This window comes from Aulonocara stuartgranti (genome assembly GCF_965226115.1).
Source record: "Aulonocara stuartgranti genome assembly, chromosome: 16".
In the NCBI taxonomy this organism is placed as follows: Eukaryota; Metazoa; Chordata; class Actinopteri; order Cichliformes; family Cichlidae; genus Aulonocara; species Aulonocara stuartgranti.
This window is the reverse complement of record NC_138952.1, coordinates 27,123,587-27,184,534: the sequence shown is the minus strand read 5'-3', so window position 1 is coordinate 27,184,534 and position 60,948 is coordinate 27,123,587. Positions and strand designations below refer to the sequence as shown.

At 41.2% G+C, this 60,948-nt stretch overlaps 2 long non-coding RNA genes across 2 annotated transcripts in view; one reads left to right on the top strand and one right to left on the bottom strand.

Moving 5' to 3' along the window:
* Nucleotides 1–22,116: 22,116 nt before the first annotated feature.
* On the bottom strand, nt 22,117–39,860 carry LOC309691598. The gene is made up of 3 exons (XR_014272065.1): nt 39,787–39,860; nt 23,846–23,904; nt 22,117–22,852 (listed from the first exon to the last, which is right to left on the bottom strand). It is a non-coding gene; the product is annotated as an uncharacterized lncRNA (long non-coding RNA).
* A 19,565-nt stretch (nt 39,861–59,425) lies between these two features.
* Nucleotides 59,426–60,948, top strand: part of LOC309691597 — a 21,628-nt gene continuing 20,105 nt past the window's right edge. The window contains exon 1 of the long non-coding RNA XR_014272064.1: nt 59,426–59,498. This is a non-coding gene — a long non-coding RNA (uncharacterized lncRNA). The remainder of the gene's footprint in view (nt 59,499–60,948) is intronic.

Sequence of the window (60,948 nt, the reverse complement as noted above, 5' to 3'; positions counted from 1 at the left end):
CAGCTAACAAGCCATGTCCGCTGTGACAAAATTTAAAACAGGAGCGATCTCTGCAAAATACAGATGGCAACCCAACTGGCACCTGGCCAGTTTTCCAGAAATCTTGAAATTCCTTCCGCTGTTATGCTTGAGTCACCGTGACTCTTCTGACAATCATCAATCAGCAGAGAGGTCACTTGAACAGCTATTTAATGGTTCACATTGCCAATTTGAAACAGTGGTTAAATCCTCCCACAGCGGTGGCTTTTAGTCATTTTGTATCGCATTTTGTTGCCAAGAATATCTGGAACATTAAACAAAATAAACCGAGGGGAAGATCAGCAGCCTGAATATGAGTGATAACGGCAATGAGTAATGATGACTTGATTGTAAAGCAGATCCAATAATAAAATGTATAAAAAATATTTTGTTAACGGCAGGAAGAAAAGCATCAGTGTTCTGTTTGTTTAAATCATAAAGCAACGCTCTCGTAGACAGGTGCTCCGCTACCTGGGCAGCAAGGGAAACTCCACAGTTCCAACAGATGGGAATAAGAGACTCCTCTTTATCTGCTATGTTGACATAACTTAATCCAGTTTTTCTGTCTTGTCAAAATTCTGGCACTGCTTCGAACAGAACGGCTTTTATTTTTAAGTTAGAGAGAAGTCATTGTGTTTTTTTTAAAGTATGACAAATACGTGTGTATGTGAAATAGTCCACATGCTTGTGTGTAACAACCAGAAACAGGAGAAACAGCTGAAGTTGGGATTGAGTTACTTCCTGTAAAAACAGACCACAATGTTTGGTCATCTGAAGTGCCTCCAAAAGTCATCAGATTATCTGGCTTTGCCAGATAGTACGGTGCTTTCCACCTACTAATGCAGTATAAGTCACTGGCCCTTGACTAACCAGAAGCACTACAGCGATGCCTCTGTGCCGCCTGCAGGCTCCACATGACAGATGTTGTTTAGAAGTTGGCCAGCCGGCTCCCAGCTATGACCTGCTGTTGTCCTGGTGCAGAATGACGCAGGTATTGCACAACATTTTCCTTGGTTATGACTGTGTGACATCACCAGCTCCTATTAATCCTCACTTTCCCAGTTGCCCTGACGCGTGACATGCACTCAAACGATTGCACTGTTATGTGTAAACACCACAAACAACTCAAAGAGCGCATGCATACACACATAGACCTTCGCTGCCTCAGGTCCAGGTCCTGCTGTATCTACAGAGGCACCTGTCGTACATGACGTCACGTGTGAGTCAGGTGAATGCATCCATGCATGCATATGGGTGTGAGTACAGGCTCCTACTGGCTGTGGGATGTTTGCATAATCAGCACAGCAGCACACCTTGGTCACAAGGTAAACTTTCCACTGTGTCAGAAAAAAAGACACTTTTTCACACTTGAGTAGTCCGGGAATGGCCTACTTTCAGAGAAAGGAGGTAAAAAGGAGGTAAAAGGTCACAAAGAGAGCTGGGAGGGTCTTACTGTACATGCTCTTTGTATATGCAGTGAGTAAAGGACTTATTGTTACTTTAAGAGAACTTTAAGAGTACTTTTTCACTGTATTACAGCAGTAGTTCTTAAACTGGGACTCTCCAGCTGGAGTATCATAGGGCGAAAGGCAGGGAGACTGATCTATTGCTGGGCTAATATAGAGGGACAGGCAAATATTCACACTCACATTTACACCTATGGCCAATTTAGCAAACTAACATTCATGTCGTTGGATCATTGGAAGCAGAGTACCTGGACAGACATGCAAACTCCATACATAAAGACACTAGCCAGCTGGTGGATTTTCTCACTTTGATGCAGTGCTAACCACTGCACCAGTGTGCTGGGAACCATTTATATCAATAGACCAGTAATATTGTGTCCATAATTCTTTCCACCGTATATTTGGACCAATGCTCTGACATGGTTGTGATGCATTACAGTAAGCTGGGATCATGGAATCACTGCCTTCTCTTAGGATGTAGCAAACTGATCCCACTACTTAGCTTGGCTTATTAGCTGGCTAATATTTGAGTGAGTCCCATTCGATACTAAGCCTAAAACCAGATAAATCCATCATTTCATGTTGAAAATCTACAAGTTAGTTGTTTGTAATAAAAATTTCCTCAAATACATGTATTTGCTTTCTTGCTGAGATTTAGATGAAATCTATAGAAACATGTAGTTAGCATAGCTTTTGTCTATGGAACCAACTTACCTAGTGACTGCTAGCATAGGCTCCAGCGCCCCAAAGACCATGAACTGAAGAAAATAGATGGACAGAACTTTAATTATGTACTAATTGACACAAGTAAAGTAAACTTATCAACTGTTTTCTCTCTGTTTTTAGTACTTGTGCTAAGCTACAAATCTTAATATTTGGTTGCAGCCATACTTTAAGGACAGAAACATAAAGTGGAACATTTCATGCTTGGTTAGGATCCTATTACTTCCCATCACCTTTTCATACCCACGATTAACCTTCAAAGAAATTAAATTTAAAATAATTTCAATATGAAAGAATTAACTATAAAGCCAAAAGTCTGTATTAGGAGGAACACAGAGGTGGTGATTGCATAAAACATTTGCAGTTCACCTCTCATGAAATCGTGTTAATTTTTGAATTTTCTTTTTGTGCGTGTTCATTTCCAGTTGCTGTTTAGCTAGAATTATGCAACAAAACTACTTGGTTAGATTTAGAAAAATCTCATTTCCTCTCAGGATATTATGGGTAATTTTGTGAGAAGCCAAGGTAGCAGAGTTACACGCAAAGTATTTTATGCCTGCGCTGCCTTGACACACTGGCTGTGTGATTACTGAATACTGCCAGCTAATTGTCCTGCTTGAAAATAGAAGCTACATTTAAATCTGATGGGAGGAAGTCTGGAACATGCATCCATATATGACAAATTTTGAGTAAGACCTGTCTGACAAGTGCCATAACCAACACCTTCGGATGCCTTGTGTACAACTGGAAGATGTCAGCATTTTTGGCCAAATGAGCGTTTGATGTCCTGAGATAAAGAATGGGATGTTTCACAGTGTTAACCACATGATAGAAGGCAAACTTTACCCACCAACAACAAGCTCCCCTCTGCTTGCCACAATGAGCAGTCCATTCCAAGTGCCACGTCAACACGGTGTCATGGTGTCTATTTTAGACTGTAGGACTTGTGAAAGGGTAGCAAGCACATTAAAATGTAACGCCAAGTGGTCCTGCCCAAGAATCTGTTGGTGGCAGCTAAATATCAAACTACAGGCACACAATACAAATTGCTTTAAGGATTTTCCTTTGAACGTCAAACAAATCATAGAACAGTGACGTATTGGCCGGGCATGTTAATGTTGAAATGATTCCTGGATGCCGCACCAGCTGTGATCCGGACTCTTTTTAGCTAGTATTTATAGTGAGTCAAGTAAAGTAAACTTGAGACAGGAAATAGAAATCAACACACTTTACATGAATACACATCATTTCCTTTGCAAATACTGCAAATCACGCTTTTTTCTATTTCTGTATGTAGACTTAATTGGGTTTGACTTTGGCTTTACTTTCTTGAGCTATAAATGAATGTTCAATTAGAAAATAAAAACAAAGAATAAATAAGTAAATTTATAAATAAACAATAAACTCAAGGAAACTTCTTTTAACCGACTATTTAAAAAAGAATTACTGAAGCTCTAATAATGTGATTTTTTTAGTGCTAGCTGCAAAATGAGCATGAAGTTTAAAATTAAACTATTCTGTTTGCCAAATGCTAATTTTCTCAATGAGAATTTTTAAAAACTTTGGATGCCAGCTATCGTGTTACCCTGTGAGTGGCACTGTTGGGTGGTGCTTTCGCAAAACATTGCTAATGTTCTGACAGAAATTGCTGGCTCTGACCTTAATGTGCTAAAATGAAACTGAAGGGATTATTTATTTCTAATATCCTGAAGTCAAGGATATACACTTTAAATTCTAATGATGGCAAATGAGAGCTCTTGTCAAACCCCTTTTCATAAAGCCTCTTTTAACTTAATGGTCATTTCATGCAAAGTGGTATCATCCTAAGGAGATTTTTTTTGGTTTTACTTGAAGAGGTTTTGATAAATCCACCTTTGCAAGTTCTGCTGCTTTCTCAACAGGATTTTTCTTGTTGTATTGAAAAGACCTGAAAAGTATTTACTCTTAAAAAGTATCAACACCGAAGAAATGCTGACCCATCTGTTTTCAGTGTCTAGTGCTGTCACATGATGTCGAATAGCCTGGATATTCCTGTTGAACATAGCTTGGTCATCATATTTGATATCCATCCTTGACTTTCTAGCAAGGGGAAGTTTGTGTACAAGAAATATGATCATTTTTTCAATTAGAAATAAATGGCATAAGCAAAACATTTGTGGAAAAGAAGACTATGAAATGAATGAAAAGCTCTCTTCAGAGTGAGAATTGAATATATGACTTTTATCTGTGTTTTCCCAATTGCAGTAATATGAAAGGACTCTGACAGGAGCACTACCAACTGTTCCTATATCTATGTATGTATGCATGTGCCATGCGTGGTGCACTTTTTTGCCATTGTAGCATATCTGCGTGTGATTGTGGCAATAGTACTCTAATGTTTCAACCATGTTTGCTGGGTGTGGTTTTCAGACAGTGTGCTGAGGCTCAATGGTGTCCTTTGAGACAAGTAAAAGTGTCCCTAAAAATTCAAAAACGTTCTGTATGAACTTTCAACCAACTATATCAATACTTTGTACGAACTAGTTTCTTCTAAAATAAGTAAATAAATAAATTCTTTAAAAAAATGTAGTCAAAGGTAAGCCCAGTCTATGAATGCACTTGCTGGTGGTAATCAAAAACTATCATTTATAACAGTAAGGAGGCTAAAAAGGGGGGAAATGGACCACTTTTCGACCACAACTACCCATCACTAGCAACCAAACGAAAAGAGCAAATGTGTTGCGAAAGGTAGTTGTCTTTTGGCTTTGCCTTCATTAGACACATCAACAGTCCTCAATCTGAGGGCGTCATCTGTCGGGAGAAGCTGACTAACATGGTGCCACAAGCTAAGGAGGAACTAGAAAACCAAATGTCTTTTCTTAAAGAAACTTTGCCTATTTCGTAAGAGCACTGGATCTAAACCAGAGCCAGCAAGACCATGTTGGCCAAAGTTAGTTATGGTTAGTTAGTTATAGTTAGTTACCTAGTTTCATGCTAGATGAGTGGTGATGCTAGCTTAAAAACATATTCCAGTTGTCATGCTTGGGCTTGGTAACCCCTTGAAAAAACACTGACAATGAAGCTACTCTGTGCAGATAAAAGCCCAGGTATGGCATGAAATGCTCTTTCCTTTGATGAGATTTGCCACAAAAAAGTCAAAACTACTGGTCTAGTGGATCATATATTTAAATGGTGTAAATAACAAAATAAAATTCTAGGCAATGACAGTCTCACAATCTTAGAAAATAAAACCTAAACTGTTCAGTTGAGACAGTGACATGAAATTGAATTCCCCTTATCCTGTTGATAATAATCCTCCACAATCCAGCAGTTAATTGTTTTAATAAGAGTTGAACTGCAGTTGACTTGCCCAGGAGACCCTAATGGTGGACCTGTTGTTAGCCTGGACGATGCAACAGAGGCCCATCTGTTCCGCTCCTGAATGATCATAAGGCCAGGCTGAAGCATCTAAATATAGAAGGGCCAAATGAAAATCAAATGACTCAGATGCTTGATGACTGAGACGAGTGGCTTCAGTCAGTCGGTGCACTGCCTGCCTTTGAGCAAACATGCAAGCCCGGAGTCACTTATTCCACTCCGGGTCACCTCTCAAACCTTCAAGTGTTAGAGGAAGGAGGTTGGTGGTATGGGATGGCGGGGGTTGTGGGGGAGTGAAAGGAAGACGGGTGGAGGGAGGGACGACAGAAAGGCTAAATCAGTTGGCCGAGGAGAGGAAGCTCTGTCATATCCAGGAGGAAGTGTGAGTCAGTCGTTGTACATTCTTCAAGGCTGATTCAGCGCTGTACAGGAAGTGGGAAATGCTTACTGCTGGGCTTTAACACCAGGAGGGAAAGAACCTCGTCTGGAGCGGTGTAACTGTAAAAATTGTCCCCAGTAAAAAAAAAAAAAAAGGAAAAAAATTGAGAACACACACGCGTAATATTTTGTGCACGGAAATGACTGACTCATTGCTTACAAGTTCGAAGGAGGTGGCTGCCACTCAAAATAGATTTAACACAGACAACAGAAAGAAGAAGAAAGACTGTATCAACAGGGAGAGCGGCAAAGAGCTGTCAGAGAAGAGGAGGGCAAAGGGTAGCGCTCTGGGTCTTCCTCTTTTTCTTTGCTCCCCAGAAATCCCCCCTTCCCTCTCCCATCACTTCTCAGATTTCACAGTTCCCGCTATAGCAATTTAACTCCTTCTGTTCCAGTAAAAAAAGCGTTCAGTTTCAGCTACATCCAAGTGCTGTAAGTCACTCAGAAGGAGGAAGTGAAGGTCTGGCACAGAGAAAGGCTGAAAGCTTGCTTAATTGTGCCACTAATACGTCAGTCTACGTTTGTTCCAATCGAGTTCGAACTTTGGTGTCACTCAGCTGAGGTTTTCCAGGTTGTGACCTATATTTCAGTTCAAAGCCAAGGTTGATGACATCATGGTGGCCATGTGGGTGGCGGTGGTGGTGAAGGGGAAAGAGGTAGTTGTTTATAGGATGTCTTCCCCCATTTATACACCCATGGACAGTCTGTCCCACCCAGACTCTCATGGTCACTGCCCCCGTCCTCGTGATAAAACGCTAGCTTATCACCAGTTTCCATTCAGCTTCTTAGTCCTTATGTAACGTCAACCCAGGGAGGAAGTGCTGTCCGCTGTGAATGAAGAATGTATCTGTGTGTGTGTTTGTGCTGAAAGAGCAAGACGACGCGTGGAGTGGAACGAGTTTCCACATGACAGAAAAAGCCTCCAAACATGTATGACAGTGGAAAAGTGTGCTCAGCTGATTAGTGCACAGACACACACACACACACACACACACACACACACACACACACACACACACACACACACACACACACACACACACACACAGCTCAGATGGTTCCCAAACTCTCTCACACTTCTTACAAACACATACACACACACATTACTCTCACACTGTGTCTCTGTCTCACACAAAACCATGTTGTATTGTGCGGGTTGTTGCTAGGAGACAAATTCCAAACCTCTTGAAACAGAGGGACTTACTCCTCATTTCTAAGCCGGTATGTCGGGAGAGAAAAGGGAGAGTGAAGGAAAGGGGCAAAGAGGGATGGGGATGAGGAATGGGGGCTCTAAGAGACAAGAAAGCAAGTCTCCCACGCACAAAAGCTTTCGCTCTCAGCAGGAAGAAGTCCACAGACTCATCAGTCTCTTGCTTTGACATCAACTCCGCTTCTCAAAAGATCCTACAGGGAATGGCGATACGCATCCACAGTATCGTTGGTGCAAAATGGCTCTGCAGTACTATTCTTCACCTTTTCAAAATGAAACTATTTCTAAGGAGGAACATGAGAGTGACAGCTGCGGCCAAAAAGACTTTTAGGATTCATAGAAGAAAATGTAATTGGGGTCTGTTGTATTTTGGAATCCATGTCTCAGGATAGAACTCAAACCTAAACCATTGTATTAAATCCCACCATCCGTTTGAAATGGCTATAGCTTTACTAAGGTTCATATAGGCTGAGAGGAAAAAGCCATAATTTCAAAACTGTATAAATGCCAGATATTCATTCATGTTCCTGGGTGAAACAATTTTTTTTTTGTTTAGCTTAAAATACAAGCATAAATACAAGAATATTTTTTAAAGAATGTTATTTTAAGAAATAAAATCCATATGTGGAGTATCCTCATTCTCATATTTTCTGAAGCAGATTGTGTGTGTGAATAGTGGACCCAAATGCAGACACAATGAAACCTGGAACGTAACTTGAATTAACAAAAGGCGAGCAGTTTAATAAAGCCGATGAAAATGCACAAAGGGCAAGGCAAACTAATGCAAAACTAAACATTAACCTAAACTGGGGAAACTAAAATAGAACACGAAAAACCCTGACATGACATGAACAAACCTGGAAACATGGCATTAAACAATAGATGACCAGACAGTGAATAAAGGAAGACAGAGAACTTAAATACACAGAAGGGTTATGAGGGAATTGAGAACACAAGGGGAACACAGCTAACACAAATGAACATGATGCCAAAGGCATAGCTGGACTGGCCATCGGGCAGATGCCCGGTGGGCCGATGGTGATTTTGGGCCGATTATTATTATTTATTTTTTTATTTTGTAACGGCATAAACAATGAAAGGTGGTGGATTGGCCAGATGCTGGTCGATGTGTAAAAATAACTCAGTTGTTTGGTGGTTGCCTTGGCGGAGCTTCAACAGAGGCCAGCAGATAGATGAGGGAAATGGGAGGCAGGAGGAGGAGAGACCCGAGGTGGCCGCCGGTCCGAGTGTCAGGTGAACTGAACTTCAGGTAAGAAGTTATGACCTGCAGTCTATCTGGGTCAGATATAAACCAAGTTTAGGTGGAGTTTATTTTTGTTGTGGTGACTTTTTACCGTCAGTTACAATAAATATGCATGACGGAGTTTCTATACAGCTAGGTGGGTGCTATGATGTTACTGATAATGAACTTTATTTTATTCATAAGGTTCGTTAGTAGAGTTGCCAACCGTCCTGTAAAAAACGGAATCGTCCCGTATTCATAGAAAATATTACGCGTTTCGTATTGAGCTGAAAAGGAGCACAGTTTGTCCCGGACTTCAGCTAGAATGGAAAAAGACACAAAGCTGGAGTTATTCTGTGTTTATGCCACACAGCTGCTGCTTCTTCTGTCATTCTCTCCCCTCCCTCTCCTGTTGCTACTTCAATCATGAAACTGATCAGCTGATCGGCAATACGACATGGAAAACGCAGACATGAAACACATAACAGACTGGGGAAACTGAATGATACGCAAGGGGAGGAACATGGAGACAGATAAGGGGAACAAGGCACAGACATAACTAAAAATCATACATAGAGGACAAGAGACTCACACAGGAAACAGAAAACGACACATAAACAAGGGAGCATGCAGACACGATGATCCAATCAAACCTAACTATGCGAACAGTAAATTATGCTATTTTAATGTGTCAGGGAGAAATCCCTCTTCCATTTAGCGCTACTTGTCCAGCTGTGCTGTATGAATTCTGTATGAAACAGTTTGCTTGGACTGACTTTTCCTGTTTTCCTGCAGTGTCATCCCCAGTAGGATTATTATAGGTAAATAAAACTAAAGTAAAAACTAAAACTAGATTCTGAAAAACATTTTAGTTAAAATAAAAATAAAAACAACACTTCTAAAAAAAAACAACAACCTAAAGGTAACTGAAAAGATTTTGTGAACTTGTAAAACTAAGATAAATGTTAAAAATTAAATAAAAAATAGAGGCAATATTTTTAGTTTTAGTATTTATTAGTTTGACTTGAAACACTGATTGACATGCTTATTGGGACTCTGAGTTGTTGCTTTCCAAAAGTTCAGTTTTTTTTAATACCTGTACTGATTTTTCCCAAATTTTGCAAAAGAGTAACACTAACACTGAAACTTATAAAACTAAACTAAAACTAAACGTAAAACTAAATCTACCAAAACTAACCAAAATTAAAATGAATTGAAATCCAAAAGTCAAAATGAAATTAGAATAAAAAACAATTAGAAAACACAAAATTACAATAACTCTCCAGTGTGCAAATTTCTGCTATTGCATTTACTGAGACTGGCAGCAGACTAAATGAATATGTCTGATGTGTTTTATGCATCATGGACCATGACTAGTGTGTGAATCATGCATTGAATAAGAATCTGCTTAGGGTTGGTCTTTTTACAATGGAGTGTGGCTGCAGCAACTGCTCCATCAGTTGCAAGTTTTTTTAAATCCCTTCATTGCAAGGCTTTCTAACTGCAGGATGTGATGAGTCAGTGAAGCTCACTTCTGTATGATGACAGTGATAGATTTCCTGAACCTTTCTGCCACCTATGGGCAATTTAGAGTTTCCAATTAACCTATACCCACTAACTGCATGTCTTTGGACTGTAAGAGGAAGCCAGATACGGGGAAAACATGCAAGCTTCACACAGAAAGACCCCAGCCTGATGGTGGAATTGACTTCAGGACCTTCTTGCTGTGAGGCAACAGTGCTAACTACCGTGTTGCCCATAATAATAGTAATGATAATAAAAAAACACAATGTACAGACTTATGCTAATAATTATTAATCACTTATTTGGGGATGTGTTGTGCTTGGACATCAGAGTTCACATTAGTGAATCAGTCATTTGTACCTGATATTTATTATTTTTATTTTAGATCTTTCACCAAATTCTTAGCTTAAGAATATAATTAGTATCACCATGAGCTGAGTGTGAATTTAAGATAAGTGGTAATTCATCTTTTTTCCCAACAGATGTTTTATTTGTTACCAGTGGATCAAAAAAGGCAGTAAGATTCATCCTCTGGGCAACAGGAATATCACAATTTTGGTCAACTCCATCCCAGAGATATGAAGATATTTCCCATGTATCTTCAAACATTCTTCTGCTGGTGTGTCTAAAGTAGGTGAGTCAAAATATAAGCCTTTGGGCCTTAACGTGACCAACAAATGGTCCACCCTTGTTAACTGGAAGGTTCTGCAAAAGGTAAAAATGGCAGAGTTTGTGCATAGTTTAATTTTGTTTTGCAAGTGCATTTACTGCAAGTCATCCAGAATGACTAATACCATGGGACTGATTTATTCTTAATAATTTGAGTTTCATCACAACCCTAGTCTGAATAATTGTCAGTTTTTTATCCTTCTCACCAACAAAGACGCTTCCATGGGCTGCCACTCCACTTTGAAGAGAGGTACAGAAGCCAAAGAGCCAAACCCCGTGTTTCTTTAATTTATGACAGGCACAAAGTAATGCCAATACACCGAACACGTGTTGAAATATTTAGTCTGGACCAGAAAGCTAAATGACCAAGATATATACTGAGCATCCAAAACTGCTAAAAACAGACAACTTTCTTCAGTTATAAGAAACAGCTAAATGCTATTCAGTGAAGGCAGCAGCAATAATGACTCATAAGTATATTATTTGAGACTGTTTGTTGTACATATGGCATTGCAACAAAGTCTCAAAGCAGTTCTTGAATTATTCATGAAATTGAATCTGTTGATTCATGTTTGTTTTTGATTCACATTTCCACTTGGTTTCTCTTGTTATCTGTTTGTGTCCATGCACTCAAACCAGGGTTTTTCCAGCTTTAACGAATAAAAAAAATCAGGATTTACAGGTTGGCAAGGTGGTGGAAACTTTCACACAATGATCTGCAGTTGTTCAAATCCCACCTACCTATGATCTAGTGATTTTTCTTTCTTTGACTCCTGATATGTGTGTGTTTAGCTATTTTTGTTGCCATTCTGTGTTTGGTTAGGTTAAAGCTCCAAAGAAGTCTCGACAACATAGTGCATGCACAAAAAATTTCCATTTGAAATGCAACAGATTTAAAGTCACGTCGACTGTAATGAAAACAAAACAAGACAGGACAGTTTGTGTCTGTGTAGAAACAGATTTTTGCCTTTTTTGTTTCTATTTCACATAGATCACATTAGATCAGGTGGGCACTGACTGAAAGCTGTATATTTCAATTAAAAGTAGGTAAGAGTTCTCTCTTTTGATTATTAAGATTTCTTATTTTTGATATTTAACCCTTCAGAAAGATTCTCCCGACACCTCCAGTGATAAGTCTAGGCCTGCAAACTGCTAAGATGAATAAAAGTATGCAGTGTAAAAGCTTGTAAAGTATTAACTGGAATGCAATTAAGGAGTTAAAAAAGGATAGTAAACAACAGCACCTTGAACCCTTTCAGCACTAAAATCTGTTACTATGTGTCAATCATAGTGGCTGTCCATACTTACAATGTCATTACCTGAACAACAACTTCTGCATGTCAGCATGCACACACATACACACAATGAGAGAGAAAGACACTTTCAACGACCTGTCATGTGCTCTTCATTTCTATCGTACCATTTCAGCTGCTCTGCTATATACTCACTCCCCCTTTAGTGTTTGCATATTCTCAGCTGCCTGATCTTTACTTGTCTCTCGTGCTGTGAAAAGCAGACCTTTAGCCAAAAGATTGATCGTTGGAGAATTCACACCCTTATTTGACAATGCTGTCCCCTTGCTGTCAGGTCTCCCCCTGACACTAGCTGATCCTCTAGCCCATAACGTCACATACTGTGATGGTGCGAGGTCAGCTGCCTGCCTGTCCATCTGTCTGACATGACAGGGAGTGTGCCGCATGATTTGCAAGGTCAGGGTTTCCCGCAAGATGAAAACTAACCAGAATGCTATCACACATTTCCTTAGGGATTTGATGCGAGAGATATAAAGGCTTCTGACAGAATGTTATTCACTGACTCTCCACCTGTGACTTGTCGCACCCACAAACACCTAAAGGTCACCTACTGAGGCTACTGTGTTTGCCGTTGAGTCACCTGCATGATGAAGACTGATGAAGGGACTCCAATCTTTAAGAAGACTTCAGTGAACCACAGCTAATGCAATAACTAAACACATGACTGACTTAGCCTCAGTTTCCTATTCTTGCCCTGTAGTGGCATTAGCCTTTACCTGTGGTATCCAGCTACTGTAGCCCATCTGCTTCAAAGTTCAGTGTGTTGTGCATTCAGAGATGGCCTTCTGCGTACCTTACTTGTAGCAAATAATTTGAGTTACTGTTGCCTTCCTATCAGCCTGAAGGAGTCTGGCCATTCTTCTCTGACCGCTGCCATCAACAAGGGATTTTTAGCCAGAAAACTGCCACTCACTGCATATTTTCTCTTTTTCCAATGGCTCTTTGTATAGTAGTAACCAGCTATGAGGGCACAGAGGTCTGAACCACAGACAAGATAGTAAAATGACATGACTACATGTGTGATGCTCTAGGAGGCTTTTACTTTGGAAAGACTAAACAGGAATTCTATGAAGTTATGTCCTTCCCTGCAGTAACTCCAACTGAGTTGTTTTTAGGGGATTAGGTTGACACATGAGTCATGAGAAATGATGATTGGTTGGTTTGAGGCACGACGTGTGAATCAAAGGTACAGTAGAACCAGAGCCACGAGTAAGTAACTTTTTCCCTGGTGCTATTTTAATTTCAAGTGAAGAAAAATTCTATATTCTGTTGTTTTATATACAAAACACACTCATTCCACATTTCTATATACACAGTTGCCCTGGAGGAAAACTGTACAATATAAAGTCCTATAAAGTTTCCAGATTTTCTGTCTTTGGTTCTGTCGAGGCTTTTTCCTCTTCAAAAGTGTGGCGTTTTATATGAAATATGATATACAACCCCAATTCCGAAAAAGATGGAACGCAGTGCAAAATGTAAATAAAATCAGAATGCAACAATATGCAAATCTTAGAAATCCATATTTTATTCACAATACAACACAGAAAACATACCAAATATTCAAACAGAGAAAATGAAAATGTACCATTTTAAATTATTTTAAGAAAAAAGTAAAGCAATAAATTACAGTCACAGCTCATGAAAGTACATAGAAGTGGGTTTAAATTTGATGCTTTTTAAGTTACCTTATTTTAGAAGCATTGTTGAGCCCTCATAACATCTTAAATAGAGAGATTTGGACATGAAATGAAAGCTGTTGTCAGGGGCTGAGTCTGTGACCCAGCACTTTCAGTTGGTTTTGATCTCTTTCATTATATTTTGAAGATAATGTACAATTCTTGGATTATAATTAGTTGGCTTTGAATTTTAGTTTAGTCTATGTGTCACCTAGGTGTTCTGTGTTATCTGTCATTATATCTTGTCTGTGTTTTATTTTGAAAGTCTCGTGCTTCTTTGTTCGGCGTGTTTAGTTTACTCTTCCCCTGTGACATCGTTATGCTCATTTGTGTCAGCTGTTTCTCCATGTGTTTCCACTTCCCCTGAGTTTCCACACCTCCTATGCGTATTTAGGCTGTGTGTTTCATTCAGTCTTCGTCAGGACGTCTGTTTTCATCCCTTCATGTTACGTCAAACGTTCAGGTCCTTCATGATTCAGTTCAGGTCATGCTCATGTTTCATGTTAATGTGTTTTCCCACAGTTTCCCGCATGCTCCTGCTCTGAATCATGCTCATGTCTTTTCATAGTAATCATAGTCTAGTTTTTCCCAGTTTAGGTTTTAGTTTTAGTTTTTGCCATTCATTTTGGCCTTTTTTTGTATTCATGTTTTTCGAACAACAAACGCCTCACTTTTTGTTTAAACGTAGTTCCTTCTTCTCTTGTGTTCTGCATTTGGGTCCTCCTTCTCACTCCCACACAGTCTGGGGAAGACTGTGACACCTGTTTCAAAGCTGCAACTAAATTAAATTTTCAACCATTCCAAGAGTCACAATCAAAAGTTGGAGTTTTACTGTGCAAACTATGATATGCTAAGAGTATAAAAATCAGCCTCATTTGTCTTCCTCGTTGATCAAAAGCACATTTAGGCTTAGTTTGGAAGATACCATCATCGTGCAGTACTAGCCGAACAATCTGAAATAATTAATGTAGTGTATTCATTGAGTTTTTTTTTTTTACTTTATTTCTGGAGGATCCCATAATGTACAGGAAAGATAACAGCCCTGAAATCTTATATGTTGCTGACTGACTACAGTATGTTTCTATTTTATAATTGCTTTGTAAAACTGCAAGTGATGTGGATATTTTTATACACACTGCAAAGTAGTAATAATGTCACAAACACAGGATTTCCAGATTCTTTTCTCTAGCATTCACATTGGTACACAAATCAAAGCGGAGGATTCTTCACATAACTTTCCAAAAATATGTAGTCAGAACAGAAGAAAATATCATTCATCAAGCTTCTTGATGGTCTTTAATCTAAAGAAGTGCAAACATAAGATCTTCTATTAGGGATAACAAGACAGCAGCAATACAACAGCTACTTGTATGATTTTGTGTGCAGATTTTTTGTGTGTGAAGATGCGGTTGTTCTGTGTCCTGTGTCTGGGTTAGGGTTAGTCTGCTGAGATGCTTTCACGCCAGACTCAGTGGTAGGGTTCTCATCAGCCTGACTCACCAAGTTTGATATTTGATAACAGAGCGGTGAACATGTAGTTGTTTGCCTTACTCACCCACCTTTTGAAATTCTGGTGAGCTGTGGTCAAACCAAAGTAGCGAATGGCACATTATGTAACGCCTACATTACGCTGCTGTAATTACTGGTCTCGTCAGCCCATGACCTGGACTATCATGTTGCAAGTGATGGTTAGTCACAGGTTTGGTTAAGGTTTTACGTAAATGTCATGATTCAGTGTGCGTCATTAGGAAGCACAATCAAAGACACTGACCTGTTGTAGTGGTTGTCTAAGTGTATGTAAGATAGGTATTTAGATGCAGATGTGGCAGACCCTGAGTTATTTTCATATTTGACTTTAAGCCTCCATTTTTGTCTGTACATCAAGCTATTTTCTTGTCACATTTGTTTTTTTTTTTGTTTTTTTTTGTGGTGTTCAGGATTATATCACATAAACTGTTACCTTTCCTGAACTCATCCATATGACTCCAAGGCTGCCAATTACTATAACCCTCTCAGAAAGCACATGTTATTTGAAATTCATGTTATTTATATACAATTCATTTGCACAAATGATGGTGAAAAGCATACTCTGTTTCATCATCTTTTTGGTTCCGATGGGAACCATAAATGACAAAATGAATACACGCGTCTTCCATATGACTGAATCTAATGATCGAGATCATGAACTCATCAGAAAGGTGTTTAATTGGATCACAGATCAAATGTCCTGATACCTAGCTTCACTTTTTCAGAAGTGGCAGTCCATCATTTATAACTAGTTTATGTTTCCTGTGTATTTTGGTGTATTTTTCCCTTTTGTTGTTAATCGACCGTCGACTGAAACCAGCAGAGAATTTTTTTTTTGAATAGCTGTGAAGGATAATGAGATTCCTGTCCTTTTCTGTGTTTGCAAATTCTTTTATAATAACCTCTTTCACAGACACATGTTTTATGAATAATTTTAGAAATATGTGCGCTTTGTTGAAAAATGTGTTGCTTGTTTTAGGGAAAAACAGAGATGAATTGCTCCAATTAATTATTTACTAATTATTTGGTGGCTGGACAGACCCTTGAATACTGGGTGAGGACCTCTGTGAGAGCTCAGTGTATGACCACTGCAGCTATATGTTAAGGAGCCAGTTTAGGTTCTTCTGAATCTGAATCTGATTAACTAGCAACTTTAACTGCCAATGAAGACATAGCCACTTACTTTGATTATGTGGTCATTTTGTGTGTTTCTTCATTAAGGCATTCATTTCTTCATTCTTCATTAAGGCTGTCATTTAATATTTTACTTAAGTCAGGAAAGCTTGAGTAAAAGTCCAGAAGCTCTGTGTCCTAGATGCTCGAATGGAATGCAAAGTGTTAATTTTTCTACATGTTTTTCTGTATTTTTATTGAATATCTTTATAAAACCAATTGGATAATTGGATAATAAGCAATTTTACAGACCCTCTACCAGACATACAAAGAAGTAACTCTGTTCTATTGAGAGGTGGTGATACTGTAACATTTACAAAAATTCAGCTCTGTCGTGGTTTTGAGTTTTTGTCTGGACTTGAAAGGAGGAGACAATAATGTCTGGTTGCTGAATGCTATTTTCTAGGTTACCATGAGTTTTGTGATTGAGTCTCAGTCATTTGTTTGTGTTCTTTATTCCTAGTTTCTCTGTTCTCTCTGTTTCATTTCTTTGTCTCCCCAGTCTGTCTTGTCCCCATGTCTGTTTCTCCCTAGTGCAAAGCCTGTGTGTTTTAGTCTTTGTCTCCGCAGTTATCTTACTTCCTGTTTTACTTTGATAGTTTCCTGCCTCGTGTGTAACATATTCACTTTTGCTTCCTTTAACTCATTTGCCTAGATTAGTGTCATCTGTGTTTCCACCTGTGGACCGTTCTCTCATTACCCCTTGTGTGTATTTATCTCCTCAGTTTCCCTCTGTTCCCTGTTGCCTCCCCCCCCTCGTGGTTTAGTCCTCCTCCCTTGCAGTCTGTTCCTCACTGTGTCAAAGGTTTGACTTTCCTAGTTTTGTCATTCATGTTATTTTGCATTTCATTTTAGCTTTATTAAACCAGCTTTCAGTTTAATCCTCGTTTTTGCGCGTCCTGCATTTGGGTCCTGCCTCTGCCAGCCACTGTGACACAGTTCAAGTGGAGTGTTGATTTATTATAGACAGTAAAACAGGAAAGGAAATTTAGGTTTTTTAATCTTTTAACCTTGCTTATAATTACATTACAATAAAATAAAGAGAGCCCGAATAAGTCTCTGCGGCACTGGAAATGACTTTGCTGGAATGCATGTTCGAAGGAAATTGACCTCTTAAATATACGAGAAGTGTTTCTAGAATTACCTCCGTCTCTAAAGTTCAGTGCAGGGACAGCGCTTTTCCAGGGATGTGCATGAGGTTATGAGTTTATATCTCAAACTGTCACCTCTATCTGACAAAAATCCACTTATAGAACAATTTGCTTTAGTTCTTCTTCTGCTTCCTCTTATCTTTCCAGTTTCCTGGATCATAGCCATTCACCTTGATCACAAATAACAAGATAAACTTTTGAATGTGAAACCCATTTCCAGCTACTAGCTGCCAATTCCCGGGTAAGCTCTATTCCACGAGCTTCTGAATTTCTGTCATCAGTCTTTCTGGAAAAATAAATAAATCATGTACTGTACATATTCACATCCACTAAAAGGCTTTCTCTCTAAGGTAATGAAACCTTTGTCATCTTAAATAAAACAATATCTTTGTGAGTAGAAAAAAGAAAAAAACAAGACCTCCTTTAAGAACTTAGTTCATTTCAGCTTGAATTCATTTATATTCTTTAGACTCATAACCGGATAATCTCTGGTAAGAGTGTTCAGACCCCTGTTTTCCCAGTTAGTCTGAATTAACTACAGACTCTTCTTTGTCAAACCTCAAAATCGACTCTGTGAATGTCTGTGGCTTATAGAAAATGATGCTTGGTTACTAAACAATATAAGATCATTTTTCAAACACATACAGTGAGTTTCGTGACGTAGTGCTCAGAAAGGCTCTGTTCCATTTGCATTGTTAAACCTGTCAGTGGCATTTTGAATGAAGTTTTCTCACTTCTGGAACAGAATCCAGAAGTTTTATTTTCACTTCGCCTCTCTTTAGGGCACTGTTTTTTTTTAATTGAAGTGAAACTCACATGCACAATGTCAACAGGTGTTTCATTCATTGTACATAACAAAGAACCAAAGTGTGCCACTGTGACATGGTGTCCATTCAACAAAACAACAGTACGTGAAGGTCAGGTGGTAAGATGGGTTACCACACGTTAGATATAAACTTTTTGTTAGTGAAGACCCCATAACTGTTACACAATAACCATTAAGGAGTACGTTTTTGTAATAAGAAGCTCCTTTGAAACCCTAAAATGAACTTGGACCGTTCTTCATAACATATGTTATTACTATCTATTGGCTGCAGGGACATTTGTAAAGTGATAACGTCTGTCCATAACTGACTCACTTTCCTGGTACAAACCAACCAATCGAGACTCTTCTTATTGACTGTTGTTTTATCTAGAATGCTGCAGCAATGAGTCCTAAAACCCAGAAATGATGTAGCATTTTGCACCACCAGTTCACTTGTCTCAGTGTTTCTTTTTTTGAATGGGTGTTCATTAGATGTCTGCAATAAGGTCTGTGATTAGCACAAGTTTTAGCTTTCTTTTCTACAGCGTATAAAAACATCGATAAATACTTCACTTCTAAATTTTGAAGTTTTTCCATGTCTCAGACAAGGCATTTGCTAAAAACCATGGTCCAAAGTTTTGTGGTGGTGACGCTAAAAAACTATGACCATGGTGTTGTTTGTTTATGGCACAACATTAATTTAGCTTTGGCAGTTGCATTTAAACTTCAGAATTCAAAAATACATCCGTTTCTAAAGATTAACATGTACGCTGTAGACTTATTTTTTTGCAGACTTAATGAAAAAAGCATTTTTGAAATATCACATCAGGTTTTTGTTGAGGGATCTCAGGGCAATGCTAACTTGTGAGTTGGCCTACAGCACTCTATTAGGGGCGTACCCTTCAAAACACTAAGCATACACATACTCTCTTACTTTGGTGTTTTTTCACTTCAGCTCATATCAGTTCAATTCAATTCAGTTTTATTTATATGGCGGCAAATCACAACAACTTGAGTAACCTCAAGAGGTTTTATATTGTCAGGTATTGAACCCACAATAAAAAGATGATTTTGCATCTAAACATATTGAACCATTGCTGCGGACTTGTAAAGAATTAAAATATTTCTTTATGTCTTGGAAGGTACAGAAAAATCATGGAACACTATCTGTAGGGTCTATCCATCCCTCGTTTTGCAAGAAAGGGGCTTGCAAAAGGTGTCACAGGGCGAGGGGTGGGGTTCACTCTGGGCAGGTCGCTGGTCTGTCATAGTTATCACTATTAAAAAGCCTGAACATGAAAGCGGCATCAATTTAATGACTGTTGTTCAAGAGAAAAGCCAGTTAACTGTATCTTACGAAACCATAAACATCTTGTGACCACTGTAAACCACGTCATGTAAATCTCCCTCTGGAGGCTTACTGATGGGGAAAGCCCTGCTGTAGAGGTCATTGAGAAGGGCTCGGATGACTTATTACAGCAGTGACGCAAACAAGAGAGGGAGTGTACGTTTAGCTCACCTTCAGATAACAGCACCTTCACCTTTTACCCTGTCCTCCTTGAAAGTGTTTAAATGTGCGATGGAGGACGACAGATGGCCTCATCTCTCTTTCATTTTCCCACAGATTTTTTCCCCCTCCCCTTATCGCCATCATCATCAGTCATTTTTTCTCAGCATTCTGTTGTTTTGCATTCTGACTGTCCTCACACCACGCACGTCATCGACAGCTTATCAAAGCAACAATAAACCGCCCACGCACCCCTCCCATTACAGGCCATTAGCAACCACTTGCATTGTTGGGATTCTCATAGTGGGTCCTGATGGAGTCGCTCAGCTCGCTGTCACAAAAACAGAGTTGGTAAAGTTGAACTTGAGGGCTTGAGTAGCGAGAGACTGACAAGACCTGTATTGATGATGGAAATGAGACGAGTGATTCAGTGTGGGGGATGTAAATGCAAATCTATTATAATTACACCCGAAGGGGTTCCAGGTGTTATGTTTTTTTTGTCCTATAAGGCCACATTTATGAGGTCATATCTTTTGCATTAGCACGCTTGTTTCATCAACTGTCAGCTCGGCTTCTATTTCATAACAATCACTGTCTGAAAAATGTAATTTTCCACACGAATATATAATCACCATTTTCTCAACTCCTTTGTTTACTTGCACAGACTTTATGCAAATCTTTTCAAGCTGACACATGAATGGCGCCGGTTCACTTCTTTATACCATTACCACTGAAAGGCTTTTACATAAAGAGTTCCTTCACGTTTTCCCTTTTAACACAATGCTGACATGCCCGCCTGTGTGTACACTGAAAAATCTATTGTACAGCATGTACAGCCAGATCAGTAGAATGCCTTTCAAACAGTCTTTTGAGCGCAGAATTTGCTCATTGTTGTTTCCCCAAAAGATGCGAGCGCTGCTTTCATGTAAAATCATAAATTGTGGGAGCGTTATTTACAAGCAGCAAATAAATCTTTGTGTCCTGTTGCACGGGGACAGGGTTTTGATTAGTGAAATATGCCAGACTCAGCTGGAGAGGTTCTTATCCTGTATTATGTATTGCAGCTCATGTGTTAGTTTGGTATAAATGAAACAGCATCACTCAGCTACCCCCTTTTTTTTTTAAACGTGCAGCGATAGGAGGATCTAGTGTAGGTAATTTTACACTCAACAAATAATTTTGTCTGTAGAATTTATTATTTATTGATTTGTTCGAATGACAGCTGAAAACTCAGTTTATAAAGATAGAAAACACGCAGACATACACGGAGAGGAAGAAGGCACATGCGCTCATGGTCACTGTCAGTGCAGCTCGTATAGAATATCCCTCACCAAAGCCCAGAGTCATATTCGATTAGCAAAAAAACAAACAAAATTGATAAATGACTGAACTTTTTTCCCTCGGTTGCTTAATGAAGCGAATCATTTCAGCCTCACTCATATCAGCTCTACTTGAACCTTGGAGCTGTGGAAAAAGTAAGGCACAAAACCTTCACTCTATATTTGTCTTTGATTTGATTATAAAAGAAATAACACTGTAATTCAAAAGACCCGCTGTTGCGAGGGAGCTTTGCCTCGGTTTCGTTTCTTAGCTGCGGAGACTTATTATATTTTCAACTGTATTGCCGGAGCGTTGCTGGAGGGCTGCAACAGGACAAAGACGCTGCTGCCGATCCCTGCTGAACACACACATTAAAAGTAGAATCGTGCCCCCCTCCCATCCCTTTTTTTCGGTTTCTTGTAAGGCTCGGTGCCGTAACATGTGTTTTCAAAGCCAGCTGCCTGCTGCTTTATTCATGTAGGTATCAGTCTAGTTAGTGTGTGTGGAAAGAAGTTGCCAGCAGAATTTGTCAAATTACAGTTTGACTGCATTTCTTCTGGTTTTGTTTTTTTCAAATTAAAATCGTTTGTGAAGTAAAAACATACTTTGGGATGTAGAAGTTGCTTTTGGGGTTTGCAGACTTTCACAGGTAGGGATGTCTTCTGAAAGCACTGTGTGAAGGTTTGGTATAATCCCAGGTGTGTGTGCGGGTGTGTGCTTTTTTTGTAGCGTGTGTGTGTGTGTTGGCTGCAGGGGAGACAGTGCTGCCCCATTACCGTAATAAGGAGCCGGTCTGACAGCAGCCTGACAAGCTCCTGACAGACAACAGCCCAGCTTTGTGCTGAGTTACTAGAATATTCCTGGCATCTCTTGCTTGGGGTTAACTCCTGGGACACAAAAGCAACACTGAATCAATTTAGATTTAGTAGATTTGGAGATTTCTTTCTTTCTTCAAATGTGATTTTCAGCTTGACAAACGACAGTCACTCAGCAGTATTAATGTGAAATATTTTCTCTTTATTGAATTGTCAGGGTCAGGCATTTGAGCCACATTGACAGAACAGATGAATGCTTACCTTTTCGAGCGCCCGTGGGATTATATAAGAGCTGCTTATATTGCTTGCCAGAAACCCAGCAGACAATGTAGCTGTAGAATTGAACCACACAGAAATCTACATTGTATGCCAGGTTCAGGACGAAAGCAAAGGTCTCTCCGAGGGCTTTTCAAATACACGTTGCTGCTTTTCCTTTGGAAAAATATGCTCCTTTAAATTTCTCTCACAGAACTTTAATATTTACAACCAAGGACATTTCATATTAAGAGAATCTTGCAGAGGCCAAGGAGAGAAGGCGAAATGAGTGAGAATTTAAAGAAGAATGACAGAGGAGGAAGGAGTGAAGAAAAAAAACCAACACAAAAAAGCCTTGACAAGGGGCCCTTGTGGAGTTGTGACACAGAGAACATCCTGTCTGTGGGGTCACAGGATGGAGCCCCCCTGACATCGCAGCCAATGCGGGGACTGGAATGTGTCACTTAGCCAATAGGAAGAGGAACGAGCAAGCTTGACTGGGAAGTAGGCAGAACTGTCAGAGACCCAGTAGCCAGATGTAGCTGCTGATTGCTACACAGGATCTACACTGCCTACTGAGCAACTGACAGCAGCTAGAGAGGCGTGAACTGCGAAGGCTGGCCGGTTTAGTCGTGTCTGGGTGGGGAGACTCTGGACCCCATCTGAAGAAAGAGTGAAGAGAAACAGAAAATAGGTCCATTATGAACACATACAGATCTCAGGGACAGACCAATTATGTAAAACAACAAAAGGAAAATAAGAAAGAAGGAGAAGGTGTGAGTGCAAGATGCAAATATGTAGAGGCAAAGGAAAGAGCACAGGGGGCAAACTGCAGAGACGAGATCAAGCGGGAGAAAATGAGGAGCCTGAGGGAGGGGAAGGATATAGGAGATAATCTGCTGACGAACATCTCCAAGCATGGCATTATCAGTTGCAGATTCCTGTCATTCTTTCCCATTAGCCCTGAGGCATGACAGACAGAGCCACCGCCGTGCCGACCCAACGCTGAGCCCTACGCATAAAGAGAGCGCTAACTCAGTCTTCATAAAACTGCAACCTAGATACATGTGATTGGAGGAGATGGGTAACCTGGAAGGAGACAGCGGGGCCGATCTTTCTCCCTTCATTTCGCTCTGCATACCTGAGGCCTCATGACTATATTGATCAAACATTCTCTGACCAGCTGATGGTCACTTGACTCCACTTTCTTTTTATTAAGGGAAATGTGCTGGCTCTCTCTACCCCCCTCTCTCTACTCTGCCCCTCTTTCCTCCTCCTTCCTCGCATTCCAGCGTTCTGTCACCGTAAATGCTCTTTCTGTCATATGCGTCTTTACATTTCCCCCATCTTACTTTTCCTCGTTTCAGCACCTCATTTTTTTTCACCATGCCAACTATGTCATATCGTTTGTCTCATCTTACCGTATAAGAGAAATTTCTCTGACAGCTCCCCAACTGAACTTACCTGTGAGCCTAAGGTTTAAAGTGCTAATACTGTTTGGGCTCCCTGCACTGAGGGATTTGAGGTAGGGAGAAGGGGAAGTGGCCTAGGGCTCTGTTCTTTTGACAATAGTGGCAAAGAAGCTGAGAGAGGAGGGGACAGTGGCGAAGACAGTGTTTGATGCAGATTTTTTTTTTAAAGAATGAATTTCTTACCTCTTGTGGGAATGGCTCGCGGTCATTTATCTGGGACAATCCATGCAAAATCAGCAAACCTGGAAAAAAAAGGAAAGTGATACTTAAGACTTCAGATGCTAATTTTAAGATGTAAAAAACAACAACAAATATAACAAAAGATGTCGTTTAGCATAAAATAAGGACCGGTGTGTGTTAAAGCTGTGCTAGTGTAGTGTCAACAGGTCCAGACTGGTGAGGCTCAGTGAGTTCACTGGGCTAAGAGGCAAAGTGATAAGGTCTATGTGTTATCGCTTCCCTTTTTTTCCACACTTTGGTGATGCTGCCACTGCCGCTAGGCAGAGAGGTCAAATGTACATAAGCCAATCAGCTTTTTCAATTTTTCAATCGAAAGCAACACATTGAATTGATGCGATATGGACATGCTTAGGAGGACAGAGGGTGAAGGCACACAGAGACAACAGAGGAAGTGAAACACCATCTCAGATAAGCCAGATTAATCGGGGTTTTCATCAAAGCGACACCAGCTCTCGGTTTTTAAACACACGTCTTGTGCATACTCAGATGCTACGGCGTTTGAGGAGCTGGACTGAAATAAAAGCAGGTGGACAATCTGATGCTTAATACTAGCCAGGAAATCCAGGAAAGCGAGCATGCGTCTGTAGTTCTTCCTCTAGAGAGGAGTGAAATGAGCAGTGATGCGGAGCGCTACAAAACTGCAAGATGAAGTGGGGAAATGCAAGCAACCCAAGCGACAAGGGCGATTTGGACTAGAGGAAGAGGGGGTGAGCGCTAGGAGGCCTGGGGATGGGTGAGGTGGTTCGAGGAGGGGCGAGGCCAGGCGTGCCATTCCATTCCTGCCTGCGCTGGCCTATTCTATTCCTAGAGTGTGGTATATGGCAGTTGATGTGGCTTTCGTCTTAGCTGCCTTGAAGATGACTGGGCCTTTACCACATCCACATTCACACACAGACACACACACGCTCGAAACACATTCACAAAGTGGCAAATGTGTTCACATATACACCATGTAGTACACACAGATGTATACACACACACACACACACACACACACACACACACACACACACACACACACACACAAAGAGGAACTGAATCATTACCCTGCTTTAGCCTCAAAGTAGGGGGTGACCACTGTACAAGTATGTGTGTGTATTTTGTGCAAGCACGAGAGTTGCAGTTCTACAGTGAGCGACACTGGTTCACTGGTAGTGTGCATGTGCTCGTGCTGTTGCTCAAGTATGTGTGGGCATGTGTGTGTGGGTGGGTGTGTAGGATGTGTGAGCTGGGTGTGGATGCATTCCCTCCCTCGCTCTCTCTCTCTTGCTCTTTCTGCACGTGTGTGCGTGTGCAATACGTCCAGCACTCCATCTTTAAAGTCCCCTACTGTTCCAGCGCTGGGCTTATTATCTACAGTTGCTCTTCCAACAAAAACAAAAAAACAGCCTGGAACTGTATCAGTTTGTTTTTGAATACTAAGATTTGGATAGAAAAATTGATGGTAGGGAAAATTGGACTTTAGAAGCGCAAGCACATATTTTACTTTTTCTCACTGAAGCTGTCAGTGCTAGAAGAGAATTGGTGGACACTGACAGACTAAAATTCAAGAGTTTAGATTAAAATAAAAAAAAAAAGCAAAAAACAAACAAAAACAGTCCACTTAATCTTTTAACGTCCACCAGGTCACCCGCAAACCATTGAGCATTAAGGGTTCTAGGTTGCTTTTAGTTGCACAGCAAATGCACACGATTTCAGAAACTAGTTTTTGTTAAGTTTTTGTTTTTCAAAAGTCTCCTACATGGATTTCAGCCCTCTACTCCATCTGTTATTATTCCATCTGCGTATGCCAAAATAGGTGAAAATCCATCATTCGAACTTTAGTGTAACTCTACCCCAAACAGACTGCTGACAACCTGGTGAGTGTGAAGAAGTTCATACTTAGCTTGTTCCCATACAGCCTCGGCAATTTCGCTGGGTTAACAAAGTGAACATTGCACCAATCACTTTGCTTTCACTCACACAAAGAGATGCTTAGACTACAAGATGAGACGAGCCTGAAATGCAGTGCTCACCAACTGCTTGCCACCAATTAAGCAGCCGTTCCATGAGGCCTGCTGCCAATCAGATATTAGTTCTCAGCTCCCCAGATTTCAATATACCCCAGCCTGACAGTATAATTGGTTATGATGGGGGAGTGAGAGCTTCCAACCAAAGAGAGGAAGCCAGTAGCTCATATTCGGTGGCGGCAGAGGTTATGGAAGCTCTGTCTTTGCTGTTACCTCTGTTCGCCATCCAAAGTCATTCCCTGTTCCAGAATATTGCTATCCTGTATCCACGCTGCTAAAGTCACTTTCCCCGCCACCCTTTCCTTTCCCTCCCTCTCACTTTCTATCCTTATTATAAATTGTAAAGATAAAACAGGCCTTTACTTGTAAAGCTATCCCAAATGGTTCCTTTGAGTGCTGCTAGGTGGCTGTCGGTCGAGTTACACACTGAATCCAGACCTTTAGACTGAACAGCCAAAGAACCTCTCCAGAGGGAGCCCCAGCCTCAAATATACAGCTTGTACCCCAAACCCAGGCTCAGCCCCCCGGCCTACAGAGAGGGATGTCTGCAAGCTCTTCGAGGGGGCTGGACTGATGGGAAAGACCTGGCGAGATGACCAAGGAAAGCTAACTACCTCCTCGAGCTGCTTTATGAAGGTTTGGCAAATGTGCAGGGAGCACAGAAAGAAGGGAGCCGAAAGGAAAGGAAGGGAAAAGGAAAAAAGTATAGAGAAGGAATGGAATGGATGAAAGGTGTCCCATTGTCCAAAATCAGTGTGAGGGTACTTTGCTTTGTCGGGTCACAGGGTTTAAACAGGACCAGCGCTGAACCCTGGCACACATAGCCATAAATCTGCTTCATTAGTGCCAACATAAGGCAAAGCAGAGGCTATAATGTAATAATGTAAGCTCTGTCTGCAAGAGGCACAACCCGGCTACTGATACCTTCACTACCTCCACCCTGAATACTAACGCACGTCTTGACAAATAGCCCAAAGAGACTGAAAGTAGATAAGTCAGTTGTGGAAAGTTTGATTTTTAGCAAATAATCAGAAAGTCTGGATGTTGTTGTTGGGAAAACTGTTGAGCCCACTGTGTGTCTTCTTTTAATCAAGAGTACACAGGGATTTCATTCTGCTCTCTTGAGTGTTGTATGCAGCTTGTCTAATAGCAACATGACCACAGTTCCTTCTTGACGTCGTCCTACTGAAGCCACTTTGAATAATCAGCCAAGCTGAGTCATTGTGCTAACTGATTACCTTTGGAAAACAAAAGGAACACCTTAAAAACGCAGCTCTGCGGGCCTTGCCCATTGATCCTGGTTTTCCATGACGTGCATCCGTCTCTACAGCCTCTTTCTCGCACACGCACGCACGCACACTCACATTGCAACTTATTGGAATTCAGTGAGGCCCAGGTAGGGGAAGCTTTGCCCATATATGTGCAAAGGAGGAACCAGGCCAGGTGTGTGTGGTTAGTACACGTTGGAACGTTCTTGAAAACACACACACACACACACACACACACACACACACACACACACACACACACACACACACACACACACACAAAAGAAATGCACACAAGACGTATGCAAACACACAGAATCTCTAACGGGCTTTTTCTGTTGTGCATGCACACACAGTGCTTTGAGCCCTGCGACATCTAAGTTATCTAGCTAAGCTCTTAACACTACAATCTGCCTGTGAATGACAGACTTGTGTAAGTGAGCTGTTGATGTATAAACAAAGACAAGTCATGCGAAAAGGAAAGTAGGGAAAAGAAAAAGGAGAAATGAGTCAAGTCATAGTTAAGATTGTTCTTGCGCCGCTTAACCCAGTTTCAGTTACATAACTCCTGTCAGCGTTGGAATAACTACGGTATGTCACAACGCCTCACTTCCCGACGCCAGCCGCTATGAATGCAGTTCAAAGTAAAGCCTGCCACAGGTGACTTAAGTCCTAAGTTCCTCCAGCCATCTGCCACCTGTCATTATGCGGTCCACGTTTGCCCCCTCCACTCCACGTCACGAGCACATTGTTCCTGATATTAAGTGTAGCCGTTATATCCTTTTGTTGTCAAATTGAGTGTGGTGGAATAAACAGAAAAGCTGCTTTTATCACTACCGTGTGGATATGTGACCATTCCACAGCAGTTTGTCAGGATGACACCTTTCTAATTAACCTAACCTGCTTGCTTGAGGTCCTTTTCAGTACATTAAAAAAAGAATTCTTCCATTTAAAACTCACAAAGAATAAATATTTCGTATTAAAAAAATTCCTGCATGTTTATCTTTGACCATAAACCTTTATTTGTATATATTTTATTTCCACTAGTTAATAACCAAATAAAAGTAATATAAAAATAAACTAATTGGTATTAGCTCTGCATCTCTACATTATGTCAAAAAAAGTAACACATGTCAATATATTCATTTTTTATGGGTTAAATCTGCTCAGCCAGTCATGGCCTTTTAAAAAGATTTAAATCTATTTAAAAATTGAAAGTTTAACCATTCTGTTGAATAGTTCAGTTTAGTTAGACTGACTGAGCTTTACAGTGCTGCATCACTGCCAAGGTTAAAATTAGGTTCAGTTTGACTAAAAAATGAAAGGTTTGTAGATGACTCACCTTGCTGTTTTTTCAAGCCACTTTTATTTGGTTGTTAAATGGTTGTAATCCAATAGCCCCTAAAATCTCTACTCATGCCAGTAATACAGTCAGCAAATAAATGTATGATGCAGATGTAGATTTCTCGCCTTTTTTGTAACCAAATCTCAATGTTGCTTTGACATCTGGAAAATTATCTTAATCAACATCTAAATAATCATAATAATAATCATAAAACGTAAGAAACTGCTACAACATGCCCTGGATTTGTATACGTGACAAAAAAAAAGTGCTCTCCTCTTCTTATTATCCAAAAACCAAGTCATTTACGTTTGCCTATAGAAGCTGCAGAAAAGTGGTTGGCCTGAGATGGTTAGCTGCTTATTGTCAAGTAGCACAGAGCAGGGTTCACCGTGTAGGCAGGGTGATAAGACAAAAGGGCAGATTCCATGCTAATCTGGGCTTGGGAATTTAATCTTCCTCATCAAGATACCTGCGATGCATCTCGCCGCCAATCTCTTTTCTATCGTGCACTCGCGCCGGAAACGCTGCCCCGATAAGTGCCGACAGATCCTCGCGCACCAACGTGACAATTCCTTATCACCACTCCTCACTCTCTTTCTCGCCGTCTCCCTATCACACCTCCTGATAAACCATAAACTAAAGTGGGGACAGGAGGAGTGTAGGAACTGCAGTAAACTCAAGGAGTGGCCATTATTGTGTCGCAGTAAAACAAAGGGTGTGCATGTCCGTCTGTAGGGTTGGCTTTTGGCAGGCACCGGCATGGTAACGTGGTTATGGTCCACACACACACACACACAGAGGTCACCCTGATAAATTATTTTCCTGTTTGTTTCCTGAGAACGGCCTCTTACATTATCTCATCATCTTGATGAGATCGACAGATTGATAGCATGACTTCCTTCTTTGTTGAAATTCTTTAAGCGGAAATCTAAAAGTGTAGACGGTCACAAAATAAACCTTCGTCCCCGAAAGTGAGTCATGAGGGAGCATTATTACGTGTTAATGCTGGAAACTTTCCCTCTTATTACATGACAAGTAAGAGTAATGATAGCTGGAAGGAGCATTATGTTAGTCAGAGAGAGTGGGAGACAATTTGAAGAACAACAGCTGGGCAGAGAGCCACAACTCTTTAAAAAAAAAAGAAGATGAAGAAAAGAAGAAAAAAAGCCCACTGCTTCAAGACACACACCCCTCTGTTCAGATTGTGACTAAGCCCGCTTAGGCAAACACATGTCACCCACAACCACTAGCACTGATTCACACGACTCCTTAAAACACTCTCTCTGTGTCTTGCACAGACCAACACATATACACACATGCGGCGGCAGCGCTTTAAGAGGTGGTAACCAGGAGGGACAGCGGCGACAGCGAAGGGGAGAATGACTCCAGAGTGCCGGCTCTGCAGTCATCAGACGTCACTCCTTTGCAGCCAATCATGTCAGCTGCCTGCCATGTCCATTCATAAAGAAGCCACATGCTCGCTGTCCATGCTGTATGATATTTTATCCACACCCCACCTCCCGCTCCACCACCAACGCCACCGCTTCCACCTCCACCCCACCCCAGACGCTCAGTTCATTCATGCCTTCTGCTGCAGAGCAAAAGGACTGTGCTATCTGTGTCAGTTGAAGAGGGGGGGGCACAAACACACAGCGTGACTGAAACAGAGAGGAAGTGGTGCTTCTGTATTTAAAAATGGCCCATTGACCACAAAGACCTATTTTAATCACAAGACTTCATATCAGCGTTGCCTTCAACAGACTATGTCTGGTATATTACCGCAGCACTGATGATAGCACACACCATACATTTTGCCTCCCATCTAATCCTGGCTGTGCGACTGTAAGTCAGCCTCAGAGCAGAGTCAAACAAATCGGCTGTGTGACAGTGAATCAGCTCCTCTGTAACGCGATCGCAGCGCTGGGGACGCTCACGCTAGTGACCATTCAAACTCAGAGCAATCCGAGACAAGCTGAAGGTGACCAATCACCAGCTTCAAAACAAAACAAAATTGAACAGAAAGAAAAATCAGAGCACAACTTCACTACTTCAGGCTGTGTGAGAGTTTGCCGACAGCCTACAGACTGCTCTTCCTCTCCACCTATTAAGGATCTGGGAGCAGTTTCTCAACCTTAACTTGTAACATATGATATCCATCAACAGCAGCAGCAGCAGCAGCTCCCCTACTTTCTGGGAATCTTTTCCCTTTCTTTTCTTTTTTCTTTCTTTTTTCACTTACCCGTCTGGGTGAGAGTAGTGTTTCCTCCCAGCGCTGAGTTTGGAATGAGGGAACCCCCCCACATATGCACACCCCTTCCCTCAACCTCCACTCGAATTTCTTCCTCTCTGGTGTCTTTTCTTTAAGTTTTTCCCAGTGTTTCTGGGCGTCCTCTCGCTCTGTCTCTGCTTCAAAGAGGGATTCCGGGTTCCCTTTCACTTTGACTTTGCTTGGTCCAACAGAGAGTGAAAGAGAGAGAGAGGGAGGGAGAGACGATGTTGGGTAACGGTGTCTCACCCACGTCACTGCCCAGGACCGTGAGGGCAAGTGACATAAAGCTCGCCATAGCTCAGCTTCTGAGAGATTTCATCCTTACATGTCTCCTCATCTGTTTCCCTGTCTTTTTAGCCTCCTCCCGTTGCATTCTTCTGAGTGTAATCAGTAACAGGCTTAAAGTGACAGCAGCAGCACTGAAAAACCGGCTCTCTCACTCACACACAGAAGCACACACTTTCACGTACGCACAAAAAGACACACACACACACACACAGACAGCTTGTGAGGCTCCCTCTGGGCTAAAGGTGCTTTCCCAGAGCTCTGGAGACACTACAGCCGTTAAACTCCCTCTAAGCCCCGCCAAAGTTGCACTATCACATGTTTCACAGCAGTCTATCTCTCTCTCTCTCTCTCTCTCTCACTCTCTCTGTCTCTCTCACCTCCTTCCTTTTCTCTTACCCTTCACCCTCCCCTTCTCTCCCTCAACCCCTTGACTGACACTGTCGGACATACTCGCTCACACACACTCACAGGACTGCTGCTTCTCCCTCTCTTATACATAGAGGGGGCTGAGCCTAAAGCAGTGTCCTGTTACAGCTCTCAATTGAGGTTAGGGAGAGGACATCCATTCAGAAAAAAAGAGAGGAGGGAAGAAGGAGGGGGAGAGGGAGGAGGAAAAAAACTTAAGGGTAGCCTCTCTGTCTCTCTCCCTCGCTCTCTCTCTGTGTATGTGTGTGTGTGGTGGGGTCTTCAAAAGCAGGAAACTCCCCCGCTAGAGAGTTGAGACTTCTATTAAAAAAAAAAAGGAAAAGAAGGACTGCTTCTCATATAGTGCTTTGTTACTCGAGCACTATACTACATGTATCAGTCAGTCATTCATACAAGCGCTTTTTACAATGCCAAAGTGCTCTCTGTCTAACTTTCACACTGGAGGCCATTCAGGTGATCGAACCTCCCGCACTACCTCCCGAGCCGTAGCCACTCTGAAATGAATATGAAATAAGGCAACACAAACAAAAACAACAGCTACAGTCTTTGTGACTTCCAGCCTACATTCTCCACCCATAAGGACATACACCCACATAAACAAATGCTATATATGTGCATCGTATCTCGACTGCTTCATGCGCCACATTTGAAGATGGAACTAACAAATGGGCTGCTGATTGAGACCACAAAGAGAAAGTACCAGAGTTTACAGAACCGGACGGACTCATAAACAAGCGAGTAACCACATGTTGACCACAGCTACTAAGAAGAAAGTACCCAAGTTCACAGGTTAAAAAAAGAAAGAAAAAGAAAACGGGGCAGGAATGATGATGACAGTTCCTGGGGAGACTGTGATATATTAATTTACAGGAGTCTTTGGCACCTTTTGTCCCCCTGATCTGAAACTTTTGACCTGAAGCTGCCCTCGACCTCAGTCAACCCCCCTTGGTTTCTACCTCCCTCCTTGGAGCTTGCTTTCTCACCTACATCCTGCTATTTTACCCCAACTTCTGCCAACCACACCTATGAACCATCACCACCCTGCCCCACCCTCAGCTTCCATCCTCCTCCTCCCTGCTCGTGTGTATGGGGTAAGAGTGGGCTGAATGGGAGTCTCGAACTGAAGGGATCACATAGTTGGTTTGTTACTCACACGGGAGGCCATGTGACTCACCAAAGGCCATGCTGCACCCATGCTACGCTCCCGTTACACATATTGTGGTACGGAAACACGCACACACGTTTTAGTGGAGCCGGATAAATGCTTTTGTCAGACCTCATTCATAACTATTTAAATAACCTCTGTGAGTCACATAACAAGTAGGGTTAAGTAATAATTGACCTATATACACACATTTTGGTATTAAAGCCCTTAAGTGCAATCTCAGGGCAACTTGCAACCTATTGTTTTTTTGTATGTACAAGAACGCCACTGATTACCTGACCTGACTGTCCTGAGGAGGTAAAGCTCTATCACGTTATAAAAGAAGCTTAGGAAAGTTTCTCACCTCAGTGATGACGTGAGTAGGATCCCAGCTTCCTGTGAGCTGCGACAGCATCAGTTGGCTCTCCTGTTTGGGACACAATTGAACCTAGTATGAGGGATTGTTTGTGTATGTCTCGTTGTTTCGGTGCGTTCTCTTGTACACACATGTACACTGTATAATTTCATGCTACCTGCCCAGGGACTGTTGACGCAAGTCAGCATTAGTGCTTAAAAGATTTGGTTGTATATTTTTTTTTAGAACATTAAAACACTGAGATTTGGTCAAATAAAAAAAAAAGTTTTAAAGGGCTTCTAAATAAAGCCTTCATGAGAAATATTATATAAGAGTTTTTGTTTTTAGTCTAAATTTATAATTCTAGTGTTTACAAACTACATTTCCATCCAGTGTCTTTGGACCTCATGAGCTAACATCAAAGACATCATCGCATATAGCTCTGCTTGTCGCGCAGAGAGAGTGAGTGGGTGAAGGCTGAATAACAGCTCTCTCCGTGTGTGAATGGGTATCTGTACGCGCTTCGCTGTGTTCAACGGGTGCCGCTGAGCCTCGGCATCAGGCTGCACTCAAGCCAGGGATGACTCAGGGTGAGAGCGGCTAAATGACTCCAGACCTGCCGACAAACTGCGGCATGAATGTGCGCGGGTCGAGTCACCGGGAGGATTTAAATGGGACTCTGTGCGCTTGCCTGGTTTGTTTTTGTTTCTTTCTGTTTGAAATAACTTTGTTAATTTTCTCTCGTGTATTCCTGTGTGGAGCTATTTCGGGTCGACCATTTGATATGATGTGCACTATCTGCCAAAAGCAGCGATCTGACAGATTATTCCTGATCTTGTTATTCAGATGCTCTGCAAGCCAGCGACAATGAGTCATTGATTTCTTTTTTCCCTAACAAGTAGGTAATTTATAGTTAAAATGAAAAGAGTGCAACGGTCTGTCTTTAGCAAATGATGAATCTGCAATTATTGATCCTAAAAACAATTTATAATAACACAAAACCAAAAAGGAGTCAGGTAAACATGAGACTGAACATATTTTCTTCTAAATGATCTAATCAGAAAATATGAAGAAAACTGTTCTGTTTTGCGGTTAAATCCTGTGTTAAAGACAGCAAATTAATTAGCGTGTGTGCTGATGAAATTCACATGATGTGAGTCTCAGTTTGACATTAAAGGGTTTCTCCTAAAGAGCAAAGTTTCTCAGTAACTAAGAGGTTTGCCATTTTAGAATGTGACTCAGTCTATTGTGGGCACAAAGTGAGCACCGCCTGCTCGCTTTCTCTGGGTGGATACAAGGGCGGAGATGTGTTTCAACACACATGCACAGCACAGGCGGGGGTCTTTCCTTCATGTAGTTACAGACACACACGTACCCCCCCCCACCCCTCCACCCACACCCACACACACACACACACACACACACACACACACACACACACACACACAATGGAGATTTCAGTGGAAAGGAAACTGGGGATTCCTAAGATTCCTGTGGACAAAAAGGTGTGAACTCAGGCGGCTGAGCAGCCTGGGAATTCTGCTGGGTTGACTTGAGAAGCAGTTAAATGGCTGACCAGAGTTAGTGGTGACACACAGACAGACAGAGATAAGGAAGAGCTGGAGAGATAGAGCGAAGGAATTCAAACAGCAGGAGAGAGACGAGAATGTGGAGAGAATGCAAGAGAAAATATTGAAATGGTAAAATGGGTCCGCGGGGCTGTGTCTTTACAAGTAACTATACCGGTGCTTAATGATTTACATGAAAAAGGTAACGCTGTTCTTCTGCAGTCAGATGTGAAACAGAGTAGTCAGAGAATAATGGCACAAGCAACATACAGAATTTTGCCTATTTCAAGAAAATCAAACTGTGTGTGTTTGTGTTTTCAATGGTTTTAAATACTTTCTTATCCACCTTGTCTTAGCTGCAGTGGCGTTTTATTCATCCTACCCAAGTAAACAGGGTCAGAGAGATAGCAGTGATAGAGGTTGGGTGGGGGAGACACAAAGACCAGCAGTGAGAAGACCTACAGTAAGTTTCCACGGTGCTGCTCAGAGTAGTTTTAAGACATGACAGTTCAAAAAAAAGCTCACTTGTGGAAGATTTTCTTTCAGCTGGGTTGAAGTGAATAAACAGATTGGCTGTCCATAAAAAAATTAATTTAAAAAAACGCTTAAAAAGAAAAAGTGAGCAGCAAATAAAAGCAAAAAACCCCCCAAAACAAAACAGCTAGAAACTGTGTTTCAGAGAAGTAGGGAAAAGGTCAGCAAGACAAATAGAACGTGCAGCTAGATATTTCCACAGACGTGTCAGAACATTTAGAGAATGTCTCCAATGCCCCAAATTCTTGTGAGCACTCAAAGTTCTTTCTCAAGTGGCATTCCACATAGCCAGAGAAAGTTTGAATTATAAAAGCACAAACTCTCTCACACACGCACACGCTCACACACTATGTCACAGATGCACCTGTCTGTGCCAAGACAGAAACTCCCAGCCACTGATAGACAAGAACAGACGTAACAGTGACGTCATCTCATTCACTAACCCGGCACACAAAGACACACCTCTGAAGAAACGCACGCTTGTAACCAACCAAGGACAGGAGATGGAAATATGGCAATCAGACTCCCTCCCCCGCCAGCCTAGTGTAGCTGTGTGTGTGTGTTCTGCACTGACTATATTAGGCCCGTCGGTTTCTAGCATGGGGAGACGGCGAACACGCAGATACAACTGTGATGTCACGGTCACGTTGGAGAGGCATGACTCTACATCTTATCTCTCATCACGGTGCTTGTTCTGCATTGCTCTCCACTGCCCTGCAGTGACGCGCGTGTCTGTTTGTGTAAGTGTGCATGTGTCTGTCTGTCTGTGTGTGTGTGCGCGCGCACTTATTACCCTGTGATAACCTTGGGCGTTAGTGACACGCAGGGATTTCACAGCAGCTCTAGTGTCACACGAGCACCTCTGAGCTCAGGTGAAACATTTTGACAATACTTGAAATTTCCATTACTACTGCAAGTCTCTGTAATTGCATCATACACGCATGCTTCTATTGTGACACAATGCATAATTATTAGGTTGAGGTATATAAAGTAATAGCTGCCATAACGATAGTGTTAGTAACATAGTATTAAAAACATCATTTTTGCTTATTTTTTTTAAACTTTAGATGATACTTTTTAAACATTTTATTTCCAAAGCAAAATCAGTTTTGAGCTCGTTGTATTTTACTTTGCATATTTTACATTAGTTCAGCCTGACACCCCCCCCCCCCCCCCCCAAAGAAAGTCTATTTAAATTATGTTTATTTACATGCACTGCTCACATAAATGTACTCCGTTAATATTTCAGTGCTCATTTTTGACAGTTAAGACAACTCAAAAAAGAAAACAGCAATGTTACGTTTTATTAAGTCAAAGATGCTCATTTTAAGCTCCGCAGTCCATAACAGGCCCACCAGAGATGGTTCCACCTCCGTTTAATATTATACACACTCTTTCAAATACAACATTTGGAAGTGCATGGAGCTAAAATCTAGTTGTGCCTATTGCACAGAATTAAATAATATTTACCTGTCTTATAGGCTTGTCCCTATTCTTGTATAAATTATTGTGGTTAATAGGTCAATTCATATGAAAACAAACAATCTGATGAATGAAGGCTGAGTATTTCTGCTTTGATTAAATGCAGTAATAACAGTTGCACTGACTGCAGTTTTCATGCTCTTGTAGTAAAATGCATAACGTGCCCGTGACAGCATGATCTGATTAGTGCAGAAATGCATTACTTACATATGCATGAATGTATGGCCGCCAGTATTGTGGTCCCTTTAACAGAACCCACTAATGCATAGCACTGACTCCCTCACTTACACTGCAAGACTTTCTCTCTCTATTCCACAACCGCACAGCGTGGACTATACGAAGGCTGGGACGGTGCTGCAGGCTGGCCCACTCCCAGGATATAAGAGCAGTGAGCTCTGCCAAGGCGGTGAGGGGTCACACTGTGGAGAATGTGCGCATGTGTGCGTGTCAGAGGATGGCTATGTCACACATGAGCTCCCTCGCTTGGCGGGTGGCTGTCTGAACAGTGACACCAACAGCGGATGCCCACATCTTGACGCTACAGTGCAGATAAAGCTCTTGTGAAACATTCCACTCCCCACTCCCACTGCTCCTACCAGCGTTTCCTGCTCTCACTTCCGTGTCCTTCCCTCCCATTCCTCGCCTGCCTTCCTTTTTCACCCGTCCACATCCCTCCAGCACTTCCCACCGCCTCATCGACTGCTGCTCCACACCCCTGGGCTGATCCCATAGCTGGCCCACTTACTGGTCCTACACCCCAGACTGGTGGACTCCCTCTTGGCTTCCTGGAGAACCACCTTCTATTATCAGAACAACCGGCCCAGCCCAGAAACACCGCTGCTGAGTTCACTGGGACATTGTGGCCCTGAGAGTGGTGTCATGAAATCTCCTAAAATGGAACTACAACAATTTAGAGTTAATTTGATTTTAATCTTATCAATTACTGATGTCAAGTATGTATGTCAGTATGTGAAGCTAGCAATGACACTTGCTTCAGCTTTTCTTAATAAACATAATATTGAGATGCAAGTTTCACATTTAGAAAGACAATTTACAGAATAGTAGGATGACAAACCTATTTCATTTCAGTTTTGTTTTTATAGCAAAACAACAGTCATCTCAAGGTGTTTCACACTGTACCGTAAAGACTCTACAATATCCCCTATGTGCAAGCATTTGGCAACAGTAGGGCAGAAGAACTGCCTTTTGACAGGATGAGACGCAGCTAGGCTGAGGGACACTCAGCCATCTGCTGTGACTGGGTTTTGGGGTGAAGGGAAAAAGATGACAGAAAATGAAAAATTCAGAGACAACTAACAAGTCCCCTTAGTGAGTCATTAGTTCATTGACACAAAAGCATGATTTTAAAACTTAAAAAAAAAATTATGTATCTGATGAAGCATGAATACCAAACACTACTCTACATCTAGAAATATTTCCCACCCTATACAAGAATTTGTTCCACCAGATACAATATTTATTCTCATTCTTAGAGATATTGAGGATGACTGCAGTTTTCAGCTACCTGTATTAGGCTACTTAACCCCTAAAAAAGCATGAAGAATCTCCTCTAAGCTATTTTTTTACCACAGTATTTACAGGCTAATCATGCTCCTGTACACGTGAAGAAGATTTACACATCAAATCTCGCATTTTCCTTTAAACAGCAGCTCTACTTGCAGGATGAACGGAGAGCATTCATGAATGATCCTGCAGTGAGTAAATAACTTGTGATCTGCAATGCAGGCTACACTCCTGTGAGCTTCACACTAGAAAGTTTATTAACCTGGCAAAAAGCACCAGAGACAAATGGTCCCTGTTGCTTTTGACTAATGGACTATGCATATGCATAGTGTGGAATGGGAGTGTGTCATTCACTGAAGATTAAATGGACATGCAGCATGGAGCTTTGTTTTCTCAGCAGACAGAGTGAGAAAGAGCAAGTGGTTCCAGCAGATGGGGCTGGGCCTGATACCGCCATCTGTCTCAGAAGTGCAAGAAAATGCATAAGCAGGCTGAGACTGTGGTATTCAGAGCTGTTCTGTGGAAATACACGAAGGTCTAAAAGGTCTAAAAATACAGAAGTGGTCTGCAGAGCCACTTTTTGATCTAAGTTTAACATTAGAAATTCACATCAGTAAAATAAAGAACCAACAAAGATGCATGCAACATCTTTGTGTCCCCTGCCTTCTCCTGTAGCTCCTGACCATGTTTTGAGGAGCCGTCAGCCCCACTGAAATTGTAATTTACTCCATCTTCTCAATACCTTCAGAGCCTTCTCCCACCACTGCCTTCTGTCCTATGTGTAATCCCAGCAGTTACTTCTCCCGGGACTTGTAGACTCCTCGTAATAAACTTAACAGTTTCTTCAAAACGCTGGCAGGGAGAGGACTCTTGCCCGTGTGCTTCTTCCCTCAGCGCTCTCGTGTCTAGGGGCTCAGCAGCAGGCTGACTCACAGCCCCAGCCCACTCTTACCTCCCACTCTTCCCTCCCACTCAGCCCCAGCCGTACCCCAGCGTGGGAGGCAGTGCAGCCCAGGACCAGAGCCTCCGGCTGGGCACACACGCACACAAACACACACACATAGCCACCATGGGCCCACGGCTCTGGAGCTTTGGCTTTCATTCCCCATCACCCACACAGAAACAAAAACATGCACACACACAAAACCCACATGCAGTACCTACAGTGATTTTTCGATCACTTCTTTAATGATGTCATGTGCCTCACATCTGAAGAGAGCAAAGGCAGGGGAAACACGTGGGAGTGTGTGGGCCGTGCATGCTGCATGTGTGTGTTTGAATCTTTTGCCAGTTTTATATCAAATACACTACATTTAAAAAAAATGTTGACATCTACTGTTGCCTACTGTACGTAAAGAGCTTTTAACACAGCTGAGCTCAGTAGGTTGTAGTTATTTATAAATTGCAGCTACAGGGGAGGATTTGGATTGTGAGAGTGATGAGGTCTCCTTAGATATAGTAGATGGATTGTGAAAGGTAAGATTTCAAGAGAAAAGACTGATACAACATTTTGATCTAAAGCTCGCAACGATGCGTTCAGTGCAAGGTGCATTAACAAAAACTTCAAATGGAACCTGGTCTGCTGCCGCTCAGGTTCAACTTTTCCATTTGAGAAATGAATTCAAGCTATTTCTGCATCAGTGAAAAATCACAGAAAATGTGTGATTCTTACCAGCAGGACAGGAGCCATGGATTGCAGGTCTTTGCCGCCTTTTCACAGATGTGCATCGTGAAGAGCTCGAGCTGTGAAAAACGGGTGGCAGAGGAGCATGTCACTCACATCATACGGAGCCTTTTCAAATATTCTTATCACTGACACCTTTATCAAACAGAAAATTTTTGAGGAAGGAAAAAAAGAAGATATTTTACGAAATTGATAGACTCGCACAATGTCACACATCGTAGGATGCTTGTACTGTGAATAATATTCAGAAAGGGCCAGATTGCTCATTAGAATATCTCACATTTGTGTGTGGGCGAGCTTTTAGCAGTCCATCTCCCTCTAGTCCCCAGCACTGTTCCAGAAACACTGATTTGTGTCCAATACCAACCGGGATCCTAACCTCAGTCTGTCCATTAAAAAAGTAAATCGATGCACCAACTTCTGTCAAAGTTTCAAGTACAGTACATGGCATATGCTGTCAGCTTTCAGATTATACACTCCGACTGTGTATAATCAGATAAAGCTCAGTCTCCTCCAATACTGTCACTAATGCTTATTTTCCCTTAAGGGTGAAGTCACATTTGTGGCATGTTATGTTTGATATGAGCAGGGTTGCAGAGGCAGTCTATGCACTTTGGTTCTCTACTTTCTGTACTGACTAAACAACAGATACAGCTGATGGAGGATCAGGAGGCAGGGACAACCTGTTGCGCATGACTGCGCTCCTCATGGCAAAATGAAAATCACTTAGACTACTGCAAAGCTCCCACGAAGTCCTAAATCTGATGGACTCTGAGTAGACTGAGGAGCAAGTTTTGATCAAAAGTTTGTTTGTTTGTTTTTAAAAAGCTTCTAATTCTGCAAACTCCTCTGAAATTCTGTTTAACGTGCTTATTGTCAAGTCTGGAAAAAGAAAAACGAGACACTAAACGTGCAAAACAATATTAAGCTTTTAAAGAAAATACAAAATTTGAAATTGATATTAACGGCCAGAGTTAATACATTAATAACCACAGAGATCCAACTGCACGTGTCACAAGTGCCCCCTGTTGGATACAGCAACACTCTTTCTAAAACTAACGGAGCATGGTTTCAATTATAGTCCTCTAAAGAAAGAACAATAAAATCAAAGAGAAAAATGTGAATAATTCGAACAGACAATCTAATTCACTTAAAAAAAAACTCAAGTCCCTTCACGCCCGATTACTGTGATATTCGCATTAACAAACACATCAAACACACCATTCAGAGATTTCTTAGAAAGCCAGTGCACTCACAATAGACCGCTCACTCTCTCTCCTCACGCCACATGCATCTCTCTCTCTCTCTGCGCCCCTCGTCTATCCCGAAGTCACGGGTCTCCCCCGGGGTAAACGCATTCCAACACACAAGAATTTCCTCCAGCCCTCAACTCACGCCCCCCTCCTCTTTTCTTTTCTTTCTCCCTCTCTCACACGCGCGCGCACAAACACGTAAACGCGGGCGTGAAGTAATAGCGCTCGCACAAGAGGCCTTGCCAGAGAAGACCACACACTGTTGCAATGCCATGTTCAAGTCTCGCCGCATGTAAACAGTGCCAGCCCTAATAGAACTTCTACACCACACCGACAAAGTCAAAGCACACATTTTTAAATATTTAAGTCTATGAATAAAACAGCCCTCTTCATTTTCTTATTCACTACTGTTTTTTGGCACTGATAATAATAATACTAATATTAATACTACTACTAATAATAATAACAATAATAACAATAATGACAACTGAAATTGTAAATTCTTATCATCAAACTGCGGTACCTGTGTGTATTCGTCTGTGTTGCAGATCAGCTGAAGCTAAAAAAGAAGAAAAGAAAAAAAAAAGAGCCCAGTTTGCAGACACCTTCCTCGAGCGCAGCGCTCCGAGATCTATCCGTTGCGCGTACGAGAGCACGCGAGAAGCAGAAGCTGAAACAACACATCACCGAGGGCTGAGCGCAATAAAAAGAAAGAAAAGAAAGAAAAAGTGCTGGTGGAACAAGCGGAGACAACCGCAGATATATGCGGGAGGAAAGGAGGAGGATCGATTTATCACGTCTCTCGCATTTTGTGCCGTGGTAATACACCGCTCTATTACTCATCTGACGTGAGAGTCCCTTCTCTCTCTCTCTTTCTCTCTCTGTTTTATCTGTGTGCCTGCCCGCCTGCCTGCGGGCCTTTACAGCGGATCGCTCGGAAATGCCACTGACTGGTTCTTGTTGCCTCGAACTGGAGGCTGGCTACCCCCCGAAAAAACAACAATCAGTCACATCAGTCGGCCACAGCTCGGTCCCCGCATCGACCTCAGCCCGCGAGAAATCCCCCCCTCCTCCCGTCGCCCTCCCCTTGAGCTCCGGGGACTGTCCCCTGCTCGACCGCGGAGACTAATATCAGGATAGTGATGCCACTGTCAGTGACACACCCAAGAGAGAGAAAAACACCTGCACACAGAGAACAGAAGTGAAAAACGAAGAGGGGAAGGCAGAGAAAATTTCTACATTTCTGTGTGATTTCAGCACCTAATTTCAAACTCCAACAAACCAGTAAACGCCACTCAGCTGCAGATAGTAAAGAATTTCTTTTAAAAATCAAAAGCTCCAAAGCGATGAGGACATTCCTCCGGTTTTCCCTGCAACTAAATCACAAGACGAGGTGCTGCAAAATATGCTAAACAAACCTCAGCTTTCCAGTAATAAATTAGGAGCTCTAAACATTTCCTTTAGGAGTAGATAGTACATTTTTCCTCCTGCTGTGTGTAGTGGCTTTCCAGAGTCGGGTGGGGGGTCATCTAGGGAGAAAAAGGTCCTTTGCAAGCTGAGCGCACAAGGTGAATTTCACTTAAAACAGATTTCACTCCTCTGCACAAGCATACATGCAATGCTAATGTTTTTGTGGGAACCCCTGTGTTATTGTGCCAGGTCCAAATAGCTCTGCACAGACATTTAATGATGACTTTAAGAAATGTCACAGCTTAGCATCATCTTTTTAAAAAGAAAAAACCTTTAAATATCAACTCTCTCCTGTTCAATTTTTTAAAACTCTTAACTACTCCAAAAAAAAAAAAAGAAGAAAAAAAGACAGGCTGAACAGCAAGCAGTCACATTTAACAGTTTTACCAATGAGCTGAAGGATGCTTACAGTTCTGCGACTGTTTCATTTAGCAGCTCAGCTCCCCACAAGCGCTCAGTCAGAGCGTGAAAACATTTCAGAGATAACAAGTTGACTGAGAGCTGTCTCTCTGTATCTTTCACTGGGGAAATACACCTGCAGTGGGATTGTACCTGCACTGTTTAATGTATGCGTCTGCATTTGTATAAATTTCCTATGAAATATGTGATATGATGTGTTCTTGCTCACCTGCTCCCTCCCCCCGTTTTGCTCTTGCAGGCTGTCTCATCACTCTCACTTTGAGAGTGAGAGTGATTTCTTTTGTTTTGTTTTGTTTTTTTGTGACAGCGATCTGGGAAATTAACAAATGTTTCTGCTGCTTGTTTCTCTTCAGTCCACCGGCGCATGGTTTTTGAGGAGCTATGAGGTCTCTGAACCACAATGACAATATCACCGCCGGTATGATGACGAGGGGTTCATATTGTGAAAATTCCCTGAATAAATTACTGTGCCCACTCTTTCTCTTATCTGGTTATGAGTGCAGTTATGACCTCAGTTTCTGGTATTTGGGATGGGTATTTCTTCAATGTAAACTTCCCAGAAATATTTCTGTGTTTGCAGGCTGTTGTTTTTTTCTGTAAGCCGTGTGACCAAATTAATTTAACCCTATGGCGCTTGGCAGGTCACCTCACACGGCTAAGGAGGACTTCATCTAGGATTTCACCCGATTGACGGAGGCAAAGAGGCAGCTTTTTCATACCTGACGGAGCTTTTGATGAGCTCTGCACTGTTAAGACTTGTGATTAACTGACTGAAACGATTATTTAGCAAACTAACAAGGCGGGTAAAAATTGACTTGACGATTTTAAATTTTATCATTTCACAATCCGATTCACTAGGGAATGTTTGGCAGTCACAGTTAGGCTAGATAAGCATGAAATCTGAGGAATTTGAATTGGTTTTGCTCACAGAACAGATTCAGTAAATTAATGGTAAACAGTTAAATAAAGGTGCATTTTGCAGTGACCTCAAACTGCTATTGCAGGGTGTGCAAAGACTGCAGCGACTGGGGATAATCCCACACTTTCCCCCTTCATGTTTCTCAGCAAGAGGACCCGGGCTTTCGATTCTGCGTGTATACTGATCTGACTCGGAGTGAGCAATATTGATTCCAGTTCTGTACAAATGCGACCCCGTCACCTCGCCCTTCCCTTTCCTCCTCCCCGACACACGTCATATAACGTCTATAGTGCACATCAGAGGCAGGAGGTGCGGGGAAAGGAGGGGGTTGACCTGTAATGTTCATTGAACTCCAGTCCCCTTTTTTCTGTCTGCCCAAACCTGAACAGCAAACACCTGATGAAATCTCAACTTGGGAGATACCGAGCCGACTTTGAAGTTGCAGATAAACACTTTCGCAAGGCATGTTTATGTGTCGCAGACTTTGATAATCTTTACTTCATGATGTCAACAGAACAAGTTGAAACCGCAGTGTCTCTGGAGACTCAAGAAACTGCAAAAAAAACACCCCTAAAACTTCGAATTGATATAATTGCTGGAAATGTCATAAAGTGTTGGCATTTTGGCGGAAATCTCTGCATTCTTTCCGTCGCTATTGTCCTTCACAAAGTGGCACGTCAGAGTTAAAATGCCTTATCTCGATTGCTATAACGCTAATCCATTCTCAAGACTCGGCCAATTGGTGTTTTATGAGCCCATTCAACAGTTTAGTCCCGGGTTGATGTTTTACACATGAAGCCTTCAAAGAAGCGGTGTTGCTTTGTCATACTTGAAGAATTTGTCACTCGCAGAACTCCCTTTGAGCTATCGGTGGTTTTTAAAAGAATTCAATACAGCGTTACCATTGAAGTGACTGGCATACCGCAGCTCCAGTACCTCCACCAGTGTGTTTCAGCACTGGTATTTTGGCTCCCAGGTTCATTGTGTATATGAAGGCAGAGGTGTGTTTTCACCGTCTCCTCCCTGGGAATTCCCCTCTGTTCCAGACTCTAACAGTTTGTTGGAGCCGCAGCTGTACATATGTGTATGTGTGTGTGTGTGTGTCAGGATGTATACACATTTTAGAGTGCAGTTATTCACATTTCAGTGTGCATAGGCATGCAATAATGTAAGTGTGCATGCTTACAGTGTGTGCGTGCGTGTGTGTGTTTCCTCCCTGATTCCCAGGGTTCTGCCGAGTTAAACCCTCTTAAATGTCCCCCTGGCTTTTGTCCTCACGTTTCAGCTGAATTTCCCCGCATTCATCCCACCATTCAGACTCTGTGTGTTCGAGCGCTCTGGAATGCATTGGGTTTGACAGGCGCCTGAACTGTGTGTGTGTGTGTGCATGTGTGTAAATGAGCATACAACATAAAGAAAGGAAAGTTTTTTTTTCTTTCCCCTTTTCTTTCCTCCACCTCTTTCTGCGAAGGTGACTCGGAAACACACAATCACCTCACCTTTTGCACACACACGCGCCCGCGCACGCAGCACTTTTCATCTTTCTACACACACACACTCAACACCCACACACACTTCGAGTCACATGTGCTCTCACTCAAAGAGAGCTCTGCACCCACTCACCCTGACACCCACACACCACCCACACACTCACGTGCACTGCCAAATAGCTCACTCTTTACCCTCCCACTCTATCCCCTCTACACCCACCCACCCACCACCATCACCACCACTGAGCACACGCATGTATTTTACACACATAAACACACGCACACACACACACACACACACACAGTGCTGGGCATGCGCCTGATCTGGTTTCCTCTTTTGCTTTGCAAGCGACCCGCAGTGATAAAATAAACACAAATACGTGATAATCACATTCCAGGCATTTCTCTCCTGCCGGTGGGAAGTTTCAACTGGTTTTCTGCAAGAGTTGGTTTGTGTGAGAGTGTGTTGTGTGTGTGTGTGTGTGTGTGCAACCCCAGAGGAAAAAAAGGAGAAAGAAAATGAGAGAGAAAGAGAAGGAACAAAGAGATCTGGGGAGAAGTCTCACACATTCCTCACTCCTGCCAATATCCTACCAGTATTGTAGACCATCACACAGCTCAACATGCACACACACACACACGCACACACACACGCGCACACACACACACTATGATACAGCCAGATCTGAATAAAATCTCCCAATTTGCACTGCATCTGTGGTATCAGTCCAACACGAGCAATTCTTTTTGCAAATCACAGCATGCAACACTGAACCAAAGGAAAAACTTGCACTCACAATGGCATCATCACATTAAAAAAAGAAGAAAAAAAGCGGCACTGCATGGGATTCATAAAGGCAGAAAAAGAAGTGAAAACACACAAAATTCTTTTGAGCCCTGTGCCTCTGAATAGCAAGAAGAAAGCCATCCTACCTTGTGTTATTACTCATTTTTGTAGAAAGAGACAGAAGCAGAGAGAGAAAAAAAGAGGTTGTAAACGTGAGAATGGAGGACCTCCGTTGGAAGTAGTAGATATAGATAGGACCTACCTGAGCACATGGCCCGCACACTTCCTCAGTCAACACGCTTTGTTTCTCCTCCTCCTCCCCTCTCTGCTGCTACATGCTTCTCCTCCATCTGTCTGTCTCACTGAGCCTCTCTTCTTGTCTTTCTCCCCCTTCCCCTCTCTCTCTCGCTCTCTCTCACTGTCACTCTCGCTCTCTCTCCCTCCCTCTCATGCTCCACAAACCCTCTCCTCTCACTGTGCTGCTCTCTTCAAACTTCACTTCACTTTTCCCCCCCTAAAACAGCAGCAGCCCGTCCTTCGTTTTTCACCTTGCTCTTCTTCTCGGGCACCCAATAGAGTCATCCCTCTTTATGTGAGAAGTGAGAGTGATCCATGAAGGCAGGCTTAACTAGAATGTCACTCTCCTCCCCCCATTGTTGTTTGTGTGTGTTCGTCTATACTGGATTTTATGTGTTGCTATCTTGCCAGTTATTCACCTCCACGCATATGTCTTCAAACATTTTTCTCACTTTCCTTATTAGTCCACCTTTCCTGTCTCATACTTTTGCATGGTTTACACGCAAACACACACACACACACACACACACACACACACACACACACACACACACACACACAATGTCAATTAACAAAGATGAATTACTGTGTGTCCGTGGTACTTTTTCTGCGAGTTCATTTCTTGCGCATATTCCGCTCACAAGATAACACCTGCATGTGTAATTTATTCAAGCAAGAAAATCTCGGCTGCAGATTGCAAGAGAGCGTGATGGAGGAAGGACAAATGGAGATTGAAAGACAAGGGAATAAAATTGGTAATACAAGCCAACAGAACCAAAACCAACCCCCCCCCCCCCCCAAAAAAAAAAAAAAAAAAAAAAAACCCTGACATGCATATCCTTGTGAGACCTCTTTGGGTATCATATGAAATCAGTGCACACATGTCGCTAGACTATGCATTTGGTTACGGATCCATAGCCCTTCTTTTTGAAGCATGGCGTTCAGATTTTAAACTAAATGTAATGTAATGTTTGTTTTTGCTTGCTAAATGAAATCACATCACAAAATAAATAAATAAATGTAACCGAACTGAAAGCAACACGTACATATTTATTTTTACGTGACTATGGATTTGGAGAAAACACAGGCAACAATTTTAATCAGAGGCAATGCTATAGTCTGGGAAGAGCTACGTCATGAGAGCTTATAGAACTGGGCATGTCGATTTGTGCACAAATTTAAGAGCCGATGTTAAAGATGCAAGTTTTAGAGCATAGGACTACTTTGGGCTAACAGAGATTTAGGTTAAAACGCCTCCTTCCTTATGTTAAAATCTAGTTTTTCCATATTTATCTAATACACAGTCTTTGATTTGTGAAGACAGAACAATGAATTAAAAAAAAGAACCTTGCTTTATCTGCTTTGCACCATGAATATTGTTAGAAAAACAGAGAAATTGCAAATTCATTGTACATCTTTGCGGATAAACTGATTAGAAAGACATTTCAGACATAGTTCCTGTACAAGCTCAGTCATCTTCCAGAGCGCTGAGCCACAACAGGCACAATGTAGCAGCACAGACTGTGTCGAGCGTTTTTCATTTTTTAGCTCGCTGTGTGTGTGAGTCAGTGAACATGCTTTGGATCAGTGGTCACAAGAAGCTTTAAAGGCGTTTGCTTTATAGAAAACTGCAATGCCTTGTCCACACAAAGATCTGTAATTACTGTACATATCTTTGAACCAGCAATTAAAGACGATGTGGGCATTCCTGATGTGAGCTAGAATATCTTGTTTCATTACACTGGACAAAATTTTCAGCATTGATTTTTTTTTAATCAAAACTGCGTAGCTGTGAAATACTCATATAAACAGCATTCTTAGATAATTTCTTGTGCACTTACGTAATAAATAGACTGAAAATAAATAATTTTGCAGTTATACAGTTGTAATTCTTTTAGGTTCTTATACTACCTGACGTGATGGCTGACCTGACCCCACTTTATGCACACATATCACCAACTGCGTTGAATGTAAATTAGCATAATTACACACTTTTCTGAGTGACTGATTGTAACTCCATTATTTACTGGGTACATTAAACCAGTGCCACTGTTTTTTTTTGTGTTTGTGTGTGTGTTTTTGTGTGTTTGACTGTTGGGTTTTCCTTTTGTTTTTAACTTCCATATTTCCATGAGTGCGTTTTCCAAATGCTATAAACATGACCTCCAAACAACTCCACAGTCTTGTCAAGGATGCTTTGTTAACGCCGGGATGGAAAAGGTGCCCTTTGTGAGCGACAGCCACACGGTGGTCGGTGATATCCAGCAGCCATGAGAAAGTGAGAAAACACATGGTTATTTTGACGCCGTAATCAGAAATTCCAAATTTGCTTCAGTGGTGGGATAGTGGGAATGCAAACACACCTCACTGGGCAGCGAGAGAAGGGGATGAATGTCCATAATATGCCGTTGTCTTTTCCATTCCCCTTTTAAATATTAGTCCGTGTTTCCACTGCCTCCATAATAATACGGAAGGGAAGCTGATGGGATATCTGGGTGCGTTTCCATGTGAAGGGACAGCAGTCACGGTCCAGCGCTAATGTGTATGGCTTTTTGATGAACAAGGGAAGCATTTGTCTGTCTTGTCAAACACGCTTTGTTGTTTTTCCTGCTTTTGACAGAAATTATGGCCAATGTGATGTCTCAACTGAGGGAACGTCCTCCAGCGTGCTCCATAATGTCAAATAATAACACAGATACACCTGTCCGTCTGTCACCGTGGTATAAATTTTCTCCGTCTGCGATTAGAAATTAGACATGAAGGATAGAAAGTGAGTAACAAAGCAGGGCAGGTTGGTTCGTAATGCTTGATTTACCCACGAGGCACGTTGCCGGCTGTCGGAGCCCACACCCACCAACAATCAAGGCATAATAAATGATTTCATCTTTTGCCTCTGCTTTTGTGCAGCAGATTAGAAACTCTACTGAATGACCATCCCTTGCCCACCTCTTCTTTGCATCCGCCCTCCTTTCCCTGGCCCAGCTGTGTACTGTATGTGCACGTATGAGTGTGTGTATATAAGTGTGGGAGTGTGAGGGTGAAGGAGTACTCTGCGTGGGCTGAAAACAGTGCTTGGGCTTCATGTGCTGTGGTGTTAATAGGCCTTTTCTCCCCTCAGCGGGACACAGAGAGCTGTCATTTACATGGAGGTAATGGAGTGATGGAGAAGTGGATGGAATATATGTGTGGGCGATCGATGATGAGGGCCTAGCACCTAGCTCTTTCTCTCTGTCTCCCTCACTCATTTTTTCCCTACTCTTGCTTTTCTTTCTTAGCGTCTTTCTCTCCTTCCCTGTCTCGATGTAAGTCTCGTTCTCTGCTTTTCTTGCATTAGTCATCAAGCGGTTGTTATGATTGCTACCAAGAGAAGAAATTCAAAGATGGGAAAGTAAACATTAAAGTCCTTGAAGATGTTGTGGATGCAAAGAATTTCTGTGTGAAGTTGAACAAAGAAAGGCAACAGTAACAGAAGCAGGTTAATATTTTTTAAATGTACCCGCTGGCTAATTGAATATTCTTCCACAAGACATTAACAATCATTTGGTGATCAAATAATTTTTGTCTTGTTTGGCAGTTGCTCAGTGTCAGTGGCTGAGCTTGAGCGGTGTCCAAACACATGGGAGAATCAATTCACTCTGTGGGAGAGTAAAATAGCCTGTGTGGAAGGGAAGGCACCCATCCAGCCAAGCTGCTATCTTGAATTTAGTTGTTCTGTTAAATGACACAAATTTCAGTGAAAGGATCCTCTTGCTGTGTCAGTTTTAATAAAATCTGTATCATTTAACTAGATTTTCCCCCCCACAATGGGGTGAATAGGATGGATGGAAAACAGTCTACTTTTAGCAGAAGTCTTGTGTTCTGGAGTTTTAAATCAGCTAAGTTTCTGGTTACGTCTTCCCGGCTATTGCTCTTATTTTATTTGTGTTTATTGTATTTTCAGATTCCTGTTCATTCCTTTCATTTTTGTAGTATTTTTGTAGTATTCTTGTGAATTTTAGTTCTGGTAAATGTAAGCTTTACCAGTCCTAAACGTAAGTCCTTTGGACTGCTTTCAGTCTGAACTAAGACTTGTATCTTTTATTTTTTGGTTATTTCTGTCTACCTCTTTGGGTCCAAGCATCTCAAAATTCTTGTGTGTATATGTAAAGATGTTTTAGGCTTAATAATAAAGTTAGGAGACTAAAAAGGAAAGGAAGGAAAGAGTGAGAAGAAAAAGCTAAAACTGGTTTGTGGTATGCTTCAACCCAAGCTTCTTCAGCACCTTTGGTACAGCTCAACCAGGTGAGCTATACCAATGCCCCCTTGTCCTCACTTTTTGACATTACACTTTGATCACAACAGGCTCTTTGGACAAGGAGGCATTTAATGGTGGCATTTTTTTTTCATGAAACTCTTTGAAATTGTACCCAATCTCATCCCTGAATATGGGCCCACTGTTACGAGGACTTAGCCCACTATGAGATCCCCCAACTGAAGGTGTGGTCCTGAAGGATGCCATGCCTGGTCTTGGGCGCCAATATTAGTCCACTCTCCGTCACAGCTGGGTGGTTCATTGTGCAGCTTGCAAGCAAAACACCTGCTGCTGCTCCTGCCAACTGCATTCCTACGGCTGTTTCCTTGAATTCACCACCTTCTTCAAAGAGAAACCATGACTTTCAAGGTCACCATTCATTTCCAACATTCTCGTCCCCTGTGCTGCCAAGCTGTCATGTTCATAACCACCTGGAATCCCAGTGTCCTCATTGCTAAGCTCAAGCCTTTCAGCGTCATCATTTACATCCAGCCCAGCATTCTTGACCCTGCCCAGCACCCCAGGTGGCTTTATGGTAGTCCCTGCACCTGGGTCAGGCCCAGTTGACACCAGGTCCATGCCTGTAGCCATATCTGGATTGATTACTGCCAGACCTAATCCCATCACTGCTAAGAAGGCAGTCAATGTTAGACACAAGCACATCCCTGATCCAAGGTTGGTTAGCCATAGATTTTGAATAATAGTCTAATCTAGTCTATATCAGTAAATCACATTACATTGTGTACATACAAGGAATGTATTAAAACATAAATATAATAATATTAACATTCTTTCCTTTGAGCAGCTGAGCAGCAAAAGGGGGAAAGAAGCAAAAATAAAAAATTTCCATCTATCTCTGTAGGTAGAAAACGGAAATAAAAAAAACCCTGCATTGTTTCTCCTTATGTCAACAAAACAAGTGATTTATAATTATAGAACTGTAGAGAAAACAGCTGAAAGAAAGCAAAGTAATATTATTTCTTTACCAGAGAAATCAGATATTGTTTGGGCGCATCATACTCTGAAGGCAGTGGGGGTTTTCGTCCAAGAAAGGTACTTTTGCTTTGCCTGTTAGCACCGAGGCGTGATACAGTTAAGAAGATGAAGGGATTGCCCATGGGAAAGTTTGGGATGGTTGTTTGTGTCATTTACTGTCACCAGAGAGTAAATGCATTTCCTTGAGTTTATTTCTATTATTACCAGTTATGTTAATTAATCTTACCAGAGAAGATAAACTCGAGAATTTCCCAAAAGTGAAACGTGTTTAAAAAAAAAAAAAACCAAAACCAAAAAAAAAAACATTAATCAAATTAGAAAAACAACAATTTTAACTTCTCAATTAAATCTTTTCCTTAAGTTTCTTCCAATATCAAAAACAAAATTCCATTTGGTTGATCTAATATCCATAATTAGATATTAGATCAACTAAACCACTTATTGCAGCTTCTCATGAAAGCCAAATGTTTGCATCCAAAAGCATTTTAACACCTTTACATTTTTAACAACATAAATTTTAAATAATAAAACCTTTTGCATGCAAATGTTCAGAGCAGCTTAAATAAATGTATTATTTGTGTTTGGAAACTTTGAGCATTAAAAAAAATAATTTAAAGATACATTTGTGTGGGTTTGCAGCGATGTACGTGGAGATAAAGCCACAGCTTGACAGAAAACATAACTCTGCAGGGTGTATTCTTGATAAGAGATAAACTGCTGCAGGTAATGATTCCACATGCTGAACTAACGGGAGGAAGCCGAGACAAGTTTAGTATCAGGAGATACACTGGGGGGACCAGGGGGGGCTCTCCCCACCTCTTCTGAGACATCGGTGGTCCTATTAACTTGTCACTAACAGGAAACACTCACCACAAACTAACGTCTTCTTCCACCCAGATCGCACACACACACTCACACAGCTCATTGCCTTACAGGGACCACATGACTATAACAGCCATTAGTTTCTCACTTATTCATGTGCTATAACTGCAAATATAGTGACAGCATCGGGGAAATACTAATGTGAAAATGTGACAAAATAATACTTAAGTGAGCACATGCATGTACGCATATATGTGTGTGTGTGATTTCCCCATGCACCTCAAAGAGGGAATTCCCCATCAGCTTTTTGACTGCAAGGGGACTCTACTCGTGTCCCAGCAGAGAACACACCTCTCACTCTGAGTGCTGGAAACTTTTCTGATGCTCTGCGCTCTACCTTTCAAAACTCCTTCTCATCTACATCTTTGATGACTTAATGGCGACAGTCTCAGTTTTTGCAGCCCAAACTAAACTTTTCAATTTCTCTGGGTAAACATATAGAAAAACATGTTATTACATCACTGGCCTCCAAGTTAGTTATTCTAACTAGGCAGAACACAGTACCTTCATATCAAAGGAACAACATTTTAAATCTTTACTTTTCTTTTCCTAAACCTTGAATACTTGAAAAAACTAAAGACTTAATTTGACCTTTGGTTCCTATACCTTGAAACTAGCTTAAGTGCAGTGTAGTACTGAACAATGAGCCTACTTCATTGTAAGTAATAGAAAATGCAGTTTTTCTCTTTAAATAAAATACTCTTAAAGAGTAGACTTTATCTTTTTCAATACATTTTAACATTTCATTAAAAATATATTCGTTTTAATAATTTCCATAATTTGTGACCTATTATGACATGAATGGGTTTTATTTTTTTAAACTGCTTTACAATTTATTACTATGTACTATCACTTTTTACATTTTGCGTTTACATTTTTTAAACTACAGCTGAGCTATTTAAAATAAATAAATAAATAACAGAGGGCTGGTATGATGTTAAGGGTGTCGTAATCACAGGCTGTAATCCCAAAGATTGTGGAGTCAAAAGCAGGACAGAGACCCATGATGAAAAAAGCAAAATTGCTTGTTATTCCTTGTTTTTCTTTTACTGTTCACAAAAATAACATAAGCAACGAATTCCTTTCATTCCTTTGCATGTGATGACTTAATTGAGAGCAGTAGCTGAGTTGACTGTTTGTTGACAGTTGGAAGCATTTCTATGTTTTGCTGACTTACAGGTTTGTTTGGGGGTTCAGTCAGGGCTGGACTGGGACAAAAAATCGGCCCGCGCATTTTGACTAGAGACCGGCCCACCAAAAATGTGACGTCATTCAGGGGTAAAACCGCAAAGGATTCTGGGAACTTGTGGCAAGAGGTACTAGCGCATGCAGGCTTTCAATTGAACTCAGTTACACAGCGATAAAAAGAAACACAAAAAATGGCAAGAAGCTGTTGTATTATTAACTGCAATAGCCGGTGTTGTGCCAAAAAGTGATTGTCTGCCAAAAACTGATTTCCGGTATTTGCCAAAAACTGATTGCTCGTATTTAAATTGCTATAAGTAACTTGTTGGGCTATAATATGTGAAACATATGTCAAATGCATCCCTCATGGATGACATAAAGTCATCTCTCCATCTCTCTCTGCTGCTCTTCTGTCTCCTCTGTCACAGACTTCTCCACTTTTGATGATAAATCAGCCTGGTGCAACATGTAAGGATTGGCACAATTTGTTAAGATTTTGAGGAGTTTGAGAAACTAACCTTAAGCATAAAATAAAATTTACTATCAGTAACTTCATAGCACCCGCCCAGCAGTATATAAACTCCGTCATGCTAGCTAGTACGCAGTACCAGTTATTCTAAGCGACTGTAAAAAGTCAGCACAACGAAAGCAAACTCCAACTAAACTTGGTTTATATCTGACACAGAGAGACAGCAGGTCATAACTTCTTACCTGAAGTTCAGTTCCTCTGCCACTATGACCGGCGGCCGCCTCAGGTCTCTCCTCCTCTTGCCTCCCCTTTCCCTTATCCACCTGCTGGCCTCCACCACTTGCTGATGTTGCTAAATATGTGGAAGCTATGCCATAGCTACCGCCAAACAATTCAGTTATTTTTACACATTTGGCAGCCTGAAGGGCTTGTTTCTTTTTGGCCCTAATTTTTTCTGCACCTCCTTTCCTTTTTTTGTTCTCCATTTTCTTTAGTTCGTCTATAAGATTGCTAAACAAGGGGGAGGGTGCATCCGACCTCCTCGGCTGTAATTGGTCCAGCCCAGAGTCGATCATGACCAATTGGCCAATCCAACACCTTTCATTATTTATACCCTTCCAAAAAAAAAAAAAAAAATCGATCGGCCCATATAAAACAAAAAATCGCCAGCGGCCCACCGGGCAAATGCCTGGTATGCCCGATGGCCAGTCCAGCTATGGGTTCAGTCATTGTCCAGACTAGACAGTTCACAAAAAAGATAGATGAGAAAATATAGTCAAGGAACTGACTGAAACAGGAGCAAAGGGCTAACATTTAGAGAGCCTGAAAAGTGCCCTAAGGGGGACAGCAAATGGAGGTGTAACTGGTCCTTAAATCCAATGATGCAATAAGTTGATGAGATGGCATGTGATGGGTAAACAAGAGAGCCCTAGAAGAGGCTTTCTCTCTCTTTAACTTCTTTGTTTTAGCATGGCTATCTCTACAGCTTACTTACTTAGCTGTAGGGATAGCCATAGCTTAAGTTTAACTGATAACCAGTATGTTTAGCAAACAATTTGGTGTTTAAAGTTAGCTATGTACTGGAACTGCTTCTCCATACCCATTTCTTTCTTTTCACTGTTAATCAGTGCAATTAAAATTTTCATTTTTTAGTCATTTCTATATTTGTAGCTAGCTATTTCAAAGTGTTTACCATTAGGTTTAGCAGTAATTTCAGTTCTCAATCAATTTAATCATATTTAAAATCAGTTTCTATTTTCTTTTTTTCTGATTCGTTAAATCAGAATCAGATTTACGACATCTGGGATGAGACATCTGTAGTCTCGATTGGGAATCACTGCTGTAACAGAGAAAGAATTCCAGTATTCCATTAGATTTACAGACTGTATCTACAGTAGACAAACAAACAAAAACTGATAGATACACAAAAAAATTTTATTCACTTTGAGCACTTTGAGTTTGTTATTTTGTTCTGCATAAGTTTGGACTGGTTTATGAATATTCTGGGACAGGCAAGCTAGAAAGTTGTGTACCATGTGACAGAGACTCAAGTGTCCTTGTCCCTGCTGATCCATAAGCACATTATGATGCAGCTAGTTGAACCTTCACCGCTCTGATGGGAAAAGCACTAGAGAAAAGTCAATGAGATGTTCTGTCATTTTAGGGCAGGATACAGAGAGGCATTACAGAGATGAGTGACATTTTAATTCACATAAGTGGATGTGAAGTTTTTGTAGATGTAAACACCTCAAAATTTTGATTCAGTGGGAGAAGTAGACAAGTTTTAATCTGTCAAACAAGCATTTCAGCGGTTTTCTTTAAGGATTTCATGTTCAGTAAAATGCTTTTTAAAATCTGCTGTTATTTTTATGTATATTTAAGAAATTTTTCTTTTTATATTTGATGAAAAGAGAGTTATGGAAATAGATCAGAGATGGAGGGGGCTGGGAGGAAAGAAGGTGGATAGTTTAGACTGCTGTCACAATTTATCAGCCTCTTTCTGTTCTACCCCCAGATGAATGGAATCACAGGGCTACTGATTATTTTCACGCCAAGCCTTTCCATGTTGTCTGCAGTGAGTCTGGATCATTGGTGGGGAACCCTGCTTCTCCAATCACATTACTTGTCAGAGACACAGTTTACCCACGTGATTAACATGTATTTTGCATTTGTTTGTCTTAGTGCATGTGTGTGGGAGAGAGAATAACCATTACATAAATGCATAGGTGTGCAGGTGGACAGGTGTGAGTGTTACCGTTGTGGGAATTCCCCAACCTGAATCCTGTTAGCTATTTGTGGGTCAACTGCTTTAGCCTGAAGCGAAGGAAAAACTGTGTTCCTCACCACAGTGGCATTTAGCTCACTTAGTTGTAAACAAAGCAACATGTTTAGAGCCACAAAAATGCTCTGGATTTCTAAATGCTTTGGACATAGTGTAAGAGCTCATTGAGAAAATCTGAGCTGAGTAAAGTAATGGGACACATCCTAGAGAAGTAAGCGTACATGAACGTGTGTCTGCTGCACAAATATTGTATATTTTTTAATGACCTTCAATAGCCTACAAAGGTTATTCAGTGGTCAGTCCTATATAGATCTACTGTTTTAAACACAGAAGACAAAAGACTTCCACTTTATCCATAAGGTTGATGAATTAAAACTGAAATTAAAATTTCAGTATTTGTAACAGTAATATTTGTCCTTCTACTTAAGTACAGAATATGTCTCTACTTCTGCCAACTCTGTCTTTTTTTTTTTACTTTTAGCATCTAGTTTTTACATCACACCGTGCATTTCAGGACTATCAAATATGAAAAGTTTGTTTCGAGAGTCAAACAGTAACTGGTACTTACAGTTATATTGCTGCTGATCTTATGAAGTGACGATTTTCGCCCATATAATCTGACAAAAACGATCCTGTCAATAAATGAGAGAAGGTGAGTTCGTGCTGGTCACCAGTGTTTGGATTCTGTTTACTATGCCTTTTATACATCAAGATTAGATTACTGTAATTCCCTTTATACTGGTCTCCATTCTGCCCTTGTTCACAAACTGCAGCTCGTTCAAAATGCAGCTGCACGTCTTTTAACTGGAACTGGCAGGTTTGAGTCTATTACTCCAGTTCTTTCCGACCTGCACTGGCTCCCTATTAAATTTCGTATTGATTTTAAAATCTTATTGCTCACTTTTAAAATCATAAATAACACCGCGCCCAGCTATCTTACGGATCTCCTCAGCTTTTATACCCCTGGGAGAGCGCTTAGATCAGCAGGCCAAATGCTCCTGGTGCGACCTAGATCTCGGCTCAAGACCAGAGGTGACCGCGCATTCGCCGTTGTTGCACCCTACCTCTGGAATAACCTCCCTCTAGCTATTCGGGCGTCTGATTCAATTCAATCTTTTAAATCTCGATTAATAACTTATTTGTTTAGCCTTGCTTTCCCCGCCTCCTAGAGCCCGCATTTTTGGTGTACTGTAAGTTATCTTTTTTGCTTTATTAATATTTATAATGTTTTAACCTGTGCCTACTATGCCTGGTGTATTATATATACCACCCGCCTGCTAGTATATTTTATTTGTATTTTGTGTTTTGTATTTGTATTTATTATTGCTCTAACTCTGTTCTGTGAAGCACTTTGGCATACCTGTGGTTTTTTAAATGTGCTATATAAATAAAATTGTATTGTATTGTATTGTACTAACTTCTGGATCCCGCCTGCCTTTTAATGTCCTGTGACGTCAGATGCTACCGTTCTAAAGATGCATCCCAGATAGCGACAACTTCGAGCCAATCCACCTTCAGTTCAGTTCTGGCCGCTTATGAACAGCGTCATTAAACAGTGCGTTTTTCTTTTCACACTTAACCGACACAACAGCAGCTTCTCACACAGAAAATACTGGGCAAGTACTGAAAACTATCATGTCAAATGTGCTTCTTTCATGGAGGTACCATTTCAGTGATATTATACTAATATGAGAGAATGAAGGTAACTGCTTTGTTTGCGTTTTTATTCAGAAATGTGAGTTGTGGTGATCAGAGTTAGCTTATAGCTAATTAGCTACTGGCATGTTAGCTAATACAGAGTGAAGCTCTAAGAGGTACAACCTTTAAAAAGCCCCTCAGTGATTTATTTCCATGTGGCAAGTGATTCCGTTTTCTGTTGTTACTCCAGGATTGAACACATGAAGGAATTCCCCCCCTCATTCAAGTACAAACTGCAGTAACATTAAGCTAACAGCTCTAAGTTAGCGCACATCCATCAGATTAAAGTGGGTGATACTTAAGACTGGTTTGACTGAGTTAGGAAATGTGCTACATTGGAAAGATACATGATTTGTATTGCTCAGTTTCAGAAATACTCCAACCAGTCAGTTCGCTGCCTAAATCATACCAAAGGTCAAAGTAACTTAAAGCATGCTTTTCCCCATTCTGAAGCTCCTGATGTGTATCTGTGTATATGCTTGTACTGATGATTACATAAAACCCAAGGTTCTCTATAATGTTCTCACATTCTAGCCAGTGTGCCACAAAACAATTTATTTACTGACAACTGACACAAAATTCATAGTCGATAATTTAATTTTTTTAACAACGTATATATAAGCGATATTTATTTCTTTTTGTTCATTTCACTTCAAAGGATAAGGAAAATAATCTTCATGTAGGATTTATTACTCATTGGCAATTGTTTAAGCTGTACAATGAGAAATGCCAGTTTAGGGGGTATTTCCTACATAAAATGTAATAAATAAATCATATAATACAAAAACCAACTATTCACATTTCAACTTTTAACTATTTAAATTTTCAGCTTTTTCCTTTTAAACAAATTTAAAGTGAAAAAACACAAAACACTGCAAACCACAACACAATTAAATATAAATTAAAATATAAAAACAAAAAGAACATGCATATTCTCTGTCATATGGGCCTGCATGAATAAACTTTCTGAATCCTTTATCATCTGCAACTGAAAATAGTTGTGGATGATTACTATACCTTTCTAATGTGACGTTGTTATCCCTGGCTCTATTTCTCTGTCTCTCCCTCAGCTCTGTCCCTGTGCTACTGCAAGTGTAACCAGTGTTGCCAACTCCTCAGTAAGGAAAATCGCTATTGGTTGTCCTAAAAGTCGCTAGAAGTCGCCAAATGACGTCATCGCCTAATTTGCATAATTGGTCATGCTAATCTAATTGTAACCTACGTTGTTGGAGAGAGAAATAACATCGTGGAAGACACATAAAGTGAGTAAAAAACGTCCTAAATGCAGTTAGAATTTATTTAGAACTACAAGTTAAATTTCTTTTAGCAATTATTGTTTTTTAATGTCACAATTCCAACCCTGCTCCTTTATCCGGGCCTGGACCAGCAAAAGTGACCCGAAATTGGCACTCTGGTGGAGTTACTTTGTGTGTGAGAGTGTGTGTCTATAAGTAGTTTTAAACCTTGTGATCCACAAAACAGCATAACAGTAAAAGAACTGACTGCGTTACAGTCAGTGCGGGAGCAGCGGCTTCGCTCATGCGCGATTCATTTGACTTTTGGACGCACAGGTGTGAACATCTCCTGCCCTGATAGCAGCTGGAGGAGGACTATCCTCCGCCTGGGAGCGCTTTGGCATGGGTGAGGTGCCCACCGCAGCTTATTGAGAGTAAGAGCGATATGCGTTTTCACGTCAAAAAGTCGTCATAAATAAGTCTCCAATAACACCAGAAAAAGTCACCAGATTTGTCACTAGTCGCTTTTTAGAAAAAAAGTCGCTAAGGGGGTCTGAAAACTCGCTAAATATAGCGACAAAGTCGCTAAGTTGGCAATACTGAGTGTAACTACCGCCACTCCCCCCCCCCTTCCCAGCGCAAAGCACAAGGCTCGCATGCAGAGTGAAGCGGAAAAAAGTGCAAGAGAGAGGGTGAGAGAAAGAAAAAAACAACAACCCATGGCTCGCGATAAGGAGCCGGCTCGCGTCGTTCACGTCAAAGATCTAAGAGCCATTTTGTTCGCAACCGACACATCACTACAAAGAGTGCATGGTTGAGACAGCAGGTATCTTGTGTCCCAAGAGAAGAACAAATTTGAAAAAATTAGATTACCAGGCAGGACAGTGACTCGCCTTGTAGAGCTAATCGACGAAGACTTAGCTAGCAAGCTAAACAAAAAAGTCATTTACCTTATATTCCTTGGCACTGGATGAAAGTAATGACACAAAGGCGGTGTTGGGAAGGTTACTCTTAAAATGTATTCCACTACAGATTACAGAATACATGCCCCAAAATGTATTTTGTAACGTATTCCTAGAGCTGGGCGATATGAGATTTTTTCATATCACGATATGTTTTTTTCATTTCAGGCGATAACGATATCTATCACGATATAAGCCAAATAACTATATTTGTAAGATTTAAATGTGCCGTTGCTCACAAGTAAAATGTGAAATAATCAGCAGCTTGTTTTTATTTAAATATTTATTTCCCATAATAAGTTCAACAGGGTAGATGTACTTAAGGAACATGAGACTTTTTCAGATAAATAAAGGCAAATATTGCAAACTACACAAAAGGCAGCCGCTAAAGCGTTTAAGTTTCAAAATAGAACAAACAAAACAGACTAAATTGTCAATTCCACTTAGAAACAAAATATTAATTCTAAAAATAAATCTTAGTTTGTTTTACAGAAGAACAGACAAAACTGACTAAC